Source organism: Lygodium microphyllum, chromosome 19 (assembly GCF_053477565.2).
Source record: "Lygodium microphyllum isolate KBCC chromosome 19, Lygodium_microphyllum_v1.1.10, whole genome shotgun sequence".
Classification (NCBI taxonomy): domain Eukaryota; kingdom Viridiplantae; phylum Streptophyta; class Polypodiopsida; order Schizaeales; family Lygodiaceae; genus Lygodium; species Lygodium microphyllum.
The window spans coordinates 44,922,530-44,994,618 of NC_141153.1; the positions used below are offsets into that span (position 1 = coordinate 44,922,530).

The 72,089-nt window shown below is 43.5% G+C and overlaps 1 protein-coding gene across 1 annotated transcript; it reads right to left on the reverse strand.

The window, feature by feature from the left end:
* Positions 1-9,549: 9,549 nt before the first annotated feature.
* Positions 9,550-43,418, reverse strand: LOC148019811 (uncharacterized). The gene is made up of 5 exons (XM_087699987.1): positions 43,190-43,418; positions 41,101-41,352; positions 16,752-16,895; positions 10,301-10,996; positions 9,550-10,201 (listed from the first exon to the last, which is right to left on the reverse strand). Exons 1-5 carry the CDS (start codon positions 43,415-43,417, stop codon positions 9,944-9,946), a joined length of 1,578 nt encoding a protein of 525 aa, XP_087556113.1. The 5' UTR covers position 43,418; the 3' UTR covers positions 9,550-9,943.
* Positions 43,419-72,089: the final 28,671 nt, after the last annotated feature.

Consider the following 72,089-nt stretch of genomic DNA (forward strand, 5'->3'; position numbering starts at 1 on the left):
TCCACTGCTAGTGAGTCTGCGTCCTTTGTTGTGGACAGGGACTATTGTTTTTACACTTGCAGTTATGACATCTCTTGGGCCGATAGAGCACTTAGCTCTACAGAGGATGCTGACACTTGGTTCTTAGACAGTGGTGCTTCTAGACATATTACATCTCGCAGAGATTTGTTTGCTTCAGTTAGTGCACCTCCCGTTGGGAAATCGGTACAGTGTGCCAATAATGCATCATACCCTGTTCGTGGTATTGGGGAGATTCAGCTCACAGCCATTGATGGCTCTATTCTCCGCTTGTAGGATGCTTTGTTTGTGCCTGGAATCAAGAAGAATTTGCTTTCTATTTCTTCTTTGGCACGACGTGGTTTGCAGGTCACATTTGATGATGACCGTTGCATGGTGAGAGATAAAGAACGCATGACTTTGGTCTTGACAGGATCTTTGTGTCATGGTTTATATGAGTTGGATGCTCTTTCAGTATATCAATCGGCATACTTCACATCCACTCTTACTCCTGCTATGATACAGGCGGAGTTATGGCATGCTCGTTTGGGGCATGTAAACTTTGGCAGCTTGATGCTTTTGCAACGTACTCAGATGCTGGATGGCTTACCTCTCTTGGAGAGACCTCCTGAGCACTTATGCGAGGGATGCATTTTAGGGAAAATGCATCGTTTCTCATTTCCTCGTGATGTTGCTTTCAGAGCAACAACCAGATTGCAGTTGGTGCATTCAGATATTTGTGGGCCTATGCAGACCATGTCATTGGGCGGTTGTTATTATTTTGTGACATTCATTGATGGCTTTACACGTTTTTACTGGGTCTACTGTTTGAAAAAGAAGTCAGAAGTGTATGATGCATTTTTGGCTTTCAGTGCACTTGTTGAAAATCAATCTGGATGCAAGATTAAGACTCTCTGTTCGGACCGAGGGGGGGAATACATGTCCTCTATGCTGAATTCCTTTTTGCAGCAGAAGGGCATAGTCCATCAGTATACTACAGTCTATACTCCACAGTAGAATGGGGTAGCAGAGAGGAAGAATCGGTCACTCATGGAGATGGCCGGATGTATGCTAAAGGCAAAAAGCTTGCCTCATAGTTTTTGGATGGAAGCAGTCATGTGTGCTTGCCATATTTTGAACAGATGCCCTACCAAAGCCTTGAAGACCATCACACCTTTTGAGGCTTGGAACAGCCGTAAACCTTCTGTTGGTCACTTTCGTACCTTTGGGTGTCTTGCCTATGCCCATATTCCACAGGTACTTAGAAAAAAGTTGGACAACAAGGCTGTTAAGTGCATTTTTATGGGATATAGCAATGAGAGCAAAGGCTACAGACTCTATGATCCTGTTACAAAGAAGGTTTTTGTCAGCAGGGATGTTGTTTTTGATGAAAAATCAGAACTATCCTTGGCTGGTTTGGACACATATCAGGCTAGCCGTGATGTTTTTGAAGGGCTGCTGCCCATTACTTTTGGTGATTCAGCTGGAGCTTCAGAAAATGAACCTAATGTTCAGCCAGCTGCTCCTATGGAAAGTGCAGAAATTCAGCCATTGGCTGATCGGAATATTCAGCATCATGCTGAAACTGAAATTCAGCAAGAGCTTGCACACAGTCAGGATGCTAGACAGCTACCTAGATGGTATTTGCAGACTATGCAAGATAGTCCTTTGGATGCATCCATGGCTGGTCGTACTAGAAGGCAAACTCGTTTGCATGATTCAGCACATACCATGGAGTTTATTATGGCAGCAAGTACTTTTGATAATGAAGAGCCTGAATGTTATGAGGATGCACAACACAGTGTGCATTGGATGGCAGCTATGCAAGCTGAATTAGATTCTATTACTAAGAATCAAACTTGGGATTTGGTGTCCTTGCTATTTGGGAAGAAAGCCATTGGAACGAAATGGGTCTACAAACTGAAAAGGAAAGCAGATGGATCCATTGATAAATACAAGGCACGGCTTGTAGCTAAAGGCTACACACAGAAAAAGGGCATTGATTATGAGGAGACATTTGCTCCTACTTCCCGTATGACGCCCTTCAGGTCTATGATTGCTTTGGCTGCACATTATGGTTGGACAGTGCATCAGCTAGATATCAAGACTGCATTTTTACATGGGGAACTTCAGGAGGAAGTTTATGTACGGCAGCCCATTGGTTTTGCAGTTGAAGGCTCAGAACATTTGGTATGCAAGCTCAAAAAGGCACTATATGGTTTGAAACAAGCTCCTAGAGCTTGGTATGCAAAAATAGATGCGTTCTTGCTTGGTCAGGGGTTTCTAAACAGCTCATCTGAGTCTACCCTTTACGTATGTAAAGAAGGGGGATCTATGCTGATTATATGTCTTTATGTTGATGACCTTTTGCTCACTGGAACACATGCTGATCAGATTTCAGCATTCAAACAAAATTTGCAGCAAACTTTTGACATGTCTCACTTGGGGGTTTTGCATTACTACTTGGGCATCCAGTTCATACATAATGCTCGAGGTATTGGGCTATCACAGTCAAGGTATATTGGGCAGCTTCTTGAGAAGTTTGGCTTACAAAATTGCAAGCCAGTTTGTACTCCCATGGAACCTGGACTGAAACTGTCATTACATGATGACAGTGATTTGTTTGATATACATACATATGCTCCTGCAGTTGGATGTCTTATCTATCTCTGCAATACTAGGCCGGACATACAGTTTGCAGTTTCAGCTTTGAGCAGGTATATGCATCAGCCACGTATGTCACATTGGCAAGCTGTCAAGCGTGTTTTTCGCTACTTGCAGGGTACTCGATCTCTTGGGTTGCTTTATGCCAAGGGGGGACCACTGCAGCTACATGCTTACAGTGATTCTGATTGGGCTGGTGATTATGATACACGTCACTCCACTAGTGGCAATTATTTCTTTCTTGGCTCTTCTTGCATTTCTTGGCTTAGCAAGAAACAATCCACTGTCGCCACATCGTCATATGAAGCTGAATACAAGGCAACTTTCACTACCACAGTTGAATGCGTATGGCTTAGACGCTTGCTAGCTGATTTGGATGTATCTGTTACGGAGCCTACTCCGTTGTTCACTGATAGTCAGAGTGCCATTGCAGTGGCACGGAACCCAGTGTTTCATGCCCACGCGAAACACATTGAGATCCATTATCACTTTGTCAGAGAGAGGCTACATGCAGGTGATATCAACCTTGTCTATTGTCCTACCACCAGTAATGTGGCAGACATCTTCACCAAAGCTCTTCCTCGTGACAAATTTGAAGCATTTCGCGATGCTTTAAATTTAATATCCTTTGGTGGTGGATGATCCTTGTACTCTTGATCACTCTTCACTCCAGGGGGGTTTGTTGGGTATTTGACTTACGCCTCACTTACGCCTACGCTCATATGGGAGTGTCGGTGATCAATAGGACACTGGGGCACTTTTTACTCTCGGTAGGAGAGGTTTTTTCCCCCAGACTTATGGTCTTATTGTCGTATGTACTTATGTGCTTATGTTACACACTTATGTACACTTAGTGTGTGTCGGGTGTGAACACCCCCTACAACCCTAAGGTTTAAGGGTTGTACTTTGTACTTTCTGGTTACACTCATTCAGCCTATTCTCTTGGGTGTCGTGCTTCACTCTGTCTCTCACTCTCACACTGTCTACTGAATCCCAGCTGCACCTCGATCCTTCCATCTCACAGACACCACCCGCCCAGAAGAAGGAGAGTCATTGGAGGTGGTACAAAAAAAACTCAGTATCACACGCAGAGCTCTGCGCGCAGAGCTGCAGATGCCACCCCAACCTACGGAGATTAGGCTGAGCCTAGAAGAGCAAAGAAAGTACCTACTACAAACTGGCCGGCCTAACCCCCCAGGAAATTAACGTAATGGGCTTTGAAGAATGAGCACAACAAGGAGACCGACAGGGGGAGGAGGCTGAGCTTGAATTCAATATGGGGAGATTCAGGCAAGAGGTGATCCCACAACCCCCCTCGCTGCATTCCCAAGAGCAACAATACGTTGATCCATCTGCGGAGAGACAAGCCGCACTCAGGGAAAGACAAGGAAAGTTAGTAGAAGAAACCAGGAAGCAACTAAGGGCCAAGCCAGTCGTGTAGCCATTCGCACCCCTCCCACCGTGCCCTGATGACATTTCCACTGGATTCCACGCAGAGTTGGTAGTTTGGGAGCGGCAGGAAAGAGAAAAAGACCCATTCATCTTCAACTTCCTCATGCCCAACAGCCTGCGAACGATCTTACCGCTCAAGGTGATGGAGGAGGTGATCGCGTTTGGTAGCCGACTAGGACAGAAGTGGTTGGAGGAAAGGAAGAAGGCCCCCACTCTTTGGGGAAATGAAGAAGCTAAGTTTTGACAAAACAAAGTGTTTGAAGTACCACATACTGTACATGGATATAATTGCCAACCCGTATGGAGGAGGCGGATGTGCGACATCAGCATGCTCGCCTGAATGGCTTTTTGCAACGCCCTACCCTACGAGAGAAACAATCCCACATTCATGGCATATCCTCGTAGGGTAGGTGTGGATTTTGATGCTACCCTCCATGGGCGTTATGATTTTCCTATCATCTACAACTCTAATGTTGTCTCCTTCAAACATGCCCTCCTCTTCAACTTGGAAAGCTTAGATGACTCCATGACGTGTTTCCTCGCGGATTTCTCTTCATGCCCTGATCCAACTTTCGTAACTACATGTAATTATCTTAGGTTACTTAAATTATTACTTAAGCAAGACCCGACTCCACAAGAACGTGGCATGTCTCCCCTCTTCTTTGACCCTAACGCCATCGATAGCTGTGCCAGGGCATGTCTGATGATGAGAGCCAACCTCCTCCCCTTTTTTTGCCTAGCTCTCCTAGAAGACATGAACCACAGCCAGTTCACTAGATGCAATCATCCTTTCCTCTCCACCACCTCCCTCCACGTCCGCATGAATCTGAAAGGATACATGCAAAGCTATCAATTTTTTAGCAAATCCATCCGACCCCCTTTTCCGCCTAATTCAGACGATGAGAATTAGGCACTAGCTGTCATTCTACTAGTGTAATACTATTATTTTATTTTTAAAAAAAACAAAAAACAAAAAACAAAAAAAGAAAGAAAGAAAAAGAAAAGCATGAAAGGAAAAGCAAGAAGAACATTACACACGGAATGGATAAAACAACTCACGTGCAGAAGCACTTAGCACCACATAAAGCACGATCACTGCACCTAAGGGTCCTCAAGTTAGGGGTGCCCGATGGCTTCAGTCGGTTGGCTCCGCTCCTAACCCCCTAGCCCTTTTTGCTCCCCCACTTCACGCTTAGCGTCCATCAAGGGCAGGACATACCTAGGGAGATAACACTCGCCTATGGTTAGACCTGTCACCCTAAGCTACTTGCACCGCACCTCCCTTTGCACGAATGAGGTCCTCAAGTGTGAGACATCACCCAGGCTAGCCTATGGTTAGACCCAACTCCCCATTCCACCAGGCACGAGCACAATGCAATACACAATAAGATAGACACCCCCCTTAGATAGAGCACCGCACCTTTTCCTTTCAGGCATCACAAAGGCGACAAACCATCGACTTCGAAGGCCCCCGTCATCCACTTGCTATCCATTTGGCTTCTCCAACAAACATCATTACCAAGCTTCCACAAGCGCCCGAGTTTACATGGGGCCCTACCCTCACACGACTACTTTGCCAACTGCCTATTAAACCCCAACAGCAGCCAAAAGTGCCATGGGACTGGCACCCGTCTCGGAGGGGAGTAATGTTAACCCCAAGTCAAAAAGGTGGAAAATGAATGAAAAAGAGAAAAAATGATGGAAAAAGAGCAAAGACACACATGCGGCCTCTAAAGCTAAGCTGGGGCCAAAAGCGTAATTTTAAATGAAAGGCGCCTTAAAAAAAACTCCAAAAACTCATGTGTAAGAGCGCCAGGCTCCCTCCTGTGCTAAGTGTAAAATATTAGACAGGTATAGACTAGAGACATAAGGCTAGAAGAGGAAATAGAGAAAGGACCTTGGCACAACGGCCGGTCATGTAAAAAAGGGATGGGTGCCCATGGGATTTTAGGGCTTGTATATAAAGTTTAAAAAGTGAATGGAAGCTCATTCTTTGGTGTGTGGCTAACAAGAGTTCTCTTCTTCTTCTCTTCTTCTCTTCTCCTTGCTTGTGTGTGCTCTTGAGAGAGGGAGTGTAAGAGTGCGAGAGAGTGAGTGTGTGGGAGTGAGGGATTAAGAGGGTGAAGCTCTTCACCATCTCCTCTTCTCTTATCTTCTCTTCTCTTTTCTCGCGCGCGCGGCTATGATGGATGGAGCTTGGAGATGGAGAAGGCTTAAGGATGCTTGCGCTAGCATCTAGGATCGTGGAGATACCGGTATGTGCGAGAGAGGAGGCAACTCATATTGGCATCAAGGTAAGCTCACTACACTTGTAGGATCGATGGCGCATCGGCTAGGTGAGAGATAGCCATTAGAGCTCGCTTGAAACGCTTGAAGCGGTCCGTGGGTCTTGGCGGTTGAGCGTGAGCTCCCTCTACAACATCCTATACCTTTAATAAATTAAACAATTGATTGATATTTTTTAGAAGATACATGCTTGAATACCCAAAGAGTTGTAGCTCTTCTCCAAATATAAGCTAAGAGCCACATTAGTATTTTTCCTATGTACAAATAGGATAGGAGCACAAGCCAAATGAATAGTGGAGCTTGCCTGTTGGGGTTGGGGGCCCCACTAGAGCCTTATTGGATGTAGGTGGTTAGCCAAGAGAATATATGTAGTTAACTCAAAAGTAAAAGACGAAATGATCAAAGTATAAGTACCATGTGAGGGCTTCTTTCTAGACATAGGCATGTAATAAGGTGAACAAAGAATTCTTTCGCATTATAGGTAAACTAGACACTCTAGATAGTGCAAAGAGACTAAAGAGAGCAAATAAATCCCTTGCCTAAGGGCCGCAAGAGATTGCTCAAGTGGCCACATATTATTATACTAACTTGGTTGGTCCAATAATGATTGATAAGGATAGAGAGATGGTATGGCAAAGCACAAAGAGAGTGGTCACAAAGAGCATTAATAGCCCCATTGAGAGGGATAGAGAGATTGTATGGCAAAGCACCAAGAGAGTGGTCATAACGAACATTGATGGCCCCATTTTCAGAGGAGGGGATTACAAAGGCTTTGTTGGCACTACCATCAAGAAAGTGTCCAAGGGAGGATGGTCTAGGTAAGGCCTCCTTCTTGAGCTAATGGGTCATCCCAATGTTTCAAGAGTTGTTAGATGTTGAGTTTGTTGATGACACAGCCGTTTACCTAGATGAAGATGAGAACTTTAGGGCCTTTGTAGCTACAATCAAGATCTCTTGTAGAGCTTCAAGAGCTCTTATTAATTGACACCCCTACTACTTAGCATAAGGCATAAGCTATTCTATTAGAGCACTACAACGTTATCACTAGCAAGGAGGGTGGTAGTGGCAAACCAAGTGCTATTGGCCATTATGTGGTATATTACTTGTTGGGCCTTTTGAAAATCACGCATTGCCTAGGTTAAGCAACTCACCAAGAATTTCATTTGGTTAGGTGGAGATGGTAGCCCTACAAGGGTAAAGTAGCTTAGGATGTCATCATTCAGTCTAGATCTAGGGACGATTTAGGGGATATTGACCCGAATAGGCAAAGCAAAGCATTGATGGTAAAGTCCATTGTGAGGGGCCTTCTTTTCTGGCGAGGAGCTGTGGAAGAAGTTGCTACCATGGATATTAGGAACCATTGCTTCTAGTCATGATAGTCCATGGAAACCCAAGATACATTGGATATTTCAACACATCCAAGCTACAAAAAGTGGTAACCCCAAAATGGACTGACACAAAGACTTTGCAAACTTGGATTGGGCTCTTCACCAAAGGAGAGATCCTCGCAATTGTAGCCACCAATGGAGAGAGTGTATTTACTTTCTCAATAGAGATGGACGGAAGACTTAGATGAGAGAATCTCGATCGATCAAAGTACATAGGATACTCTCAACAAAGGATTAGAGTTGTGGCTCATTGTGACAAGACTAGGTAGATCCACACCCTCAGACTTGCATGATAGATAGATGGAGATATTGGGTGCATTGAAGAAGGCTGTTGCAGAGACTTCAAGGGGACCCTAGGAGTGGGTATGGAGAGACTGTTTGCAGAGAAGCCACAGCATGTGCCCTTTTTTGGATATACCACTAGGTTGAGGAGGAGGATACAGATGAGCAAGATTAGAGTGGGGTCACTTGCAACTCAGCATTGGACTGCCTAGGATATATCAGCACCTTTCCTGGTAGACTTCTAGAGGAGATTGCAGGACAAGTTCAGACCAAGAAAGATCTCGCTCTTTCTTTGGTTACTAGCACACGGGAGTCTACCAATCAGCACATGGCTTGGTTATGAGAGAGACCCTCTCCTTAGCACTACGTCGAGAGCATGAGACATAGAGACATTGCATATAGGGTTGTCCCTAGGGCTCAAGAGGCTTGGAGGAGAGCCCTTAGGGTATGGTTTTCATGGCAATGCAAACTATGATTTCTACGTGCAGGATGGTTGCTTGGGTCATAGACAGAGGCTTAGCTTGTGGATATAAGGATAGACAAGAGCATCATGCCTATCTTCTTTAAGTCAACTTCCGAGCAGGGCTATCATGCTAGATTTCTCACAGACAGTGTGGACTCTGTAGTCATTTCACAATCATGCACAAAAAATACTTTCAGACTATGCACAAATGTGTGAGAAAAAAGTAACAAGAACCATTTGTAAATGCATGGAAATCTAACAGATCTTGCACCCCATTATCATCTACAATCTGATGGGGTAACAAAAAATAGGATACTTTGGAACAATTAATATCAATGTACGTTGACCTTTTGAAATAAAATTGCCATCAAATTCCACTATGCACAGTACATGCATATAGATGTGTGTATGCACTTTTCGGGGTGGGTTGATGGGTGGCTCGGGGTGTGTGTGCACCCACACATGGCCAAGTGCATAGAGGTGTTCCATGCAGCTATCAACAAAGGTAAGTATAATTTCTTCTAAAACAACAGTATAAGTGGAACTTCGACAAGAGTGGGTAGGATCTTAAAGATAGATAAAACAAATTCGTGCATTCAACAAAGAGGGACTCCAGAGGAACCAAAATATCAGCCCACCTGACCAAAATTCATGGTATGCTACCATGAAACTGAGAACAGATCTGCAGATATTAAAGATCCAGGATCCTCCACAAGTTTGAATGTCCCATACAGGATGCCCCTCCGTTGATTGCCTTACATACATCAACAGGAAAGCATATATAAAGGCTTTGGATGAATTCCTGCTAGAGCCAATAGTGAATTGATGAGCCTTGTCAATATGGATATAAGAAGACATTCAGGGAGATGACTACCTGTGTCAAGTTATTCCCAGCCAGACAGGATCCAAAATCATTTCTGAAAGGAGCCGTAAAAGTATGTAAAGACGGCGGATTTTGCACAAATTGTGTCAATAATGAAGTTCTGTACACTAATACGTTAGTGATATGACCATTTTTGCTAAAACTATAGTGCAGGGCTCTTTTTGCTCAAAATACGTTAATAACAGTTCCCTTTTACACACCATTGCAGAAATGTCAATATCTCATGATTTCCTGAAAAGAGCCTCTCTTTTCAGGCAATCAGGGTCACATCAGGTGGGCATGTACAGTTAACTGTGACAAACCTATATTTTTGACATTCTGAAAAGTAACTGTGTATACATTACAAACAGAAAGAATTGAAGTTGTAGGGGCTATTCCAATCATTCAAGCATTGGAGAACATTACTAACCCTTGAAGCTACAAAGAGATGTCAAGAACTCTGGAGCCAATCCATAGACTGTCTAAACTGGTAAACTTGGGCGTTTGTGGAATGCAGCAATGGAGAGGAAAATCTATCCCATATTACATTCAGCTTATGTTACACTCTTGTCCATTCATCTGCTCATCCTCCTCATTGTCAGTAGCAGTATAAAGGACCATCATATAGTCATCTGCAGCATTGCCTTCGTCATCACTATTTTCACCAGGGTGTCCTCTGTCCTCACCCTGAGAATACCAGCTCGCTAGTTCAGGTTGCACATGTCGTCTTTGGAGCCGCAGAACATGCATGACATTAGAGAAGTACTCTGATGATTCCTCCCTGCCCCTTCGGTTTAACTCCATAATCTGTATAATTTGATACGAAAACTGTTACATGAACTGTATAAAACGCAAGCTAACATATGGAAGATGACAAATATAAAATATTATACAAGGCAAGCTAACCATTTCAGCATCATCTGCAAGGGCAGCGTAGTCTTCATCTGAGATTGGACCCCAAATTTTGGCAGTATTCTCCAACCCGCTTGTTGCAAGTACAGGTATATGTGGATGTGGCTCTAAGCAATTTACAATCTGTGTATCTCCCTTGAAAAGGGCTATCAGCTCTGAATTCTTCTTCTTCCAAATGAATACATTTCCACAATCAGAACCACTTACAACATACTCGGAGTTTAACCCAAAAAAATTAACTCCCTTTACAGTGCGTGAGTTGCGATGCCCTTTATAAACTTGTAGCTCACTTGTAGAGATAGGTGTTTTTCCTTCTTCACTAGCTTGATGTGAAGAACCTGAAACTTTACTGTTTCCAAACAGATACACATGCTCATCATTGTATGAAACTAGCACCTCTTCTTGATAAGAATAAGCAAGTGCAGTCGCATTTACTGGACCTTTTCCCTTCAGATGTGCAGGAACGTGAGCAATAACCGGATTATCATCAATGTTTTGCTCACCCCAAGGAACTTTCCTGATGTCATAAATCCTGGCATATCTATCAGAACCAGCAACAGCAAAGTACAGTGGATTAATTGGATTTATTACTATTGCATTGAGCAGAACTGGGTGTCTTCTGACCTTTGAGGACCCCACTAAAGTTTGGCACTTGAATGTACTCCTGTTACTTCCATCTCTCAAGTCAAACTGCATCAAAAAATCTCTCTCTCTCTCTCTCTCTCTCTCTCTCTCTCTCTCTCTCTCTCTCTCTCTCGTTACATATCACAGCTATCCACCACCATCATTCATGAACCTACAAACAAAAGAAGTGTGCACGCACGCACTCACTCTCTCTCTCTCTCTCTCTCTCTCTCTCTCTCTCTCTCTCTCTCTCTCTCTCTCGCTCGCTAAAAGGTAATTGTATGAATTATGAAAAGCATACAAGATATAGGATGCTCTAGGCCATCATGCGTAAAATTAGACATCACAATGAAGGTACAAAGGAAGCAGAGTGACTAAAGGGGAGCAAAAGAAATTGCAGCATGCCAAGCAAGCAAACCCTATCGAGGGAGAATATCAGTTAACTCAATCAAGTCTAGCTCCCAATGAAGAAGCCCTTTCAAGCAGGATATATGGCTTTGCACGCTCAATGAAGCATCAAAAATGAATCCATTCCTCATGGTCCATATATGCCAGCGACCCGAGAAGAGCAAGAAAGGAAAGAGCAGGGGTGTCCAAAGACCCAATCCTTTGGAAGCATCAATAGGCCAACCACTCGTAACCAAATGGCTGATAGTAGTGCCCAAACCTTCCTTGCAACCAGTCAAGTAAGGAACCGATGGGTGGCAGGAGGTCTCAACCGACATTTGACAAAAAAAAGTAGTAGCCATTGGAAATCCTTTGCTTGAAGAGTGCTGAGGCAAGGGGAAGTGCACCAATCAACATTTGCCAAATGAAAACCTTGGATCCAAAAGGCGTTTTGTTAAGCCAGCCTATCATCACCAAAGATTTCCATCACACTTGGCCTTTCTAGAGACCCCAAGTGGTATTGCCTTTCTAGACAAGCCAGTTCTTATCATGAATAAGCAAATGATATATTTGATTCACGGAAGCACGACCCAAAAGGAGTCTACCATTGATCAGCCAATCCTACCAAGGGGCCACTTGGTCCAAAGAGGGAAGAGGCTGCATGGCCAATAAAGAGGTGGAGATGGCATTCCACAAATTGCAATAGCCTCGAGGGACATGGAAGTAGCGTTGCGCCGATCTAAAGGACATAACAGCCCCCACTAACAAGTAGAAGAGCATCAGCAATAGTGACAAGTCCCAGACGTGCCATTCTATCTAACATCTGCCTTTGTTCCTCTTTGCCTTGCCAAGAGATCAGCTTTGAAACCGCTAGCACTTCCACTCTTAGAGAGCTAGTCATCTCCCGATCTAGAGGTGGTACCAAGAAGATTTAGCAAGGACCGACATCTAGGATTGGACCAAATGATTCAGCAGCATAGATGACTTCAGATGGATAGGCTGTTCCGCATTAAGCACATGCCACCATGAGGCAAAAATCCTGGTGTTCCCATGATTGATATCCCCAGTTTCAAGGAAAAATCTGGTAATCAAGGACCAAGGTTGCCTACCCTCACATAAGGTCTGGAACAGTGACCTACAAAGAGCAATCATATGTGTCTCCAAATCCAAAACAGCCCCACCACCCATTCTTTTGGGAGTGCAAACATGGTGTAGGAGATCCAGGAGATACCTATCCAAGTAGAATCTTTTTTCCAAAGAAAAAATCGGACTGGTTGAGTGTTTTTTTCCAAAGCAAAAACTAGACGGGTTGAGTGATTTGCTGTAAATGAGACTTCGTCCAAGGGAGCAAGGGAAGGTAATATGAAATCATCAGTATTATGATTGTCTGTGCTATTTTTAATCTTATGTATAAAGGCCAGGCTTGTAATTTACAATACACAAACTTATCCATAATGCGCGAGGAGATCCAATCTATTAACACCTTGGGCAAAACCTACACTCCCAAAGGACAGCCCAAGTGCCTAAAAACAGAGTCTTTACGCACCACCTCACCTTGCTAGCCCAAGGCCTAGAGATCACTCTTAGTGCAACTTATAAGGGCCGACTTAGATGCATTAATGTGTAGTCTTGAGGCAAGGGCGAATAAGTCCCAAGTGGCCATTGTTGTTTGCATGTTATCTGGTGTTATAAGATCCGAGATATACGCTCAACTTTCTTATATACTTAAAATATATATGGCGAATATCATGTTGGCACAGAGGGAGAATAGATGAGAGAAAAGAAAGATGTAGAGAGAGAGAGAGAGAGAGAGAGAGAGACTAACAACACACCAGGGCTGGAAGATGGGCCAGTCCCCCCCCTTGTGTAGTTATATTATTGACAAGGAGCAAGCTCCTCCGTTACACATAAACCAATTCTTACTTGTAGATCTTGGAAATAAGATCACGATTCCTTGCACAATATACAACCGGCTAACACTTGCACAACTTGGAAGTTGGCACCTTTTGATCCTTCTTGAGTCTCCTTCTCTCCTACACAATATGTGTAGGGCTCTCCTCTTGGCGCTTGATTTCAGCACAGCTTCCGCAGCACTTGCACCTTCTCTTCTCCTCTTGGAACTTGATTTCAGCAGAGCTTCCGCAGCACTGCACCTTCTCTTCTCCTCTTGGATGCATGCAAAGTGATGCTTCCTTCACCTCTCTCACACCCAAGGAGAGCCTCCTCGTTTATAGGCTTTCAAGAGCTTCTCTTCTTGGAGAGAGACTTAAGTTGATCTTCATGCAAGATGTGGTTGTTCCAAGACCTACTCTACAGCACTAATTTCGAGATATCTCTCTGTGTGTTGTTCGAATGAAAAAACGTCCAACATGAAAGTTGTAGATCTCGCTACTTCCAATAACCCACGCGGCCCGTTTTTAGAGATCATTTTTCTATCGCAAGATATTTAAAAAATAGATTTTCCATGTCTAAAAATTAAAAAAACAGCTTTTTAAACTGTACTCTTAACTTGTGGTCCATGCAACCACCTTGACTCATAGATAAGGAGAGTTCACTAGATTGCCTTGGGTCTCAACCTTAAGATTGGATTCCACACAAAAGCTTGTGTCATTTTAGACCTTAGAAAGAGAAAATCACTTCTCTCCTCACTTCCAGAGGATCACGTCTCTTGTCTTCCTTAGTGAGAGAATTACCTCTCTCGTCTTTCTTAATGAAAGAAAAGACCTTAAACCTTGACTTGTAAGGGAGAGGATGACCCCAAATGAATACAATGCTCATTACACACACAAGTAAACGTTCCCAATGTTGTGCTAAGAAATGCACTTAGCCACGTAAACAGCCCCAAAACATGCTTATTTTAGCCAAAATCCTGAAACGGGGAGCAGATCGAGAAAGTTAAGTGGGAGAGGATCTAGAACCCTAATTTTCTATAAATTGGCAGCCAGCCCTCCACTCTTTCACAATCTCATTTTTGCAGGTTTCAAGTGTTACCAGCTTGCTGCCCACACCCCGGTCACGGAGGACATCTCAGCCCTTGCTGTCCATCAGTGTTCCCTACAATCTAGTGCGTGTTTCTAGCCCTCCACACGCTGATTGCTGTTGTTTCTGCCTGGCAACTGACTGTTGTTCATCTGCACTGCTGTCGTACAGCCTGCCATGCCAGCAAACTGCTGCGTTTGCAAGCTCCAGCTGCCGCCCTGACAGTTTTCTCTCTCCTGTCTGCAATCACTGTAGTCTTTCTCTCTCCTACAGGCTGTCCTGCCTACGTTTTCAGTATTTCTCTCTCCTGCAAGCTCCGTTTTCAGTGTTTCTCTCTCCTGTAGGCTGTCCTGCCTGCGTTCTTAGTCTTTCTCTCTCCTGCGTGCTTCGTTTTTAGTCTTTCTCTCTCCTCACTGTTGTCTGCATCAAATCCAGCTTCTCACTGCTGCGTTTGCTGGTGTTCGACATCCGGAGACTGCCTTGCTGCGATTCGGGATCCGTTCGGAGTACGACACACTATCCAGCTCATTACTCCTGCCTTGATCCTAGAGATACAGGAGTTCGAGGTTCAGTATTCATTCACTGCATAGTGTGTTTGTTGCATGAGCATCGTATTATTAGTAGTCATATCATTTCATTTATTCACTGTGTTCATTGTCTCTAGTTACTCTAACCCTAACCCTAACTGTGTTCTTTTTATCAGTCTGTGCTTTGTCGTACGGTTTCTGCTTATGTTTCTGTGTTAGGGTATTTTATCTTTACATGGTATCAGAGCCTGGTACTCTCTGAGAAACCTAGGACTTTGATCTGAAAGCTCTTCGCAAGAAGCAAGAACAACAGAAGGTTCAAATGACTTCGAACACATCAACACCGATTCAGTCTCCAAATCAGCCTATGCCGAGAACCAAGCGAGAGTGGGCCGATCAGCTTGATCCACAAAGTTCCGACATGGTGGGAGAAACATCTGAGTACATAGAAGAAAAGATAGGCAAGTTGACCTCTGAGGAATATAAATTGATCATAGCCTATCGACAAAAGAAGATTGAGGAGCTTAACCAAAGGATTGCCCTTCAAGAAAAGCTTATATTAAGGTATGCATGGATTTCACTCTTCAGATGTTGCGCGTAAGTTTGATGATGTTGCAGGGCCGTCGAGACCTCCATCATGGATGGGCCCCCCTCTTGGAGAGCAAGATCCGGAGTATGTTCCATTTTCTATAAATTGGCAGCCAAGCTTGCTTTGGTTGCTCAACTTGCCTAGCTTGTTTCCACCTTCTTATTTGCTTCACCACATATCCTCCATCGATTTCTTCATCACCAATACCCAATGGTGGTTGAGATAGCTTGTTTGTTTTATGAAGGTCTTGGATCTAAGAGCGCAGATTACTCACTTTGACGAAAAATAATTAAAAACCCACACTTTAATGCTAATTCAAATCAAGATCTCATTCTTTATCTTTCATTGTGTTCATTGTCTCTAACTTACCCTAACCCTAACTATGTTTCTTTATAAGTTTGTACATTTGTACAATCGTGTTGTGATTTCTGTCATAGAGCATTTCTTTACACAAGGCTGGCACCTCAAGAGTTTGTTTTACTTGACATAGAACTTGCTATTTAAGACAAAGAAGCCACCCTTAAGGTGTCATCTTTGTCTAGAAGTTGGTGGGTTATTGTCCACCTCTTCACTTGATGAAAGACATAGTCCAAGCATCTGTTGTAGCTAATGCAGCAAGATTCACATCACTAATGCCTCTAAGAAAGGGGTTGAAGATACAATTTGGCACTTGCTAGCAGCTAGAGGCAGCAGTGGGCCCAGTTAACTTCCAAACACGTGTCACATGTGCATAGTTTCACTCCAACAGTTCCTTTTAGTATACTTTTAGAACTATAAAGAGCTTTAAAACAAGACAGAGCTTGTATTTACAAAGAGTTTCACATCAAGATAGACTAGATTTCTAGACCTTGAGGCTATTTCTCCATACCCAGCCTTTGGTATGTGAATCTTACCAATTACAGCAGCCAGCCTGGGAGCAACTGCCGTGTATCTGTCTTTTTGACATTTGTACCCACACAAAGCAATTGTTGTAGGCTGTAGCCCTTTGTGCCTTACACTAATAGAAGGATCTTTCTTCAGGAGAAAGATAAGCTTCAGTCATAGAAGGAAGCATTTCATACTAGACATCTGATCATGCAATATTTGTGGTGGAAAATAATTTCCAGGATGAAAGCAAAAGGTCATTTTACAGCATTTTGCATCAAATTTTCAAATTCTATGCTTTCGCAGTTGACAAAAGATCTCTCTATCCTAAGGACAAGTGGAATATGTCAGTCAAGGACATTAAAGATTAAACCATGCTGCCACCACATAGCCATGTATGTTGCATTTCAAATTGACAAAAACCTGATATGAATGAACCACCATTGCCATTTGGAGTTTAAAGATGTGTACTTACACGTCTAACAACTCCGTCTTCCCCACAACTCATGAATATGCGTGAGCTCCCTGGCTCAATTGCCAATTTATGTACTCGTCCTTGATGTTGAGCAAGTTTCTTTGTTTCAACCATCCCTCCCTCCAATATGTTTGCTTGCCGCACCTGCATATAGCAAAGCATAGAAATACGTTCAAAAACTTCAATGTTAAACCACCGCCCTCAATGTGAAGCATTTATAACTGAATTACCCGAGATACATGACAATCTAAACTTGAAGGTGATTGATAGAATGTGCTGCTATACAGTTAAACAAAACCTTATTTTTCTTCTAGAAAAAGAAATTTCAATTGATGAGGACATGAATGCAGGAGAACACTCCTAGCATATGACTGAAACATGCCCTCCCTTTCCTCCTCAAACAGCCATCGTCGCCACCTCCACCCCTCATCTTGCCACCTCCATCTGCCACCTCCCTCTCCTTTCACCACCACTGTCCTTGTCCCCACCACCAAAGCATGCTGTCCTAGCTACTGAAATAGTCACAACTGCTTGTCATTGCTAGAGTCACCTGCTGCCATCACAGCTGTTGCCTAGATGCCAGCTGCTGCTTGCTGCATGCTACTGCTGCTGGCCATGTGATTGCTATGCACTACTACTGCCTGTTGTGCCTACCTGGCTGGTCATACCAACACCTTCCACCTGCTCCACCACCTATTGAGAAACCCTTCACCCATAATTTGCATCTTTTGCGTTTCTGCATTTTGCGTTTAGGGTTTGCAGCCCCAAAAAGGGGCGCCATCCTAAACTGATTGTGCCCTATTTATAGGCCACTCTCTCATTCATTCCTTATGGCTAATTCATTCAGTCCGTTACCTCTTCTCTCCAGCCTCTCCACTACCCTCACACCCCTTTAGGAGGACATTGCGGTTCATGGTTCGTGGCTGTCTTCATCATCTTCCTTGTGCTACAGCACCCTTGTTCCCTTGTATCACATTCACTCCATGATTCAAATCTTTATCATTCCATTCATCAAAGTTTCTTCTCTCTTCTCTTCTCTTCTCCATGTTTGTCGAGTTCACTCCATGTTCCTCCCCGCAAACCCTACTGTCTCGCTGGTACATCATCTTTTGACATGGTAGCAGAGCTGAATCTGCTCAAACAGCGGCAAAGATCCTCCACTCTAGTGACGGCAAAGACCGGTGGCAATTTCGGCATCTACTTCTCTTCTTCTTTCGCTGCATCAAAATCTCGTTTTTGCAGATTTCAAGTATTCTAGCTTGCTGTCCACACCCCGGACGCAGAGGACATCGCAGTCCAAGCTGGCCATTGCCGTCTACAACAGTCTGGCACCTATTTCCAGTCTACCACACACTATTCAGAGCTGATTTTAGTATGCTAACTGCTACTACTGATTTTTCCTGCGTTTTTTGTCTTTCTCTCTCTTGCAGCCTGCGTTTTTAGTTTTTCTCTCTCCTCACTTGTTTTTCTACTGGTTGCAACCTCTTACTGTTGGTAGCATCCTCCTCTCACTGGCAACTCACTTCTAGCCCTTCCACTGTCCTCCCACCCCTTTGAGGCGGACATTAGGGTTCATGGTTCGTGGCTGACCTCTTCCACCTCTTTCTTCTTCAGCAAGGCACATTGGTACCCATGGCTTCTTTACCAACAGATAACCGGACTACTGGGTGCTTCTCCTGTGGCATCACCGGACATACCACCTATGCTTGCCGACTTCGACCTTTGCTCCCTACCCCCCTAAAGTATATGCGTCTTCCACCAGACACTCCTTGTGCCACCTCTCCTTTCTAGGCCGCCAAAGAGATTGTTCTGCATTGGCTATCAAAGTACTATGCTCAAGGCAATAAGACGCATTCGATGTATACTAAGTCCTTTCGAGCACATGGAGGATCGATTGCACTACGACCTCCTAGAGATCATCGCAATGCCAATGGCAGACTTCTTCCACCTATTTCGAGTACAATGGCTACCACGGCTCGCGGTTCTGCAATCCGCTCCATCAAGAGACAGTGATTTTTTAATACCATCTCCTCGTCAATCCGCTCCTTTGAGAGACAGTGACTGCTCGACTTCTTCCTCTTCTTTAGCTTCCCGGTCCGCTCCATTGAGAAGCAACGACTGTTGCCCACTCATTACTCAATCTAAGTCCCACCCTTTACCCTCGCCTGCTCAAGTTCGAGAAGCCAACTCTGGACTTTCTTGACCACCCCAGATACCTTCTTCGGCACGACCGGCGGCACTTCCTTCATCCTCAGACATTTTGGAGTCCGTGATCCATGAGTTTTTGGATTCCCTATCTACCTCACAAGGGGATTCAAAGAGGGATGATCTTTCTTTGCCCTCCGAGGGGGCATCTACATCTACTGCAACTTCAAAAGGGGGCCCCTATTCATCTAGTTTCAAAGAGGGTCCCCAATGACCACTCAATCCTTCGCACACCCTGGCGGAGGCCTTTTACTTTCTTCTACCCTTGGATGGGGTGGCTTCCTTCCAGTGGTCATCTCACCTATTGATTCCTAGGATCTCGAGGATCTACCTAGATTGGGGCCTTAGAGGTTAGCCGCGACTTGGTGACAAGGCCTTCATATTCCTTCTTGCGTAGATATACGGAGCTAGTGGCTTCTCTCCCGAGGTTGAGTTTCGGGTTCTCCAGTTCACTCTATGTCACCAGGTGGTGATACTTTTTGCAGTTGCTTTCCTTATATACTTATATAAATTTTTTTTCTTTCTTTAGTTGTTGTTGCTTTTTACCCCCACAGTTCTCTTGGAATAAGCCGGGATCTTTGTATTGGAAAGAAAAGGCAACCATTGGGGCAAATTGGACAAATGGTTTATCTGAGCCTTAGGACTGGTTCCATATTGAATGGGCACTGAAGAATAGAATGCCAGTGATTTGGGACTGTGTGCTTAGCCACTGGAGATGGTGCATGACAATGAGCCTGGCCAAGACAGAAGATGCACATGTGAGAATGCTCGCGGAATAAAAGTCACTGTAACTGAGCCACATTACACTTTTTGATGTGGTTGCAATGATAAAAGTTACTCAGAATAACTCGAGGAATGCAAGGGTCACCATTTCTAAAATTTAGGGAGTTACTATTTTTGAACCCTAGAATCTGTTCATGTCATTATCTTCGTTTTTGCATGAGGATTAATTCTCAGGTCTATGGTGAGGTCAAATTTTGCACCAATCATGGAGAATTTTAGACCAGAAGGTTTAAATGGGAAAGTTGTTACATGTATGCCATGTGGCACAAATTCCCGAGAGAGAGAGAGAGAGAGAGAGAGAAAGAGAGAGAGAGAGAGAGAGAAAGCATTTAAAAAAAACGTAATAGACATAGTGGCAAATCTGAGAATGAAGTTTTGAGGAGTTGAGGGCAGATTGCTGCAATTTCATCAACTATGGAGAGTACTTCTTCGTCTCTAACTCATGTACGGAGGTAGAGCTTGCTCCCTCTGGTCAACTCTCTCTCTACTCTCAGAGGAAATGCTATGCATGATGGGCTGATTCCATCGAAGGTACAATTCTGTGTTTTCCTTGCACTTCTACGGAGGCAAGAGCCTCATTGTCCAGGTTCAGGAGCAGTTGTTGGCTTCTCCAATGCAGGAACTAAAGAAAGTAATGACCATGCCACACAGGAATAAGGTTTTTCAGCTCTGATTTAGTGTTGTTCTGAACATGCTGGACAGTAAGAACAGTGAATTCAGAGATCTGCGGACTGCAATTCTACACATGAATCATTGAGTTTTGGTCACAGAAAATGCTTTCCTAAAAGGGATGTTGTTCTGAACATGCTGGATAGTAAGAACAGTGAATTCAAAGATCTGCAGACTACAATTCTGCACATGAATCATTGAGTTTTGGTTACAGAAAATGCTTTCCTAAAAGGGATGTTGATCTGGATATGCTATACTGTCCTTATGCAGCTGGGATTTACTCAAAAAAGATGAAAACCAACTATTCATAAGTTATGTATTTTGGAACATTTCATTTTTGTAACTTTTCACCTTTTAATTAATAACGAAATACCGAAAGGGGCGCCAGTCTTCGGGGCCAATCTAGTGTTGAGCGAGAAAGTGAGGTCTCTATTTGTGTGTGTGTGTGAAAAGACCATGTATTAAATGAAGGAACTACCGCTTTATGTGAGTCATAGACCGATTTCACTCTGTCTACTATTCTTTGCCGCAGGTTACCTTTCAAGTGGAAATCTTGGATCTTAGGGATCCTCTACATCTTCTTCTTGCCTTGGTCACTTGGTCAGCATGGAGCCAACTCCCGAGATCGAGTACAGACATTTCCTTATGGTTCTCGACACCACACAAAGTCCGACATTCCTCCTATGCATTGCATGTTTTCATCATCTTTGTACTAGGGCGCTTGGACAAGTGAACAATTTTCCCACGAGGAACATTGTCCAAGTGGCACCTGCTACATGAGTATTCTTCAACATGTAGCATTCCATCTCCACCTCACTCCTCTCTTGTTCCCCTTTTTGGGCCTAAGAGGGGGTGTTGAGAAACCCTTCACCTGCAATTTGCATTTTTGCATTACTGTGTTTTGTGTTTAGGGTTTGCAGTCCCAAAAATGGGCGCCATCCTAGACTGACTGTGCCTATTTATAGGCCACTCTCTCATTCATTCCTTACGCCTAATTCATTCAATCCGTCACCTCCTCTCCAACCTCTCCACTACCCCCACACCCCTTCAGGAGGACATTGCGGTTCATGGGTCGTGGCTATCTTCATCATCTTCCTTGTGCTACGGCACCCTTGTTCCCTTGTATCACATTCACTCTATGATTCAGATCTTCATCATTCCATTCATCAAAGTTTCTTCTCTCTTCTTTTCTCTTCTCCATGTTTGTCGAGTTCACTCCATGTTCCTCCCCGCAAACCCTATTGTCTCACTGGTACATCATCTTTTGACACCACCTCCCTTGCCAGCCCATCATCCTCATTTCTACCTCTCGTTCCCTTCACCTCACCCTGCCACCTCTCCCCAGCTGGATAACTACTGCTCCCTCTCTTTATAGCAATTATTCTCCCTCAAGTCAACAAAGCTCATTTGGAGGCCCTGTGATGAAGTACGCATTGGAAACCTCTGGTCAGTGCCCATGCAACCCATGGTTGCTCCCTAGTCATACACCATGTGGTCTTATCCGAGGAACGGCTTCAAACAATTGATGCCACAGAGAAAGTGTTGGAGGAGACCGTTATCTTCAGACAAGTTGTGGATCACTTCCTTTCCTAGGCAAAACAATGCAATTGGCTTCACTCTACCTTGCTCATGTGACATAGGAACTAGTTGATATCTACCTTGTGTCTGCGAAGGGGATCATCTACATAGTTCCATGGTAGCAGCTCCTAGTCTCTTCCTTTGTTTATCATCACAAGGTCCCTCAGCACCATGTCACTCTCCTATTGCCATGCTTGGCAGTAGAGTATTGCCTATTGGTGGAGGACTTCAGTTGCCTTTTTGGACCCATCCTTCCAACATCTCTCATGAATGCAATGATAGGAGTAGGAGTGCCAAGGTTCATTCAGCAATGGCAAATGTCAAGAAAATGCTTGAAGTGCTGAAGATTGAAGTCAGTAACTCTTTAGTTAGCCAGCAAATCATTGTCACAAGACAGCCTGGGTAGTTTCTCAAATGCCGTGCTTTTGGACATCAGCTATGGAGCGCACTTGTCCTGGTCATAAGACCACTCAGCAAGTAGGGGGCAGGCAGCTCCCAAACAGTCCCAATTGAGAGAGGGCACCTCGAAAAGGGCCACACACTATCAGCATGGCCCTTCATAGTGGCAATGGGGAGTTCCCTCTTCCACTAGGGGTGGGAATCTTCATATTTGCAAAACTCCTAAATGGCAAGGCACACTTATTGGCTCCTCCAAATGTGTTTGACTATTCCTTCTTCCTGTGGACTGCACACTGAAGGGGCTGGTTTGAGGAGCAAGTGGTGGAGGTCATTCGCAACAATGTGACAGAGCATGTGTCCCAATGGTTGGATGGTGCAAGGTTGGCGTTGCTCTCAAAGCAGTGGCCCAGGTACATGATGGACATTAACTAGAGGTCTAATGCAGAGTTCCCCCATCTTAGCATTCCTCTCCACACATGGTAGTGGCATCTTCCCTTGTACATGATTGAGTGGCCGCTCACACACATCGCTTGGTACTACCTGTTGACTAAGCCGCAATTGCTTGCTTGGCTTTGTTGAAGGCACACTCTGCAGTTCAAGGAGCAAACATCACCCCTCCTATGCCCACAAGCGAGTATGGGGAGAGGAGCTCACCTTCTAAAATAGCCATAAAAAACTATTACATGGCACCTACTCTCCCCTTTTCCTTGTCTTCAACCACACGAAGCAAAAGCTTGTTCCGCAAACCCTAAGTTTTCCCAATAACATACATTTGCGATCCTAGAACATAAACAACCTTCACTTCAGTGCAACATGGGGCCCCTATGATTGTAGTACAAACCACTTTCGTAGGTATGGATAGGTGGTGAGAGTACTCTTTCCATACCTCAACTATCTTCTAGGCACAAAAAGGCAACACTATGTTGTAAGAGTTCTTCCAAGACTATCCAAGTACACTGACTGTGGGAGCTTTCGCTCAACCGCCAAGACCCACGGACCGCTTATTGTTTCAAGCGTTCCAAGAGAGCTCTAATGGCTATCTCTCACCTAGCCGACGCGCCGTCGATCCTACGAGTGTTGTGAGCTTACCTTGGTGCCCGATCGAGTACCCTTCTCTCTCTTGCACTCCGGTAGCTCCACGATTCTTGATGCTAGCTCAAGCATCCTCAAGCCTCCTCCATCTCCAAGATCCATCCTCCATAGCCGCGCGCGCAAGAGAAGAGAAGGGAAGAGAAGGGAAGAAGAGAAGAGGAGATGGTGAAGAGCTTCACCCTCTTGATCCCTCACTCCCTCACACTCTCACACTCCCTCTCTCAAGAGTACACACAAGCAAGAAGGAGAGAAGAAGAGAGGAAGAAGAAGACTCTTTTTGCCACACACCAAAGAATGAGCTTCTCATTCACTTTTCAACTTTATATACAAAACCCTAAATCCCTTTTGGGCGGTCATCCCCTTTTCCCTCTTTTACATGGCCGACCGTAGCCTAGGCCCTTTTTCCCATTTCCCACCATTCTAATTTATCCTATTTCCACTAATGCATACACTTTGCACAAGAGCGAGCCTGGCACTCTTTTACACAGATTCGGGGGCGCTTCCGCATTTTAATGGTGCGCCTTTTTCCTCTTTCGTTGCCGTGACCCGACACCGAAGCTTCTTGAGGGTCGTGTCCGAACATTTGAATTTTTCAGGGATTGGTTGCCAGTCAAGGCGCCTTTTTCTGCTTTTACCTTTTTTCGCTTTTATCCTGCGTCTTTTTTGCTATTTTTCCTTCTTTCTAGTTTCCGCTCCTTTGTGCTGCAGAAACACGATCGGAAACACGGTAACATTACCCCCCTCCTAGCCAAGTGCCAATCCCATGGCACTACGGTGGGACATGGTGGCCAGTTAGGTTGGCTGTTAGGCGGGACAGGTAGGTGGGTGGTTAGGGATGATGACCCGAAGAGATTCCGGCGTGCTTTAGGCTCCATGAAGATACTCGGCATCTGTCACCCGGTTGTGGCGCTGGCTATATAGCCCGTCGTCTTTTGAGTATGAGAAACGCTTGAAGCAATAAGCGATCCCTTAGGATGATGGTATTGGAGGGATTTATTCTGGGGAAACCCCTTGAACGTTGTTTGGCTTGAAACCCCGTGGCTTCGATTGAAGATCCGTGTCTTTGATTTGAAGGTCCTCAGGCCGGTGGAGTCAATAAGCTATCCGTGGATCTTGAGGCATTGGGCATGGATGATTGGACGATGCAGTTCCAAAATCTATGCCAATGGCAGTTTTACCTCGACCTGGTTCGATCATGGTGGCCATCAGCACCAGGCGGATGGCTGGAGGCCGGCACATTTTGGGTCATTAAAGGGTGCCATGGGTGATGGTCTTCCGCGGGTAGCCATTTCTTGAGAGTCGAACATAACCTGCAAGAAAAGTTGTGCCCTCCCTAAGGGGTGTGTCTGCTTGCCGTGTAGTGTGTGGTGCTCGTGGCAGTGGAACTGGGAGATGGGTCTAACCTTGGGCAAGCCCTTGGTAACGTCCCACACTTGAGGACCCAGCTTGTGCTTCGTTGGAGGTGCGGTGCGAGCCTTAGGGTGACAGGTCTAAAAGTCCTGCCCTTGATGTGCCCTAAGCATGAAGTGGGGGAGGGGACTAGGGAGAACCCTAGGTGCAGTGACTATGTTTTTTTTTTTTTTTTTTTTTTTTTTTGGAGATGATACATACATAGGCCTAAGTGTCTTAGTTGGAATGAGGAGGAGAAGGGGAGGGGAGAGACTTGCTCAAAAATTGGCGACTCTGCATGTAATCTTTTAGATTCATGCGGACATGAAGGGACGTAGTGGAGAGAAAGGGGTAGTTGCATCTAGTGAACTGGCTGTCGTTCATGTCCTCTAGGAGGGCTAGGCAAAAAGAGGGAAGGAGACTAGCCCTCATCATGAGACGAGCCATGGCACAATTATCTATAGCATTAGGGTCAAAGAATAGGGGAGGCAGGCCGCGCTCTTGTGGAGTCGGGTCCTGCTTAAGAAGTAGCCTAAGTAGCCTAAGATAGTTACAAGTGGTTATAAAAGCGGGGTCAAGACATGAGGAAAAGTCCGCAAGGAAGCGCATCATAGACTCGTCTAGGCTTTCTGCGGTAAAAAGAAGAGCGTTGTTAAAGGATGCTACAGTGGAGTTATAAATTGACACTCATCGCAGTGCTTTACGAATTTAGCTACATCACGGAAGAGGGTGGGCCACCATAGTTGGGATTGTAGCACCTTTGGGCTGTTGTGTACACATCTGCGCAATAAACCGTCTTGTCCCAACCTGTAGAGTTGGCCGGCTATCAGTTGGTATGGCTGAATTTTCAGGATAAGCCTTCTCAGCCTGGCCTTCTCAATGGGTCGCTCAGGTAGTCCGTTCTCTAGTACTCGCACTATGTCTTCGGCCCAATACGGCATCAGATCAGCTTTAAATAATTCTCTCTCGCTAGACAAGTTAAAGAAATGAGCATCCAGCAAATCGTCAGGTATGCCTTGTCCAGCGGCTTCTCCTGTGGGTATGCGGGACATGTGGTCAACCATGTAATGCTGCTTTCCTTTGCGTACAACCACAGAGAAGTCGAACTCCAGTAGCAAGAGTAACCATCTAGCTATGCGTCCCGTAGCGCAAGGCTTATCATCACTGAAGGATTGGCAGTCTTTGTATTCATCGCAGGAATCCTTGTCATTTGACTGCCCATCGTCTCCTAGGGCTTGGTATGCCCCGTGTCGTTGGTCTGGAATCAGGGCCCAGTTATACATGAGGTTCAGCTTGTGCATCCTGGTCCATTGCCACTTAGGATCCTCTAAGATATCCTGGAGCGGTTTGAAGTTGGCAGCCGGGTTGCCAATTAGCTGGTCTGCTAGGTATTCTAGTACCCCCTAGAGTTCCCTTTTGTTGGTTGGCACTTGGAAGGTAACAGGCTTAGGCTTTCCATGGAGGCTTGCTGCCATCATATAGATTGGTGTAGAGAGTGCTTTGTTTGTTTTGATGATTCAATATGTTCAACCACAAATTTTGATAGCCATCTCTCACCTAGCCTCTCACACACACCACGAACATCAAGATTGACTTGTAATGAGCTTGTGCTCCCTTCCTTCAAGCATGAAGGATGCTGTTGCAAAGCATCATAATCCAAAAGTGTGCTTTTTTATTCTCAACCCTCTACAGCCTTAGCATGCAAGGAAGAAGCATGGACACGAGAGTGTGCAAGGTTACATCAATGAAGTCTTGGTTTATACATTACATTTTGGTGGAGCTTCTTGATCACCCGAGGCTGACGTTCTCTCCAAGCTTCGCGGGTTAGTCTCTTCTAGAGTTGAGCTCCTAGAGCTTCGCTCTCTCAGCTGATCATCGACTCTGATGGCTTCCTCAAAAACTCTAGCCACTACGTCCCGTTGCAAGCTTGAATTGCCTGCCAATGCCTTATATAACTCCTCGTCTCTAATTCCGCTGATGAATACAATTGAAACTGCTCTGTCAGTCGGTCACTCGCCTAGAGGGATTCTCTTAAAGAGACTCCTCACATGGGTCACATAGTCGCAGATGTCCTCCTTCTCTTTCTGCTTGACATTCATCAAGCGTACTAGCAGGTTATCGAAGTATCCGGGCTCGGCGAACCTCTTGACGAAGAGATCCTTGAGATTATTGAAGTTGGCTCGCTCCACGGCATCCAGGCTTGTGTACCACATCCTACCCTTGTCGCCTAAGCAAAGCCCGAATGCTTGCGAACGTTGAGTCTGGTCGTTGAGGCCGTTGGCTTCGCAGACTTGCTCGAACTGCTCGACAAAGCTATATGGGTCGTCATGCGGCTGGTACTTGTCGTGTTGTTTGGCAACAATCGGTATTTTGGCCTGGCTCTTTGAGCCCTGGTTTGCCCCTAATCCTGCAAGCAGAGACGTCGCTAGTGCGGTGGCACTCTACTCTACTACGGTGTTATCGAGCAGCCGTTTCATAAGGAGCTCGCTCAGCGTCAGGTCCCCCTCTAGTGCTCTCTCATGGTCTGTTCGGTTCCGGCCAGCCAAGTTCAGCACTCGCTGCACGTCATGCAGCTCCATGCTTTGCCTTTGGCTCCTAGCCTGTTGATCCCTATTATAATCAACTATGCCTTGCAATGCCTTGCGGGCTAGCCTTATCTCCTCCTCTAGGTCTGCAATGATTGCATCTGCTGTCCTGCCCCGGTGCTCGTACCGGGCGTGCACGTCGTAACTGCTCACCATCTGCTGTATACCATCTGGGAATACACTCAAATCGAGCTCCTCATTAGACCGATGGTCTGAGCTTTCTTCCGTCATGGTCGAATTCTTGCGCCCCGCTGTGCTGTCAATTAGGTCGAATAGTTGTGACGGATCCTCGTCGTTGGTGCTCCTTGCTTGGTTCTATCATGCGCTTCGCGTGTTTGTTTGTCTTGGGTCCGCTCCTATTGGTGGGTTCCTTGAGCGACTTATCTGAGTGAGTTCCTTCGATTATTGAATACAAACCTCAATTTATGGTCACTCGATGAGTGTGTTATTCCTCGTGCACTTGTGCCCAATCAGGCTTTCAGTTTTCTTAAATGTACTTCAAGTGCGGAAATTCAATGTGGGTGCCGCAAGCAATTCCTCGGCGTCTTACTCTCGCTCGTTTCGGGCCTGATAGGCTTGTAGGTCCATTTTCCGGCCGTTTAGTCAGGGTTTAGGGTTTCCTTGTATGTTTACTTATTCGCTTCCGATCGATCAGGTCTTGTGGTTCAGCAGCTCTCGTCCTAGTCCTAGGGTCCCTCCACTGTCTACTACCAACTGCTAAGCGGCTGTGTACTACAATTTCTCTTATCACGTGTGCCAGAATCAAGTTCTGAACGCCTGAAGGGTTTCGACAAGTTGCGCTAATGCGTGTTTGCCGGGTCGGGTCAACTTTCTGACAGATTTGACAAAAAGTTGCACTCGGACCAACTGGTCCGAATTGCAGGGTCCGAGTGGGTCACTGGGACGGGCCAAATTGTACAGGGTCAAGGGCCGAATCTCTAGATCTGACTAGGACGATTTTCATTCGGACGGGCCGAATGGCAGGTTCGGACAAGATAATTCGGATGGGTCGAACTGCAGTTGGCCGAGGGCCGAATCCCAAATGTGGCCGAGTTCCGAATTTGGGACTCGGACGGGTCGCTCGGACGGGCCGAACGGCGCAGGGCTGAATGTGCCATGTGGTCAAAAAGTTCCGGCTTGAACGGTCCGAGTAGGGTTACTCGGATGGGTTGACTCGGACGGTCCGAGTGCCGACTAGGGTTCCGGGCCGAGTGGCCGAATGGCAAGGAGCCGAGGGCCGATTCTGGGACTCCGCCCAAAAGCAACCACTCGGACGGGCCGAACGCGGCACAACAGAGACAGCGCGATGTCGATTTCGATCGATTCTTGGGATTTACACAATCATACCAAGCACAACCCTCCAGATCCTATCTAGGGGGATTGAGGAAGGGATTCATATACTTGAATGGGTCGATGAGTGCGTCGGTGATACGATCGAATCACACGGCCTGGGGCTCTCTCTCTCTCTCTCTCTCTCTCTCTCTCTCTCTCTCTCTCTCTCTCTCTCTCTCTCTCACACTGAAATGGCACAAATGAGCTCCCTTTTGGCCTCCTGGCTCTTATATGCCTTCCCAGCTGTAGCGTTGACGCCCCCAATCACTCTCTTGTCGATCTTAGGCCTCATCAGCGAGTATTTTGCGCATTTTGCACGATTTTTTTCCCCCTTTTTGCCCTGTTTTGAAACAGTGAACCCTACCCTTTTCCAGTTCGATTTCCTACTCTAACCTACGCTAAATGCAACAAAAATCGAAGGCAAAAAACTGAAATAGATCCTCCATGCTTTCCAATCATCAAACAAACAAAATATCCCAAAATACTTACTTGTTCTGAAGATTAAAAGCACCCAACTTCCTACCTATCTCAAGCTCCGTTTCGGGGATGAATACCCTACTTCGATGCTCGATGTGAGGCGCGCAAGTGCTCAAGCTTGAATCCGTTGGTCCCGGCAACGGAACCAAAATGTGGGAACTTTCGCTCAACCGCCAAGACCCACAGACCGCTTATTGTTTCAAGAGTTCCAAGCGAGCTCTAATGGCTATCTCTCACCTAGCCGACGCGCCGTCGATCCTACGAGTGTTGTGAGCTTACCTTGGTGCCCGATCGAGTACCCTTCTCTCTCTTGCACTCCGGTAGCTCCACGATTCTTGATGCTAGCTCAAGCATCCTCAAGCCTCCTCCATCTCCAAGATCCATCCTCCATAGCCGCGCGCGCAAGAGAAGAGAAGGGAAGAGAAGGGAAGAAGAGAAGAGGAGATAGTGAAGAGCTTCACCCTCTTGATCCCTCACTCCCTCACACTCTCACACTCCCTCTCTCAAGAGTACACACAAGCAAGAAGGAGAGAAGAAGAGAGGAAGAAGAAGACTCTTTTTGCCACACACCAAAGAATGAGCTTCTCATTCACTTTTCAACTTTATATACAAAGCCCTAAATCCCTTTTGGGCGGTCATCCCCTTTTCTCTCTTTTACATGGCCGGCCGTAGCCTAGGCCCTTTTTCCCATTTCCCACCATTCTAATTTATCCTATTCCCACTAATGCATACACTTTGCACAGGAGCGAGCCTGGCACTCTTTTACATAGATTCGGGGGCACTTCCGCATTTTAATGGTGCACCTTTTTCCTCTTTCGTTGCCGTGACCGGACACCGAAGCTTCTTGAGGGTCGTGTCCGAACATTTGAATTTTTCAGGAATTGGTTGCCAGTCAAGGCGCCTTTTTCTGCTTTTATCTTTTTCTGCTTTTATCCTGCGCCTTTTTTGCTATTTTTCCTTCTTTCTAGTTTCCGCTCCTTTGTGCTGCGGAAACACGGTCGGAAACACGGTAACACTGACCCAACTCATCAAGGACTAGATCCGCACCTACATTATCACTATGGGAGAGTTAGGTCCTACCCCGAGGTGGTGATGGGGGTAGCCATTAACTTCTATAGATGACTTTTTCATCAAAGAGACAGTATTGGATCAAGCCCTCTGCTATAAGGAGTAGGTATGAAGTGTATCTCATCTCTAGTGGCACAAGCAATGAGTACTCACTCCTTGCACCCTTCACTGAGTAGAAGCTAGTTTGCGCCTTCTAGGCACAGGATGGGCTGAAGGATGTATTAAGCAACAAAGGGTTAATGAACCTTATCCACCCCTTTTCAACTCATTAAAAATCCCAAAAATCCAAATTTTAAAGGCACCTAAAGCATCTGTGCACCAACCGAGACTTTGGCTCATGTGTCTAAAAATAGGGGATCTATCCAGCCACTCCATATCCCAAACAGTTGCTGCCATTGCCCTTGCTCCTCTACCTTCTCCACCCGCCATCGACTGCTCCACCTGCTGCCGACTTGGTGCCACATCATCGTTGACTGCTGATTCCTGCACTTTCCTGCACAATGGGCTGCTGCCCTGCTCCCGCCCAGCTGCCACATCACCTGGCAACATGTTTCCAGCCCTTGATGCGGTGTTTCCAACACCTGGCATAGCTGCTTTTGCTGCTTATCAGGCCACCCTAGCTGACATCATCATCTCAGATAAATTGTTTTCATCAGCTGATACTGGTCGCTTCCCGGGGTTCTCCTACAGCTATAATCTCCTCTTCAAATGCTGCGTTCACTGCTGATTATCCCTCTAGGACTGCTATAGCTGTGTTTTCTTCATCTCCAGCTGTGCAGCATTCTCCAACATCCCAACTTTGGTGGTGTGCTGCTTCAGGATCTCGTGGAGGCCATCTCCATGGACTCCATCTGCTCACCCTACTACTTGAGTGAGTAGTTTGGGTTTTTCTCTGCTCTTTGAACATACATTGGATTATTCAGTTCAATGAGTTATCCCTTCTACACTCTGTGTTTTGTGTTTTTGAGTCTCTCTCCGAGTTCAGTTGTTAGTCGTGTTCATACACATTTTTGTTTTCTTTGCAAGCCCTAGAGTTTTCTGCTCACATGGTATTAGAGCTATCGTGAGATTAGTGTTTGCATGAGTGAACTACACTAACATCTGATGTCCCAACTAAGCGCTCTCTACTCCCAGCCTGGTGACACCTCCACTCAGCTGGCAACCTGACCCTCTTGCTGCATTTGGAGTCCTAGCAGGCAATCTATGACATCCTTGCTGCAACAACTTTGCATTTTGCTGGACTGGCAACTCCATCAGGCAGATTATGACCAGTTTCCATTGGTTTACACCTGTGTTTTTCTGTAGGAGGACATACAGCAGATGCCAACACCATTCCCTACTCTCCAGCTGACCAAGATCTTCTACAGACTGTCTATACCTGTGTCTACAGCCTGGAGACTCCCTCGACAGCTGGCGCCATCATCCTTTGCATGCTTGACCAGTTTGCAGCCGTCCTATTGTTGGTTTGGTGGAATACTGATCTTCAGTATCAGAGATCTTTGTATTTTCTCCTCTAGTTGGGTATTCGACAGCCACCTTGACCACAACCCTCGTTTGGGAGAGGTTTTCAACATCTTCTCCATCACTAAAAGCTCATGAGATTGTTGGGTTTGACTCACGCTTACGGTTACAGAGGAGTGTCGGTGATCCGCAATAGGACACTAGGGCACTTTTTACTCTCCTTATAAGAGGGTTTTTCCCCCAATTACATTATTTACTATTTTATGTGTATATGTTACATAGTTCGGTCACTTATAGTGTTTTACACCTTTCGGGTGTGAATGCACATTAACAACCTAAAGACTAAAGGTTGTGCTTTGTACTTTCATTACACACTTTGGAATTGTATTGGGAGTCGTGTTGTGTCTTCACTCTAACTCAGTCTACTGTCAATTGTGTACTCTCAGATGAGAGCTTCCATCTCCGCTCTCGCATTTGGTATCAGAGCTGCGGGCTCACACGGTCCATCCCAGCCTTCTTGGAGATCTCAGTCAGCTCCAGCTTCAGCTTCTCCCAGCCAAGCAGTTGTCCACCACCCTGTTGTTGCCCGTAAAGACCTGCAGTACCGCCAGCATTTGGCCAGTGCCACCAGCACTACCCTTGGTCCTGTGCTACCTCCAACCTACGCCAGCAGCCAGCCCTGCCCCGGAGTCCATTAGTGCCTGCAATCACCCCCTACACCAGCGCCAGCACTACCGTCTAGTCACTGCCCACCTATGTGCCACCTGCTACAACTCCCTACAGCCACCCGCCACCAGTCTTCAGCGGTGCCACCTCCTGGTCCACCAGCACCGCCAGCGCAGCGTTGTCTGCACAGCAATCATCTGCGCCAGCTCCACCTGCAGGCTTGCCACCTGCAGCACCACCCTCTGATTTTCTGGCTCCGCCTGCACCTCCAACAAATTCAATCTACAGCGCCATCATCTGGAAACTGTGGCACTAGCACCAGACCTGTCAATGCCTCCTCCAGCTGCTCGCCACCTCCGCCAGTGTAAGCGCCTCCTGCACCACCAAGCATGCTCTAGGCAGCCAGCACTAGAGGTAAAGGAGAAATTTATTCATTTTTTATTCAAAAGTTTGAATTATACCAAGGGAGTACATTTCTGCTCCTGGACGTGTTTTTGGATGCACACATTACAGAAATTTGTTGGCATTCGGGCCAGAGAATTTGGGGCTTTTGTATGCTCGGCAGACATTGGTACATGTACTGAAGATTCAGTCTGAAATTGACTGAAATTGCGCATTTTGGACCACTAAATTTTAGGGCTTTTGCATTTGTTGTGCTGCTGAGCATTGTTTGTGCATTGGACAGCGTGTGCATTGGACAGTTGTGATCAAGTGTGACATAGATTTGCTAATTACAGCTTGGTGCATGCTATAATTTCTGGAACTTTGCAGATTTCCAGGTTGTTCAAGCTTCTTGCTTTTGTGCTCCTTGAAACAATGACATTTACCATGGCCAATCATGGACAAAATGATGCATTCACATATGTATCCAAAGAGGATAGATTGGATGGCAATAATTATTCTCTATGGTCCTTCATGATGAAGAATGTGCTGATTGCAAAAAATCTTTGGGATTATGTTAGTGGTGAAGTTCGTCCTAGAGTTGTGGCTCCTACAACACCTCCCCCAAGAGGACGTGGTCAAAGGCCCCCTCCAACTCAACCACTTCCCCAAAGATCAGCAGCACAAAAGGCTTGGGACACACGGGATGCTCAAGCATTGTCACTAATTACATTGGCAGTTTAGAGGCCCATAATACTGCATATAAGATATGTTGCTTCTTCACGAGAAGCATGGCTTACACTTGTGCAAATGTTTGCTAGAAAAAATGAGGCACGCATCTCTTTCTTTAAAAAAGGAGCTTGAAAATGTGAAGATGGATGAAGGTGATGCCATGTTGCAGGATCATCTTAAAAAAATTCAAGATTTGCGTAAGCAATTAATGAATGTAGATGAGTAATATTCTGGTGCACAGATGATCTCTACTGCTCTGAATTCCTTGCCACCCTCTTATTTGGCCTTTCACAGGGCCTTAAATCTCACCATGAGAATTTCTCCGCAGCCACTTACCTTTCTTCAATTGGTTAGTTTGCTCCTAGAAGAAGACCAAACAAGAAAGAACAATGGGGTGTATGTTATAGCCTCTAAACATGCTTTTATGGTAAGACAAAAGGGCAAGGGCAGCCAGTCTAGAAATACTCCGCACAATTATGGAAGTACAGGTACTTCATAGAGCAACAAGAAGCAAGGGGGCATGCAAGCCAAGAAGGGTAAGTGCCATTATTGTAAAAAACTAGGTCACTACATCACGGAATGTAAGAAGCGCATTGCCAAGGAGAAGGAGTCAGGGATGTCTATTTCTAATGCACCTTCTATTGCTATAGAGTCTGTATCTTTTGTTGTAGGCCATGACCATTATTTTACACTTACAGTTATGACTCTTCTAGGGTTGATAGAGCTTTTAGCTCTACTGAGCAAGCTGATTACTTTTGGGATCAATTTTGCATCAATTTTTGAATCAGATACAAATCAGTTTTTGCAATCAATTTGGGTCACATTTGCAGCAATTTGTGATCAGTTCTTACATCAGCAAGTGATCAGTTTATAAACAAATCATGCTCAGTTTTCAATGATTTACAATTGGTTCCTTGGATAGTAGCATGTTAGTGAATGCCATTGACAATTTCAGCCATGGTTTATGTTGAGAATATACTTTATTATGGTTATGAAGTCAAAACAATTGAGAAACATGAGTTATGGATGTATCCAGAGGGTTTCTAGCAACAATTTTGGAATTATCAATCTCATGTCATGTATATGCTGACTAGAAATTTTCAACATGTTTTGAGGCATATGGCATGGTTAGACAATAATGGCAAATGTTCTAACTATAATGCCTTATGGAAATTCCAGTGCAGCATGCTTTTCCTTTGGCACAATGCAGTGCAATTGAGGACAATCGTGCCACTAAGCGGACACAATGTGAAAAACTCTAGAGTGCATTGTCATCCGACTTTCTTATTGATCTAGAGCGTCAATGCCATATTAGTCATTAGTGTCAATGTATTTCTTGTAAATAGCCTCAAAAGCTATGAAAACTTCTATTATAGGGTGACATGCAAAAAGAAGTGGCTTTTTTAGCCTAGTTTGGAAGATTTCATGCAAAAAGACCCCTCCCTGTTGGGCCCATGACACATTCCGAGATTTAGGGATGGAGGGGGTCCCTGAGGAGTGGGAACCACAGGATGGACCACGGAGGCCAGGAAGACACCAGGCACATTCTACGGAGCTTGTTTGCTCTAACTACTATTTGACGTCCCATGTTATGCAGGATAGAGAACCTACATCAGTGAAGAAGGCTTTACAGTTTGATCATTGGCGGAAGGCGATGGACGTTGAGTTGGAGGCTATTGAGCAGAATGACACTTGGTCTCTTATGCCTCGTCCCTCTCACAAAAAGGTGATTGGTGTCAAATGGGTCTTTAAGACCAAGTATCATAGTGATGGTTCTTTGGACAAGCACAAGGCTCGCCTTGTTGCTAAAGGTTTTGCATAGCGCTCAGTGTTGACTTCCATGATACTTTTGCCCCTACAGCTCGCATGGCAACTATTCGTGTTGTTCTTGCCTTGGCTGGTCATAGTAGATGGCTTGTTTTTCAGTTGGATGTGAAGTCGGCCTTCTTGAATGGTGATTTGAAGGAGGAGATCTATGTAGAGCAACCTCCTGGCTTTGGTTCCTCAGCTGGGAAGGTTTACCGGTTAAAGAAGCCCTTGTATGGCCTAAAGCAGGCTCCACGTGCTTGGAACAAGAAGATTGATTTGTTTCTTCAATCCCAGTTGTTGGGATATCGGCGCTCTAGGGTCGATCCGCAACTTTATGTGCACACTTCCAAGGGTGGTCGTGTGTTGTTTGTTTTGTATGTTGATGACTTGATTGTTGCCGGTGATCATACCCAGAAGGTCGACGAGACGAAGGCATCCCTACATTAGAAGTTCGAGATGACGGATTTAGGACTTCTTCATTTCTTTTTGGGCCACGAGATTTATCAGTCTTAGAGGGGGATTTTCATCTCTCAACAGAGATATGTATAGAAGCTCCTTTGTCAGTCCATTTTGACTCCTATGGATCCAAACTGGAAGGCCACTTCACACACAGATTCTCCTTTGGTGGATGCTACCCACTACCGTCTGATTGGGTCTTTAATTTGGCTCCTCAACACACGGGTTGATCTATGTTTTGTTGTAGGTCTCTCGGCTGGATTCATGAGTGACCCTCAACAGGTGAATTGGCACGCTACTCAAAGGATACCTCAGTTTCTAAGGGGGACTTTTGGCCTTGGGATTTTATATCCAACAAGTACCAGTGCTTCTGATCTTGTTCTTGCAAGTTGGAGTGATTCAGATTGGGATGATGTGGATCAAAGGCGGCCTACTACAGGTTATTGTTTTACCTTGGGTGTTGGTGCTATCTCTTGGAGTAGCACGAAGCAACCCACGGTAGCCCTATCTTTGACTAAGGCAGAGTATCAAGCTGCATCTTCTACCACATGTGAGACTGTGTGGCTTCGGCGGTTGTTGGAGGAGCTTGGCTACCCCCAGACTCGTCCTACTATTTTGCGGTGCAACAATGCGAGTTGCATTGCCTTGGTACAGAATCCCATATTCCATGCCTGGACGACGCATATAGAGATCCAATATCACTTCATCAGGGAGAAGCTTCTGGATGCGACCATTGATGTGGAGTACTGTAAGACTAATCCCTCCATCTGCTGCCTTGTCCAAGATTTGAGAGGGGGTGTTGAGAGTCATCTCTTGCCACGTCAGCAATGCCATGTGGCAGTTTTGCCACATGGTGCAATCGGACTATCTGACTGCAATCAGCTGCATTAAATGCAGTCAACCTGATTATTTTAGGTATTTTTCAGGCATTCTTTTCAGCCTTTATAAGGCTGAGTTTCCAACAATCTTGGACACTTGTGTCTGACAGATTTCAGCCTGCTAGTGACGGAGACTGCACTCGGGGCTGACGGAGATCGAGGTCCTCGAGGTGGAGACATACGCAAATATTTTCTCTGCACCCATGTATAATTCTGCATCCTTATACAACATTCTTCACTACAAATTTTCTGTGTTTCACTCTCTCTCTCTCTCTCTCTCTCTCTCTCTCTCTCTCTCTCTCTCTGTGCTCTGTGTTCACACTTTGTCACAGTCATTCACTTCCGCATTGCTTCACTCTGACACCAAGATGGCCTTGCATTTGGGTATTCAATCTCGTTGGTGCCATTTGCTTTTACTCATACCCAACCTTAGGTGCACCTTTAAGTTGCAATGGCCGTCCTTGGGAAACTTTTTGTTGCCTAAAAGCCTTAGAAAATGACATCTTCTTGTTGCCCTTGATGTCCTTTTGGGAGAATTTAAAAATCTCTCAAACTCTGGATCTTTGGCCGATTGAACAAAGAGGCCTGCTACAGCCTTCAACCGAGCCTTGAATTGGTCATCATATTCTTCATCTCCTTGCTGGTTATTTGCATCTTGTGGCCTTAAAGGACCCGCTTCTTGATCAACAACCACATTTTCTCCCTGCTATCCATACTGTAAGCCTATTCCAAGATAAAGCATTGCATTTTCCCCTTCATTATGTGCATTTTCCCCATCTCACTATAAGATTACATACTTGCTATAAATGCTTAGCTGAACAATTTCAACACTGGAGGAAAACTTTGGGCCTTCGATCAGGTGCCTTCTTGAGCCCACTAAATCAAGGGCTTTAATGGTATCCTGGCAATGGAACCATGAAAGCAACCTTCCTCCTCGAGAATGGTGGTGATCACCTGATTAACAACAATTATAGCAAGCATTAAATTCACATAAATTGAAAATACAAATGATACCACTTAATCTTGGATATTGGACGGTCTATTGGCCCCAAAACTTAGTGCCCCTTACAACATCTCTTTAACTTGTATTGTAAATGGATAGAGTACAACTGAGATTCTTCAACCTACTCCACTAATCCAAGTGCCTCTTGCTATCATAAATAACCAGGAAGCCTTCAAATCAATTTGCCCCTTAATTTGCAAGGGATTGACCTTCACCCGTGCTCCTTAGGAAATAAATTAGCCCCAAGTTCAATGCCCACTCCTGGCCTCTTCAATCCTCCTGAAAGAGACTAATTTCACCTCTACAAATTCAAGCCTAAAGCCTTCAAATCTGGGCACCCTTCCAGAGGTGGCTGTCCAACCCTAAATTCTGCTGTAAATTAGGGTTTACAGCAAAGATTAACCAAAATCTCCACCTCCAAAGGCTGGATTGTTCTATTACTTGGAGCAAAGATAGAAAATGGTTGAAAAAAGAGAGAGAATGTTATAGAGAGAGAAAAAAAGTGAGTATAGAATGGAGAATGAGAATGTGCTAGGAGCAGAAACAAAGGTTTCAACTATCAGTGTGGAGGATGCAAATGTGGAGTGTAATCCAAGGTTTTGAAATGAAAGGGAGATGGCTTCAAGAGAAGAGGGTGGGATAGGAAGAATTTGAGAAGAGTGGCTTACGTGCTCAAATGAAACAGAAGATGTTAGATATACCTGATGAAGGATGTCTGCTTCGAGAGCCCTCTCTATTGAAGTTTACATACAATAAATCATTGATGATTGGGATCCTACACACCAAAAGGAGAAAGAGGAGAGGGTTTGAATTCATACAACTCAAAGGGCTTGTATGAACCTGACACTAGGCCTAGCTAAGATGATGAAGATGGGTCACCAATCGCCCTAAATGTCATATATCCTCCATGATTGGAGAGGTGGCCAACCTCACCAATTGGTCTGAAAAGGAGTAGCAAAGTTGGTAGAAGGGGTGTAAGTTCGACTATACGTGATACGCAAGTACTCTTGAAACTCGTCCTCTGACATGAGACTGAAAACTAAAACAAAATAAAACAAAGAAGATTAAGGTGAAGGTTGGGTATTGTCTTCCTCACTGAGTCAATAATGCCTCCTTAGGGCCTCCAGTAATGGAAAAGCCTAACAAGATATCATGGGGTCTCAAGAAGAAGGTGTCTAAGACATTGTGATTTGGTTGTGAGCCATCTGTGTGCCTCGCACAAAACCAAGCCTTCACAATACCCATAGGATACTCTTTACAAGAGCACCAACTCTGATACCATGTGAATACAAATTTCAAGTAGTTGCTAGGGTTTGCACTAAGGAAACACAATGTATAACCACAACAAAAACACAATGATATAGACACAGACATGCAAAACTCAAACCCTAAACACAAAACTCAAACATAGAAACAAACACAAGCAAAAGAAGAGAGAGAATACAACTCTGAAGTGAATGAAGATTGTAAATGAATGAAGAGTGTACACAATGTCCAAGGGCGGAGTAGTAGTGTTGGAGAGTGACGTCCACCGGAGTTGGCTCCCAAGTACTATAACCACTAGTCAAAGATGAGAGAGTGCTAAATAAAGGGCAGCAAGCTGGTCACCAAAATACAGTAGTCGAAGGCTGAAATCCGGAAAACGCAGTAGTGTACCACTAGAGAAGACTAAAAACTGATCACCCAAGGCAAAGAACTATCAGGCAACAACAAGAGAGGTGTTTGCTGATGTAGGTAGCCTACTAGACAGCAAAAATGCATGTACTGCAGCAATCACCTGGTGGAAGAGATGAAAGTAGCTTGTCACCTAGCACCAAATGCTAAAAGCGCAGACTAATCAAGTGCTATGATGACACAACAGATGGAAACCTCTAAACAATAGAGCGAAAGCTGAAAACAGGCCGCCTAGGGCTGGATAGCCATGGGCTGTAGTTGATGATGGCTAAACAACAAATGGTAGGTGGCTGATGGTTGAAATCTGCGCGGTAGAGTGAGAAACCTGCACAAAAGGATAAAAACTGAATGGAGGCAGCCTAGTTATTTATAGATGTGGATGGACCCTCCCAAATTAGGGTTTCACAAAAGCTCTCTCGAACCACACACCATTTTTATGTTTTTCATCAAATAAGCATGCTCTAGGGCTGTTTAAGAGGCTAATCAGCATGTAATGCATTTCTTAGCTAAACAGCAAGGAGAGTGGATTTGAAGAAATTCTTTTTCTTGGATAAGCCTCCTAACATTTCTTTTTTCAGACAGACCAAAAGATAGGCAGAAAGATTCAGATAGACATGATCAAAGCAATGTTAGCTGCTACTTAATATTGGCATAGATATAGCAACTCTTCTCCATTTTTGGCAGACTGTTGGGGAAGATTGTTGGACAACTTCACACCTAGGAAGATTTCACTCTTCTTGCTGTAAGTAGCACATAGGAGCTTGGCAGTTGGCATACTGCTTCATTATGGCAGATTCCCAATAGCTTACGTCAATTGTGAAGAGCCAGAGGACACACAAAGACACTACATGTGGGATAGCCCTAGGGCCCAAAAAGGGGTGGAGGAGTGTCCTCAGGATAGTTTCTCATGGTCCCTTCATGGTACAATAGAGATGATCAGTGTGACTTCAGACACACTAGCTTGGGCAACCGAGAAAGAATGGGCATGTGAATGTGGGGATTTTCATGCAAGCTAGTCATTTTCTTATTTCTGGTCAGCACTTGAGCTTGACTTCCACCTAAAGGTTCTCATAGACAAAGGGAACCAGAGAGCCTTGTCACAGATGGAACCTGATTGTTAATATTATTGCTGGTTCATCAAGACTACAAGATGTAGTCATGCCATAGATCTGCAATACATCCACATCACAAAGACTCTCTAGGATCTAGATAAAGATCATTCACACATTCCGCTGGAGGTGTGAGAGATTACAAGGTGATTCTTAGCAGATGAGGAGGAAGAGATGCTTTTCTTCATCTTGGGATTCTGCACCTTCTTGCACTTGGAGTTTACATGGTTTGGCATACAGACTGTCTGATTGGTTTATTACTCACCCCTTGTATTTTAGTTCTCCTTTTCTTTTTATCTACTTACATTGAATTCCAACATTCAGCTTATTTTGTGTAACTTTTCCTTTGAAAGATTTTCCTAGGACTTCATCAATATATTTTCTCTTCTTTGGGAAAAGGAAAAACATTCAAACACCTAAAAGACTTCTCAAACACAAAGGTAACTAGAAACTGTACTAAATCATCAAAAAGCATAAACAACACTTAGTTCCTTAAACATACTCTCTCCATAACTGAGCCTAAACTTAGTTCGTCTAGCTGCAAAATGCCTATAACTAAGTCCAAGTCCATCAAAAGAATCTGCCACTGAGCATAACTTATACCTGACCATCTGCAGCACAACTGATGATAATGCCATCATCTGAGAAAGGCATGATTCTAGCTTGAAACACATTGTCATCATGTCCAGAGGCAAAAGTCAGCTTTTTTGATTTGGCTGCCCAATCCCATAAAACGATGTCTCTATCATCTGAGCCTGAGACCAATATGTCACCACTAGGTGAGAAATGCACAGTATTCACACATCCTGAATGTCCATTGAGCTCCGCATACAACTGGATGCGACGCACAAGATCCTGTTGCATCATTAATTATTTTATATTGTCAGATACATATCGTCACCTACACTTCCTGAAGACGCTTAAACTCCAAAGAAAATCAAGTCCATAGTTATTAAGTATTCCTCTTTAAGAAACAATGAATAAAATCCGGCTAAAGTCTGGCCCTATACACTATGAATACAAAACTGCAGCTTCAGATGCTGATTTTCTGTGATATAGTTACACTTGAATGGTACCGTATTTAATAAATGTGAAGCTTCAGTGGAGTTTTTCTACATGTGCAATATTAGGGTTTTTGGGATGCTTTCAGCAAAACCCACCATTTAGTAGTGCTACAAAAACTTGGTCACAACTAAGGTGAGAATTCTGAATTTTGCAACAGTGTGAGTATTTGTAATCAGCATTACTTATTTTCCTTGATTCCCGGCTGGTTTGCTTTTTTCTCTTAATTGTTGTGTTGATTGGTCTCACCAATGCGGCCCAACCTTCAGTAGGCCGTTTTGGGCATTTTAGAGCTGAACGACCACCTGCCCCTCAGCTGTCTAGATCAATCAGTTTGTAGAACTTATTTCTCAGCCTCTCAATCCAGCCTTCAATTCTTTTTTGCCATTATGAGTTTCTGTGCACCACTTAGCTTCCACTTCCACCTTGGTGTTCACTGCTGATTTGAAACTCCAATATCAAGTACAGCATTCATTGGATCTTTCACAACATTAGCACCATAGGCCTAGGGAGGAGTTCTGAGATCAGATTCCCTAGTGCCATCATCAAAGCCTAGAGATCAGACTCACTTGGCCTTCACCAACTATCTGAAAAGAGAAGGTAGCCTCTTCTGTTTAATGACTATTTGTGATCAAAGTTGTGTCACACTCTTGGATAGAGGACTTATCTATGTGGGGGAGTTTCTCCATGTAGGTTGCTTTCTCAAAGGAAGATTGGTTTGCACTACAACAGCTAACACAAGAGATTCAGAGACACAGACTACATGGCTTTGAAGGTGCCAAAGTTATGGTAGAGGCCATGACAAAGGGAGTCCCTCCCAAGTGAAGGACGGGAACAACCACTTCTCAAACCTAAATTGGTCTATTCTGTAGAGGAGACATCCTCCTTGGGGTCACTGCACTAGGATAGATAAGATTTTCACATTCACAATGGAGGACGACAGTCACCTTTCGAGAGAGAACATGGACCAAACAAAGCTCATAGGGCGCTCTAGACAGAGAATTAAAGTAGTCGGCTCATTGCAGAGGTGGTGCATCAACCCAGACCCAGCCACCCACTTGATAGACAGATGGAGACACTCAGCTTAACAGAGGAGATCCCTTCCGAGGTTACAATGGAGACCCCCTTCAAAGGCTGTAGTAGGTTCGAGAGAGTGTGTCTGGAGGGGCCAATCCTTCCAGATTATGCAATGTGGCCCTCTTTGGCTACACCACCGAGCTAGGAAGAAGGATCCAAATGAGCAGCATCTGAAAGCCGCATCCATTGGCACAGAGAGGCCATCTCACATCATTTCCTGTCAGATTTTTGGAGGATGTTGGACAACAGCTTCAAGCCTAGGAAGGTATCCCTCTTCCTATAGTTGCTAGCTCATAGGAGCTTAGCAATCTCAAGGATCCTGATAATATAGATAGCGCGAGACACCTCACTGACACTTATATACAGCTACATACTGCTGTGGAACAAAGTATTGAAACATTGGGCAATCTACTGTCTGAATATGCAGCGGTGATTGTTGGCCGTAAGCGCCAAATTGACAAGTATGTGCTTTCCCAGGATGCAAGGGCAGATCTCTGAGATATCATGTCGGTCTCCAGGCGTTCCTTTGGCAATTATAGCAGGAAGAGCTCACCTCCCTACCACCAGCTCTGCGTGCAAATGTAAGGGGAGGAAGGCTCCCTATTTCCCGCCGTTGATAATCCAGGGAGTCCCACAGACGGCCTCGGGGCCTCTCCATGACTGCGAGGATCCTTGTGCATGAGCCTTTCGTTCTTCTTCTTCTTCGATTCTCCCTCTTCTTCTTTCTTCTTCGCAGGTACTTCTGCGAAGCCAGTCGTCCTGTGGCCTTGAAAGTCATCATCATCAATGGATTATGGGGAATTCATTCCAAGTGGCAATGCCACAACATGTGGGGCCTACCACAAAGCACACAATATTATTATTATTATTGTTGTTGTTAGTACCCTACTGCTTTTGTTCCCATTACTTAGGGCGGGTTCACGCCAGGCGGACGCACTGCACAAAATCCATGTCCATCCATCTCATCTTCACAAACATTGGAACCACCAATTAATTGTATGTTTTTGCATTAAGCTTCGACGAATGATTGTTGGCCAATTGGTAAGGTATATTCACTTCCTCACATGTGGCATTAGATGAAGACTTACTTTTGCACATAAGAATTTGTCCACACTTGAGAGTGGCGAACAAGCTTGACATCCATGCACTTTTTCCGAAGTGAGTCTTCTTTTAACACATCTGCCAAACGTGCTTTGTCTAAAGCAAGCACATCTACAAAACATCCTTGTCTAAAGCAAGTGTTCAAACATGTGAACCTACCCTTAGAGCCCCCAATCTGCTAAGCAACCAAGCAAACCAAGGAATTAATGGCACTATTCAAGAAAGTGGTACCTCAACTTATCATAGAGCCAATTAGTTTTGAGGACTGCCTATTGGACTCAAGCCTAAAAGGATTTCAACTCGCAAAGAAAATTTCTAAATTTGTGTAAATTTTAAAAATGCATCTCCAATTTGCTTGATTTGCCGATTTAAAAAGAGTCCAATGGGATTTGTATACAGTTCTCAATAATATTTCTCCCCAACACTAATTAGCACATATAAGTTATGTGTTTCAGGTTCACGTGTTAATATACTTTCACGGCACCAGGTAAATAATCCTTTTGGGAGTTATCAATGTTTTCAATAACACGAATCTACATGGTTGAAAGGAATATCTTATGTTGTTGAGGGATGTTAGTGGGGTTCATCAACCAAAGCATCACATGTTAGACTACTTTGATGAGTTGTGCTAGCCCCTATCACTCTCCAACAATTTGTGATCAATGCAAAGTATAAATCATTGCTCTAGTTCAAACATTATTGTTCCTTTGCTATACAAACCACATCTTGTTACATTAATCTTGAGCTTAGAGCATAGAGGTTAATACTCAATCCTTGTCAATGAAAGAGTAATAGTAGGCTACTTCTAAGAGTACATCCAAAAGCATCAATCCAAGAGAGAGCGCATATCCGATAGCAAATATATATGTGTGAATGTGACTAGCCCAAACTAAATCACTCTATCTGATGGTGAGAGTGGCCCTCTCTCAGAACAAAATCCCATGTGGACCAATCCCTTATAAGTACTACAACATGCAAAGAGTGGCCCTCTCTCATAACAAAATCCCATGTGGACCAATCCCTTATAAGTACTACAACATGCAAAGAGTGACTTGCCAAAAGGCCTAAAGGGGAGTCTTGAATCTTCATGAATGAAGATAGTAATGCCACTAGAAGAGAAACATTAGTGCATATAAGGATGAGCCATAGGAGAGACCCAACCAAGCACTAATAGTGGGTAGCATTAGTGCATATAAGGATGAGCCATAGGAGAGACCCAACCAAGCACTAATAGTGGGTAGCATTTGCCAATGAAGAACACCTACACTTTGCATGAAGATGTGCCAAACTCTAAAAGTGGCTCAAAGATATGGAGGAGATGTGTCAATGTTGAGAAATGAAAATGCCCTAAGGTAGCTAGTGAACCTCGAGACTAAGAAAGAAGTGAAGAGGGCCAAGATTTGTCATGTCAAAGTCTTAGCATAGATCACCCACGTCCGCTCCATCTCCTATTTATGGCCATTCGTGAGGATCAAATCATCCATATCAAGGATGATGGCAATAGTTGGTTCATTCATACAAATCCATGGGAGCTTGCTTGAGGCCACAGAGAGCCTTTTGCAAATGATAGACATGATCCTCCTTGCCTAGCAAAATGAAGCTTAAAGGTTGATCCACATAAATTGCATATTGTAGAGGACTTAACATCCATCTAATGCATTGGCTAGTAATGATGGGCTATAAGTGCTAGAATGGTATGAATGGTAGACATTTAGGTAGCTGGAGAAAATGTCTCTAAGTAGTCCAAGCTAGGCTTGTGAGTGAAACCCTTAACAACAAGTCTCACGTTATGCTCAAGGGTCCCATTCACAAAATACTTGGTCTTGTAGACCCACTACACATTAATAATCTTCTACCTTGTGGGATGGAGAGTCAAATCCCATGTGTCATTTTGCACAATAGAATTGACCTTCTCTTGCATTTCACAATGCTAGATTTCTGGTGTAAGTGCTTCTTGATCCTCCAAATCTTGGTCATCGTGGCATACTTCATGCAAAGAAAACCTAGCCTACTATTGTAGCCTAGCTAATCTTCAAAGATCCTCTAATGTCTATAGAAATTTAGTAACTCTAGACTCATGCATCAAAACTTGAAGCCACTGAGGAATGACAACAAGCTAATCTTGTAGGTGAGGTTGCAAGGTATCAAAAACCTATGAAGCATGTATACTTGATGTCAGCTCCTCCTCATGGATAGAACTAAGATCTCCCTATTGAGGCAAAATGACCCTCGAAGAAGACTAAGGGATGGTAGAAGATGGAGAGGAAAGAGGAGTAATGGATGGGGAGGGGATGGTATTGAGGGAGTGGGGCGAATAGTTGACTAGAAGGAAGGGAAAATGACAAGGGTGGGGATGAGATGGGGGTAGCGTAAGAAGATCCACCTATAGGAACACCATCGAAGGGGGAGTCCAAAGAAGAAGAAATAGTATCATTGAACACAATATCCCACTTCACCACCACCATGTATAGGATAACCCTTTATACTTAAGCATGAACCAAGCCATCTCTAATATGGTCTTATTTTGTCATTTCTCGACACTAGTCTCTCATGGTGTGTTGGTATTGGTAAACTCTATATGAATGCCATGGCGCTCTACTAAACCTACCAAACACGAGAGGTGGACTCTCCAATAAGAGTAGACAGATTCTCATGTCTTCCACTCATAATATCAAGAATAAGCCTTTGATTTAAGAGCCAAGACATAATTCCAAATGTATCTTGAAAGGTCATCAACTGGGAGCATGAGATTGTTATGGAGATCCTAGATCTAGACACATCGATAAGTCATGTTATTGGGTAGTCCGCTATCCATTAACCAAGGTTTCTTTATCCATGGTTGTATTAAGTGTGTGTGAGAGACTTGTAAAAAAAGATTGAAGAGAAGATAGAATGAGAAGAATAATGAAGAGGAGGCGAGCATGTAGCTCCTCACCTCTACTTTCTCCATCCTTATCTTCCTCTACTTGAAGTTTTATCATGGTATCAAAGCATGACATGCTCTGTAACATTGGTCAAATGCAAATGCTATACTATCAATGGAATAAGCCCAATTCCTGAAAGCAATCCTCAATGCTTGAAAGATCTAGAAGACAAACTCAAGCTATTCTAATGTGAGTAACCAAATTGACAATACATGAGATTTCAGGCCAAGAAGAAGAACTCAACTGTCCACTATTCATTATCTTCAGGCTCAGCTGCATATGGTTTCATGGTTCCATGTGAAAGATCATGGGCTTTAAACTGTTCAACAGCTTGTGTCTGTAATTGAGTGCTAGGAAGAAGAAGACACTTGGTAATGACGGATTGTTGCACAGTCGATGTCAAGGACAAGGATGAGAATGATGATGCTAGGGCAGCCATTCAAGAAACGCTGCGTTGATGTTTGAGCTCACCAATAGCAAAAGAGTTGTATCGCCCCCCAGAAACCTTGAGGATTTATTAGTTTCAATAACCCTCCTCGTAATCAAAGGTCTCTTGTCATTGGTTATAAGGCACTTTTTCTCCATCTCTTCCAATGCTAAGTCAGCAGAACCCATCCTATCGAAAATAACCAAGGCTTGGCCATCTGGACATAGTATTGAGCATTATGTCCAATTTGCACCATATTCGCTGTTGTAAAAATAGTGGTAGTAGGAGGACAATCGCTTCAAAGGACAAGAAATCTCACTCAAGACCAGGTCTCTATGATGAGACATCGGCTTATCAAGAACCTCCATATGCTTTCTATTCATCAGTTTACCTAGAAGCTTCTCTAGCTGTCTAGAAGAGGTTAGATAAGCTAGAAGAGAAGGTCACTTTGCTGAACAAACCACAAGAGCTACACGCTCCTAAAGAAGCTTTGCTAGATGCATCTTTGGAATGGATAAGGTCATTAGAGATGGAACTTGCAGAAACACGGAAGACATTGCGAGGTGTTCTGGAGAAGCTAACTGAGTTGCATCACTATCTTGAGGAGTTCAAGGAGATGAAATGGAAGAGAAAAATGAACTGCTGGTGAAGCCATTGCAAATCAAAAATTGCTGTTGTGACTTAATATGGAGGTCATAGAAAGAGCGCACCATGAAGCTACATGTCTTTTAATTGAAAATGTAACCGGTAACAGATTTATTGCCACAATGGCATGTTAAATAAGTGTTTATAGTTTAGTATTCTTGCTAGAAGGCTGGTTTTATGCCATTTTCAAGTGCCATTTTGGAGGCAAAAAAATTCCCAAGAAAAATTGTTAGCTTCAACTTGACCTGGACTTCATTCTTGGCACAAAAAAATTGCTAAAAAACAACAAAGAAATTGGTCAATTTTAAGCCCATATTTTGATGCTTTTTGGGTCATCTGAGCACCGTTTGAGCTCCATTTTGGATGTTTCTTGCTAGATAGCCAATGTATGATGTATGGGCATCATGTATGAATGTATATGATAGTCTTTGAGCTTATTTATAGCATCCATTCTCTTGGAAGGGAATTCACATAAAATTTTGGGCTATTTTGGTGCATTTCTGGTCTCGGGTTGACCATTTGAGGTGGTCGGTTGGTTCATGTTGCTAAATGCTTGATTGGGACAATAGATATTGCTAGTTTTTCTAAAATTTCAGCTATCAAAATCTCAAACACAGCTCAATTTACTCAATTTTTTGGAGATAAACTAACCAAGCACAACTACAGTGTTTGGTTATACAAGATGGTGAACTTTCTAATGAGAGAGGTCTTTGGGATCTCATTACAGGTGATGATGCATGTCCAGAGCTTCTTAAGGAGCCCATGGAAGAGAAAAAGAAGGCATACATGGATTGGACTAGAAAGAATAGGAAGGTTTTGCATTGGATCTCTATATGCATATCAAAGACTTTCATTCCTCATATCAAAAAGGCAAATGCTTATAAAGAGGCATGGGAGATCATTGAGAAAATGTATGGAATATGCACGAAGGCAAGGAAGATACAACTTAAGCAAAGATTGCATGGAGCATGGAGAGGAAATCGTCCTATCAGTGACTATGTTGCAAAGATCAAACAGGTTGTAGAAGATTTTGCATCTTTAAATGCATTAGTGGATCATGATGACTTGGTTTCAGTCACACTTAATGGACTTGGCCTAGCATATAAATCTTTGGATACCTCTATTTTAGTTAGAGGAGGCTCTATGATAGACTTTGAAGAATTGATTGCTTAGCTACTTTATAGAAGAAATAAAGTTGGGTTTGAATGCATCTAGCAGCAACAAGAATACAAGTGGAGATAGTGTCTTTTATTATCAGAGAGGTGTGGTAGCCCATCTAGAGCTAAAGGCTCATCTTATGGCCGTGGTGGTGATAGCTTTGCATGTGGTTGAGGTACCTTTGGTCATGGTGGTTTCATGCCTAGAGGCAAGGGGAGAGCTTACTCTAGAGGTAGAGGACGATCTACTCCTCCACATAGAAATGGTGCATGTAATTATCATGGGCAGTATGGACATTTTGAAAGGGAATGTTATCGCAAGAAAAATGCTATGCCTAGGGGTCGAGGAATGACTCAATATAACCATTATGCATGTGGCTATGGAAGTGCAGGTTATGGACCTAGAGGTGGCTTTGCTAGAGGCCATTTATTGCTATGGAACATGTATTAGGGAGCATGACACGCCCTCCTAGTGAGGATGATTGGTTTTTGGACTCAAGGGCTACAAATCACATGACTCATCATGTTGAGTGGTTTGACACAAAACATCAAATGCAGAATGAAGAATATGTGGCTATTGATGACACTTTGCATAAAATTACTCATATTGGTAGTGTGCCACTTGTCACCAGAGATGGAGTTGAAAATAAGCTTGGGGATGTACTTTATGTACCTACAATCACTAAGAACTTAGCATTAGTTGGTTGAATGGTAGACCAAGGAATGTAGGTGAGATTCGATAGATATGGATGTTTCATTGAGGAATTTTGAAATGGAAGGCCTAGCAAATTGATTACAAAAGGGAAGAAGAAAGGCAAGTTATTTGCCTTGGATGCATGTACTCCCATCATTCAGAATTCTATGTATGTTGAAAGTGGGATGTTCAATTATAGCATAGGAGAATTGGTCATGTAAACCTACAAAGACTAAAACAAATGCAAACTAAACAAGTGGTTCATGGTTTGCCCCATTTTGGTTATGTTAGTCATGATCATGTATGTGAGGCTTGTTAGTTTGGCAAGCAAGCTAGATTACCATTTCCAAAGAGGGGGAGAATCATCAGCAATTATCCTTTGAAAATGGTGCATTCTAATATTTGGGGTCCATGTCAGAATGTCCCATTGAGTGAGAGATGTATGTTATATATCACTTTTATTGATGACTTTAGTAGAATGACTTGGGTGTATTTCATGCAGCATAAAAACGAAGCCTTTCAAAGATTTTTGGAGTTTAAAGCTATGGTTGAAAAACAGTTTGGTTGTTACATAAAATGCTTGAGGTCTGATAATGGAGGAGAGTACATGCCATATGAATTTTCAGATTTTTTGAGAGATCATGGAATCAAAAGACAGGTGACATGCAAGTATGGACCTTAGCAAAATGGTGTGGCAGAAAGGAAGAACCGTATCATTGCAGAGATTGCCAGGGCAATGATGAACCAAAAGAATATGCCATTGACATATTGGGCAGAGGCAATGCATACTGCGGTACATATCATGAACATGACACCTACAGCATTGACTCATCATGTATCACCATATGAAAAGATGTATGGAAGGACACCCACTGTTGCTTACTTTAGGGTTTTTGGATGTGTTTGTTATGTTCATGTTCTTGATTATTTGAGGAAGAAGATTGGAGCCAAAGGCTATAAAATGCATCTTTCTTGGATATCCTGATGAGAAGAAGGGTTACAAATGCTATGATCTAGTGACTAAGGAAGTTTACATTAGCAAGGGTGTCAGATTCAATGAGTATGAATCATGGTACAAGCCCAAGATTGCACTGAGCTTGGATTCTTATGAGAGTATGATGATCATGCTCATGGAAAGAAATCTAAGCTTCCAAATGTCCAAGAGGTGGGACATGATGCCATCTGTAGCTCTCGACCCAAGGTTATGCATGAGCAACCTAATGTGACTGCTCGATCTACACAGATGAGTGCTCAAAGGGCAACAAAAAACACGGCCACCTCCGATCGCCCTAGGGACTTGACACCGCAATCCACCAAGGGTGGCCAGCCCACTAACCTAGCTGCTACTACTTCCAACCAGGGATCACAGTAGTCTCACAGCCCTTGGCTGTGACAATGCCCCTTGTGGAACATGTCCTTAGTAGTTTACCTGTGGAGGAGGTGTTGCAACCAAATCCCTCAACAACTCTAGCACTTTCAAAGTGCCTAAAGTCTAGGCTGGAGGAGTTAAACACAAGGGAGTTGGCTGAAGGGCTAGACTCTCTGAAAAGGAAGGTAGTTGTGCTCTCACAACCTAGCAAGGCTATTCAACAGACCACGGCCATGTCCCGTAAGGACACACTAGAGAAAGACAATGCTGAGGCCCAACCAAGCACATCAACGGTTGACCTAGTCCAGGGTCCTGAGTCGTTGAGTGATGCACCTTCATTGACCAAGAAAAAGAGGAGAAAACATCGAAAACAACAGTAGCTACAGGTGGCTGTGGACCCCAAGAGCATTGAAACCAAGAGCGAGGGAGAGCTGGGGAATAAAGCATCGAGTCCATCCACCAATGGACCCATTAATGCCTCCCTTAATAGCGGTGAAACCTCAGGCACATCCATATGCTCTGAAAAAGCAAAGCAGTCGCTATCGCTGCTTGCAACACTCTATCCACTGACAATAGAACTCACATCGACCAATCAAGAGTGGATACAACGTTGTCACAACAGGGTGACAAATCTATACCAGTCACATCCGAGAAGAACCATGACAAAATAGCAGCAAAACCTTAGGAAAAATGCACAATCCCTAAGAGCATAAGCAATCCTAGCATTGATCAAACCTTCTCATCTAGGCCTGAACCCCCAGCTATGCTAAAGCCTAAGGAAACTCCTAGAACCTTGCATGAGATGGCAACCGAGCAAGCCCTTGTTGAACATAGAAGTATCGCAGAATGCCTAGCTGAGTTGGATGCTAAGCTCAAGGTGTTCGCACGAGTTTACGTCCTTGCGGACGTGGGCACAATCCCCAAGGAGCAGCTTGGAGATTACTTTCCCTTTCCTCTATCTTGGGAAGAGCAAGAACATCTTGACGAGCACTATAACAAGCTCTTACATGAACGCATGCGACTCATCTCTGACGAGGAGGCTGACGAACTGCGCTTAACCGTCACGTTCAATGAAGTGCTCTGCCAAACGAATCTCGTAGACACAGAGCAACTAAAGCGACTGTCTGCAGGCCAGAGTCAATTTGAGCAGCGTTGGTGCGAACGCCGCATTGTAATGGCCGAACTAGGGGCTTAGATCATGACAGTCTCTGAGGAGCGATTGGCCAAATGGCGGTCTTAAAGAGACCCAACCTATGTGGCACCAACTTCCCTTCGAGTGCTGACTGACATTCGGGGTATGGACTTAGCTGGAACTAGCCTAGAGAGCCCTTTGATTGATAAGGTTCTCACTGAGGAGGAGTTACATGTTGCCAGTAGACTCGGACAAGGTTCCATGCTGCTCGATGTGGCAAAATATCTATTGGTACTAAGTAAGCTGCCACGAGTGCTGGATGCGTGTGCCACGCTCCAGTACAACCCCGAATTCTACAATTGGTTCTTATCCTCGTGAAGTGACATGGATTCATAAATATGTATATAAATAAACACTGATTTGTGTGTCACCGTGTATAAACAATATCAACACACACAAGCAATGATAGTCAAGTGCAGGGAGAAGAGTTGGGTCTGACAGGCTAAGCTTCTCAAGTCCTCCTCTCATCACGCATTTAAAAGCCATGTGACCATCCCCACCTCTAAGTGAAGGGCACGCAACCCACATTACCGCCATAGGAAGCCTTGACCAACAACTCTGATGGTGTAGACAGGGTGTAGTCCTTTTCTATACACCTTCTTCCCTTTCCGATCTACCTTCCAAGGAGGAGCCCTGCCTAAATCCATGAACGCCAGCCGACATAACTCAACGTGAACCAAAATCTGCTAATGGCAGGAGACTAAATATACATCACGGGGGCCATCCCTCTACAACAACACTGCATGCCCCACCCCTCCCCTTCTCGTCCTATGCGCTTGATAACCTGCACTATAATCCCTTACATATGAATGGTCTTATCATGTGATAAATCCTAATCCTTGATTCGCATCTTACAGGCCCCTTGCGAGGCAAACATGGAGAACCAAGGGCAGCTAGCTTGCAAGGACACTCTCCGCAGCCGACGGGAACATGCAGCACACGCCTCTCCGCCGGTGCGCTATGTGCCCACTCTTAAAAGGTATGCCAAGAAACGCGGTCCCAAGCGACACCGCCCCAGACGAAGGCCAGAGAATCCGTGGGCTAGGGGAGCGGATGCTCAGGGAGGCACACAAAATGTGGCAACGCCAGTTGCACAGACCCCCAACGCACGCTCGGGCACCAAGTGCTCACGAAGTGACAAGGCGGCTAGGGATAGGACATAATTTAATGAATTGTTTAAAGACATTCTGGAAACGGTAGCGGCCCAGAACTACACCATTCATGTCCCGGCCGACATGTTCCCTGCCCAGCCTCACGGGAGCCCCGCACTAGCACCGCCCTGGTCGCCTAGCCAATCGGACTCACCCCGCCTCGTACCTATCGACTAAATCCCTATGATGTGCAAGTAGCTCGACAAGTTAGCATGCCAGAACATTTTGTTTTTTGATGAGTAAAGGGGCAAGATCCCCACTTGTACACATTCCCATTACTTCTCGTTAATGTATGCGACCTTAACAAGCAATGAAATAGGCATCCCAATAGACATCATAGAATTCTGAAAAATTATGTCTTATCATGATTGCATTTGTTCTATGCACTTAACACAAGCGAGCATATACTCTCACGAAGTGACAAGTGGATGCAGGATAATGCAGGTCCTTGTGCGAAAGTGTTCAATGCCCGATCACTGCAAGACCATTGACCCCACAAAGAGCCGTGACAAAGCCACAAAGAGCCGTGACAAAGCCACACTGCCGAAAGCAAAAATCACCCTTGCCGACCGCCCACATCTCATGGCCCAAAGCATATTCATGGGCTACGCTCTCCTTCTGGGTCAAGCTCTATAGTTGGCTCACGGCAGTCGTTACCTCAATTGTACCAACATCGCATGCGTCGCAAGGAGGTTTGCAATATCTCAAGTATATCTCCCCATCTCAACAACTGCTTCTCTAACAACGAGGCTAGGGCACAATCATCACTGTAATATCCATTTCTTGAGCCTTCGAAGCTTGACATTTTCCAACCCATTGAAAGGCTGATAGCCTCAACATATTGTAATGGCTGTACTCAAGCAAGTCCAAAAAAAAAAAAAAACGAATGAACAAAAAGATAAGAAGCACCCACGATCACAGCACAACACCTAGGGGTCCTCAAATTAGGTACGTCCAGTGACCTTGGTTGACTGGCTCCGTCCCTAGTCCTCTAGCCCTTTAGCATCACCCACAATTGTTCAGGGCACATCAAGAACATGACATACCTAGGGAGCTTGTCTAGCCTATGGTTAGACCTGTCACCCTGACCCACTTGCACAATTCTCTCTTACACTCTGCCTTAGTACCATTGCAATCAGAGGTGATAAGCACCGCATGATTGGCCATGAAAAGTACACCGTCCTCATCAAGCAAGTCCAATAGCTTCCAGCTTACTGAAAGTGCGGTGTCCCTGTATTTAATTATGCTACGTCGTGCAGTCACAATGCAAAGGCTGTCTCATATACCTTCATGTGTACTTCTCAACATGGACAACTTTGCTTCATCCACACATTGTTACGAGAAACTAGCCCACGGTCTTCTAACTACATAATATCTAGTTATGCACGAGCACTTACATAGTATCTGCACCGTAGTATATACACAGTTTGGGTCCTCAAGTGCCGGACAATACTCTCAGCCTGCTTAGAGTTCGACCTGTCTCCCAAACTAATAAAAAATGTATTGTGCACGATAAGAAGACTAGCACTACCCCCTAGGGAGAGACCACACGAGAGGTTTTCAAATTGTAGGTATTAAAGCCTCCAACGATATTTCAATCGCTCTTTAGTGACACCCAACTCTGAATGCTTATCGCTTACCATCCGACAAGCCTGCAAAGAATCGTCACGTGCAGAATCCCCAACAAACCTACACTTGTGCTGGCCATCAATGCAATCCCCAACACAAAATAGCCCTACCACCAACTCCAACAACCCTTCCACCTGCCACCTTAGCCACCAACAGGCACCCAGGAACTTCTTTCACACCACCACCAACACTCCTCCACGGAAACCACAGGCGTCCTTGTCACCCACGTCTTCGGTGCATGCTACAGCCTACTACCTATGACGGTGAGTGCCATGGGACTGGCACTCGTCTAGGAGGGGGGTAATGTTAACCCCAACACGAAGAAAGCAAAATGAAATAGAAAAGATGTAGGGCAAAGGTGGAAAAAAGGTAGCCCGACTGAAGAAAGAAGAGGAGAAAAGGCCAAAAGCGCAAGGGCAACCTTAAAAGTCCAAGGCAAATGCAAAAGGGGAAAGGTGCATTTTAAAATACAAAGGCGCACCCTGAAATCTTGTAAAAGAGTGCCAGGCGGTGGAAAATCCGGAAGGCTAAAACAGAAGATAAAGACAAAGGCCAAGTCAAAGAGAAACAGAAGACAAAGATGCACGAGGAAAAGCGCAAGTCAAACTATTGTAAAAGAGCGCAAGCGCATCATGGTTTAATTCAAGGAGCGCCGGGCTCTCACCCGTGCAATTTGTAAATGTAGACGGGCGATGGAAAGGAAGCTAGGAAGATATAAGGACAATGGGAAAAAGGGCCTAGGCTACGGCCGGCCATGTAAAAAAGGGGAAAAGGGGATGACCGGCCAAAAGGGATTTAGGGTTTTGTATATAAAGTTGAAAAGTGAATGAGAAGCTCATTCTTGTGTGTGGCCAAAAGTAGCTTTCCTCTTCTTTCTCTTCTTCTTGTTCTTGCTTGCTTGAGCTTGTGCTTGAGAGAGGGAGTGGGAAAGTGTGAGGGAGTGAATGTGCGAGGGTGAGGGACCGTGGGATGGAGAAGCTCTCCATCTTCTCCTCTCTTCTTCTCTTCTCTTCTCTTCTCTTGCTCACGGTGATGGAGCTTGCTTGAAGCATTTCAGCAAATGGTAAGCTTGGAAATCAGCACTTATAAGATATGTCTAGACCTCAAGAGAATGTAAAAAGCAGTGGGTATCTATAGTCCATGGAGTGACAGGATGAGGAGTTCACAAAAGAGTGAGGAAATTGCAAAAGGCAAGAGGCCTATGGTTGAAATTTCAGAGGATGAATCTATCGATGATGAGTATGGCATTCCTCATGTAAAAACTTCAGGTACTAGAAGTGCAGGAAAATATGTTCCACTACATGCAAGAGTAGGTGACACACCAAGTAGTACACCTCAGTTGAGGAGATAAAAAATGGTTAGATATCCTATTGATAGATTGACATATAATGGGTTCATGAAGATGTATTATGCTTATATGGTTTCTTATGTATAGCATGTGGAACCTACTTACTTTGAGGAAGTAATGGAAAGCAAAGAATGGAGATAGCTATGGATGAGGAGATGGATGCATTGAAGAAAAACAAGACTTGGAATTTAGTGCAGTTACCTTATGGAAAGAAATCCATTGGTTGCAAATGGGTGTACAAAGTCAAGTGCAAATCCGATGGTTCTCTAGAAAGGTATAAAGCAAGGCTGGTTGCGAAGGGTTATGCACAAACATATGGATTGGATTATGAGGAGACATTCGGTCCACTGGCAAAGATGACTACAGTGAGATCAGTGATTGCTTTGGCTTCTATATATGGCTGGAAATTGTATTAATTGGATGTGAAAAACGCATTCTTGAATGGAAATTTAGTATGGACTGAAGCAAGCACTAAGAGCTTGGTGTGAGAGGATTAGCAGATTCTTGTGCAGCATGGGATTTTAGCAAAGTATGGCTGATTACTCACTCTATGTGAGACATATAGAGGATGGTATGGTTGTGGTTGTCATCTATGTTGATGACCTCATTATTACATGTGCACTTGAGAGGGAGATTTTTGAAGTTAAGCATTGTCTTCATAAGGAATTTGACATAAAGAAACTTGGTCTGTTGAGATATTTTTTGGGCACTGAGGTCACTGATACACCTCATGGTATTTGGTTGGTACAAAGACAGTATTCCTTGGAGATGTTGGAGAAGTATGGAATGACAGGATGTAAGCTAGTGGATACTCCCTTAGATCAGAACACCAAAATGATTGATGATGGGCAGTACGTGGAAGATGTGACTATGTTTAGAAAGATGGTTGGTAGTCTTATCTACTTAACCATTACGAGGCCAAGTTTGAGTTATGTTGTTGGATTGATTAGCCAATTCATGCAAAGACCATGTAAATCACATTTCAATGCAGTGATGAGAGTTCTAGGGTATGTGAAGAAGATAGATGAATTTGGCTTATTCTATGAGAAGGGAATAAAGCATACCTTGTTTGGTATATTGATGTAGACTGGGCATGTAATTTTATGGATAGGAGATCCACTAGTGGTTATGCATTTTCATTTGGATCAGCCATGGTAAGTTGGAGCAGTAAAAAGCAACCTACAACTAGTAGCTTTATCAAGTACAGAAGCTGAGTATCGAAGTATTGCATTGGCAGCATGTGAGCAAACATGGCTGAGATTGGTTTTATGTAAAACGGGGATTGAATTTGATGGTGGAGTCATCATATATTGTGACAACATTAGTAGCATTATGTTGGCAAAGAACCCAGTCTACCATGCCAAGACAAAACACATAGAAGTGCACTATCACTTCATTAGAGAGAAGGTCATTGATGGAGAGGTTGACTTAGTCCATGTCAAAACAAATGACCAAGTTGTTGATATCGTTACCAAAGCATTAGGTAAAGATAAGTTTGAGTATTTCAAGAGTGCACTTGGAGTACTACCTTTGCAAGCTCATTTGGAGCTTAAGGGGGAGTGTTGAGAAATAAGGCAAAAGCCTAAGCTTTATCCATGGTTGTATTAAGTGTGTGTGAGAGACTTGTAAAAAAAAGATTGAATAGAAGATAGAATGAGAAGAATAATGAAGAGGAGGAGAGAATGTAGCTTGTGACCTCTACTTGCTCCATCCTTGTCTTCCTCTACTTGAAGTTTTATGAGATATGAGTGGCCATAGCCTTGGAATCCTTCATTCCATCCTTTACCCTAGGGCATGCTTCTTCCAACATTTTTCCTCCAAATGAGTACTTCTTCCCATAGTGTTCACACTTGGGATAACTATTGGAATTTTTTCCTTCTCCTTGCCATGCTACCTTTTCTTTGATTTGTTGCCCTTCTTTTGCTTTGGACTACTCCCTAAAGATGTGCTTGTTGCAAAGTCATGACTAGATATCCTTTCTCCACTTGATCTTGTCTCCTTGTGTTTGGCATCCTCCTCCAATAACATGGGCATAAACTCTTTCCACATGATGGTGTCCCAAACCTTAGAGGCGAGGAGATTGTTTAAAAATATTGTCATATTTCAGTGATGATGAAGATGTGACAAAAGAGTCACAACCATGTCAAAACCTTCTGCCCTAGGGTTGCAAGCTTGTCTCGTATCTCCTCCATTTTATTGATGTTGTCCTTCAAGATGGGTGGACTGGCAACTAAGAGTTGTCAAAGTTGCATATTGAGGGTCATCAAAAGTGCCAAAGTGCAAACCTGGTAGAGAGAAGCTAACCTTCTCCAAACATTTGTTGTAGCCCAGATATGTCTGACACATGTATAAGAATAGAATTGTGGTAGCTCATGAAGAGGAATGATTGGCCTTGAGAGTTAAGGTGGTCCCCAAAGTATTGACTTATCAATAGTGGATGCAATGCAAGGATCCACAGTGGGGTGGGTAATGGGGTAGGGTGATAAAGTTCCATAAGTCAAAGGTCTTGAAAATGCACTCCACCTTACATGACTACAATGTATATTTGGAGCCATAAACTTCTCATTCTCAAAAACATGTGAATAGATATGAGTGTATAGGTTTGAATGCCTGATACATGACCAAGCATTTAATACAAGTGAAAGATTTAGGTGTGTACCTTGGCGTATATCTTGAGGCCCTAACTTTGTGCTGCTATATCAAATATCGAGTGATTCTCTCTCTCTCTCTCTCTCTCTCTCTCTCTCTCCCAACTTTTCATCAACATCGCAAACTGAGCTTTGGAGTGGCCAATGTCAAGGTGTTATGTGATAGGAAAAAACTACTATGACATTGCATTAGAAAAGAGAGTAAATACAATGCTTTATAGGAAACTGGATGGTAGCACTTCTCCTACTATGCATATGGGATTCTAGTCCTGAGCCCTCATTGCTCCTTCCAAAGAGATTGAAGTAGGCGAGATTGCAAACATATCAATGCCCCTCCTCAATCACAACCAGAAGTACAAAGCATATAGAGGCTTAGAGGCTTTAGTGAAAGCAACGCTTGCAAAGTGTGGACACATGATAAACATGGCAAAACACCAGAGATTGTGGCAAAAAAGGCTAAGTGTGGGCACCACAAGCTTGATGGTCATCCATAGGATGTAACATGGACCTCACAAAGTGTACAGAGGCTGTAGTACAAGGCTACATGAGGAGTTTACAAGTTTATGTCCGAAGCATTAGGGCTAGGAAATACAAGGCTAAAAGAGTCTATCCGAATAGAAGGACCGATGAGGTTTTTCCTTCTCCTGGTGGTTTTCTTATTCTTCTTCTTCTTTTGCTCCATGTTCTTCTTATTCTTTAATAGCAACTAGGTAGGCCTTTTGGGACCTCTTTTTGGCATGGCAGAACTTCTCAATGTGTCCGGTCCTTTTGCAAAAGTCACAAAAAAGTTGATCCTTCTTGCCTTTGTACATGTTGCCAACATATAATGCTTGTTCATCTCTAGAGGTGCTTGGCTTTTCCTTACTTTTTAGCATATTTTCCTCCTCTAACAGTGATGCTTGGATATCAATAAGCTCAGAGTTTGGCATATTAATTAGAGTTATTGATACATTATTATATTCAGGAGGAGGCAAACTTTTAAATAGAACACCAAAGCAAACATCTTCTTTCATTTTAGTGTTGATTCCTGCAAGCTGGATTAGAAGTCCTTCCATGTAATTTAGACGTGTGGTAAGTGATGTGTTGGACTTCATTTCAAGCCTGAAATTTTCAATCAAGAGACCATACTTTGATGACTTAGACTGCGCACCAAACAAAGTGTCAAGTCTCTTCCATGTATATTGTGAAGTATCACAATTATCCACATGGTGGATATAGCTATCGTCTAGCTCCAATTTGATAATGGCCTCAGCCTTATCATCATTATTTTTCCAAGTGACTGCAAGGTCCACATCACGAGGCTTCTTTTCTTTTCTAGTGGTAATGGCCCAGAGGCCCTTCTTCATCAGGATGAGTTTGATGCAGGTTTGCCAGGTGTGAAACCTGACTCCTTTGAAGTGAGCTGTTGGAGAGTCTTTTCCCATGTTGGATTTGTAGGGACAACAGCAAATCAACTCCATAATTCTCAGATTTTATCAGTGAAAGAGCAAATTACAGTGTGTCAAGAGACACAAGTAATGACAGTGTGAAAACACACTATGTAAAGACTATGTTTGAGTTGATGTCAAACTTGAATCTTCTTAATTCAAGGTTGTTGATCCTTCTTCAATCTTTTAGGTCCTTCCCCTTCTCGATTTGATGCTGGGACAGTAGATCAGAGCAGCAATGGGTTGCTCCAAGTGTGGCAGGAGAGAGAAAATGATGAGATTTTTTAGCTTAGGTGAAAATGGATATGGAGTCACAGTTAGGGTTTCTGGGGGTAGCCTAGTTTTTTTGATATTGCAGGATCTATACTTAATCATTTTGAAAACTTTTTATATGGAAACGAAGCTTGAATGATGGGCTATCAATACCCTATGGTGGTCGTCAACATCGCAAACTGTAATGATGGCGGCAGCAGTACAAATGGCATCAAGCACATTCTGGGCACAACGACCACGATTTTTGGCAATGTTGAGCTTTGGAGTGGCCAATGTCAAGGTGTTATGTGATAGGAAGCTTCGCCCTGAGAAAAGGCACAAGTCTCTAGAGGAAGCTTCCAAAGATATGACCTCTATGATGAGATATGAAAGCTCCAAGTACAATAGGTCCTATCTGGCTATGGCAATCACAAGCTTGACTGAAGATGAAGTTGGAAAAATGAAGTCTTGAGCTGAATGTGAGCTGGGCAGAGAGGATCAGAGGTGAGAAGAGACTAGAGAGGCAGTGACATGCTCAACTGAGCTCTGATACCATGTGAAAAAACGTGGGATCTAGAGCATGGCAGATGCAAAAGCTATGGAGGTTGGAAGAGAAGGAGTGAGTTCATGAAGATACTGACATGACTGACCGTTACAGAAGTGAATTAGGTTCCGAGATTGAGACTTGGACTCATAAACACAATCTTGTGTATAAGGCTAACAATGACATAGAGACTTTAATAAAGGACAAAAGTACTATGACATTGCATTAGAAAAGAGAGCAAGTACAATGCTTTATAGGAAATTGGATGGTAGCACTTCTCCTACTGTGCATATGGGATTCTAGTCCTGAGCCCTCACTGCTCCTTCCAAAGAGACTGAAGTAGGTGGGATTGCAAACATCTCAATAACTTTGTCCCCCATCGCTAGCTCCTCCTCACTCTCTTGCACTATAATATCTAACTGCGAAATCAAAGCCACCCATCCTCCACTCCCATTCTCTTTCACATTGCCGTTTGGCTACCATGTGAGCTACCATATGGGGAAGATTCAGTCTTGCAATGGACTTCTAACACACTTGCAATAGATTTATATTGGAATAGATTGCTAGCAAGGCCAATCAAACTATTATTGGTGATTAAGAAGTAATCGAATTGCCACTTTGCAGCAATCAATGCCTCATCATCTACTTACCAAAGTTATTGTTTGTCCATCACCAACCCCACAACCATAATGTTCACCAAATTGCAATCATAGCAATGCTCCTAACTACTTGTAGTCCATCAGCAAACTACCAAAATCAACATGCCTAATCCTCAAATATCAAAGCTTTGCCAATTGTTGCTAATCACACAACATCTTTGATGATGGCTTACATAGTGTAGGCTTGTCCCTTTTGTAGGAGCTTATGAGGGGCTTCACAAGCAAATTGGGCCAAGGCTTGAGGGCACAAAGACTATCACTATGCCTAGATGAAACCATGTAGAAAGGGAACCTATTATTGGGTGTGCACCCTAGCTTGATGAGGATGTGAGATAGATAACAACCTTGAATCATCTTGTGATGCATAGAGAGACATATAAATGGATAAGGTTTTATTAAGATTTATCTTAAACCTTTCAAATCCAAGGTTTGAGATTTTAACATTTTCTTTTAAGGGGAGTTCACATTGGATCTTTTGAAACCTTGATCATTGCTACTTTGGCCTTTTCATTTAGCTAATCTATATTCCTCGATTGTATTTATTACTTCATTTTCACCTTCACCTTGGCCACTGTTTTTTTTTTCATTAAGCCATTTATTGTTCTATATACTTCTCATCAACAATCAACATCTTCAAATATGGAATCACCATTGACTTCATCAATGTTGATTTCTCTATGTGGACACCACCACGCACGAGGCGTGCTCCGCGTTGTCTTGTCTGCCACATTTCGAGCTCGTGTCGAGTTGAAAGACGATGGAGATGCTCATGCATTCCACCATTTCGCGTCAACAAGAGCCCATCATGAGGTGCACTCAACCCCACCGGGAACAAGCCCCGCCGACGAAGAAGCACCTCGATCACATCGTTCCATCGGTTTCGGTCCATCCGTATCGATACAAGCCGCACAATATTCACGACGAGAATCGCCGTTAGCATTGAGAACCATGGAGCTCGAACACGATCTTGCCACCAACAAGACATGTGTTGAAGGCACCGCACTTCGCTCCTCACCGCCTAGTGGGCACATGTTGACCGCCATGATGCGATGTCCTCGCAAGGATCACCACAAGTCGCTTGAGCCTAACCGTTCGGCGGGGGGTACATGGCATTTGCTCACGAGACACTCCTCGCGGACAAGACGGCTTGAGAGATGTCTGTATCTCATAAAAGACAGCATGACAACTACATATAACTTGCTAGACATCCAAATCCTATAACCTGTAAGCCTAAAAGTCACCATCTCCATAACCAAGGAAGATACATCTACGTGACATAGACATATCGAGCATACATACAAATGCTTGGCAACCAAACATCTTCAAGTGATCATAGGAGGGTCTCATGCCACTCCATGTCTCGTGTGGTGTAATACCATCCAAAGTCAGACACAGTGTCCTATTAAGCAAGTAGACTGCCATCGTAAGGACCTCAGCCCAAAAGCCGTAAGATAACCCAATTCTGGTAAGCATAGAAGCAACCTTTGCCTGCAGAGTCAGGCACATGCCATGAGCTATCCCGTAATACCGTGGGCATGGCAAATCAATGCCAGACTGCTGACAATAGGACCGAAAGCTCGAAGAGATAGCATGACTCTCATAATCCATCTACAAGCACCTAGGCTTGCAACCATCAAAATCCATAAACCTGTCAAGCATAACTGCGGCATCCTTAATCTGTACTAAGGGAAAACCCCAAACACGGTGGGTAGCATGATCCACGAAGGTGATAAAGTATGATCCTCCACCAAGTGACTAGGAAGGCATAGATCCATATATTGCACAATGGACAAGATCTAGAGGATCATGCCTATCACGATTGCCATGTGCCAAAGGGGCTGGTCCAAACATAAAATGCTAATGTAGCATTGTTGTGGGTTGCCTATAAACTATGTATAATAGTACCAAATCTAAAGTAAATCACATCAATGCTCAATGCCAAGCTTGAAGACCAAGGCTAAGGTTGAAATCAAGTGTCGGGGGCTCAAGGAGCCATGTCCAAGTGCCCTATTGATGAGAGGTTGCTTTAAATGATGGTCACAAGCTGTAGATAGGTTTGAAAAATGGTGCAAAATGCTGAATCATTCTAACATCACATTTTTGTATAAAACCAGGGTGGGGGGAGGCAGGACAAGTCCCAATGGAGCACAAAGGCTCAAGTCAAGGGAAAGTAGAAACAAGCTCCAAAGAGTGAAGCCATGGCTGCCCCCTACTCTTCCAAACCTTGTTCAACATGTGAATGGCTGAAATTGAGCAAGAAGCAAGCTCTTGTACCTCATGTGCACAACCCAATCACACTTCAGAAGGTTCACTCTGATACCAGTTGAAGGGGATGCAATGGCAGTGGAGAAGGAGAAGAGGAAGATGCGGGAGAGAAGAGCACACACAATGTAGGTGCTGTCAAGAATGATATGAGAGCCTTATTCCACTATCTTATATATATATGAATAAAGAATATGGGCAGTCACTATACACAAGCAGGCCCAAGGGCATTTTACCCCAACATGAACATTCTCTTTAACAATGATAAACAAGGATATGAATTTGCCTTCTAAAGTCCATTTTTCTTTACAAAAAAATGTGTACTCTATTTGGTTATTTTATTCTTTTACAATCTAAAGCAATTATATCTTTAGAGGGAAATTGTAATTAGCTCCCAAAAACTCTAAGTTGAGTGCGAGAGGCATACTTGGGTTTTGCGCCCCTACTCATGTGCACTATGCCTCAACACCATGCTAGCCTTTGATCAACCTTTGAGCCATGCATATGAACCTCTAAATCATACCCAAATCTAAGTTTCTAAGCTTTCTAGTAGAATATGCAATATTCTAGCTCTAATTATAGATATCCTTTCTACTTTGTATATCTTCTTTCAAGAATCTATTCTACAAGACTAGACACTATCCCTTGCAAGGCAAGACCTTTCCATTTGCTTCATTGTTTCACGTCACATGTCTAGGTACCCAATGACCTGAAGGAGGATTTGTTAGTTGTTTATCATCCTCTATGTGTGGACACACATTATTGTGTGTCAGTGTTAGGGCGTAGGCTGGTGAACACCTTCTACACTACCAAATACCTAATAAAGGTCAAAGCTTTGGGCATGTATGTTGGCCTATATGTAAAGGCCCCAACTTTATACTATCGCATCAATGAAAGAGTGATTATCATTTGCCTCTAGCTTGTGCAATTCTCTCTCTCTCTCTCTCTCTCTCTCTCTCTCTCTCTCTCTCTCTCTCTCTCTCTCTCTCTCTCTCTCTCTCTCTCTCTCTCTCTCTCTCTCTCTCTCTTTGTGTGCTCAAGCTAGAGCTAGGCCATCTGCACCTCTATTGTGGCACTAGGTTTATTCACTAGATATAGCAAGGCCTAATGATCTACGAAAAGGTGAAGGGGGTGGGAATGAGATAATGGGGCAAATTTTCTTTGCTATATATATACCATGCCAATTCCCTCTCATTTTGTGGTTGAGTAGTTCATCTTAATTTCCATGAGGTATAAACTCACAAATCTCATTAGAAAATCCATGTTATGCTCTCTTGGTTGGCTGAGCACTACCAATATCGATCTTGGATGCATTGATGTGCATGTGGAATGTTAGCTTCCAGTCAAGGTGTGTAAGACAGGTGCACTGATTAGAGACTTCTTTAGGGCTTCGTAAGGTATTCATTAGTCCACTCATAGTTCATTAAGAGCTAGTTCCAAGGTTTAGCAATGGACGTGTAGTATAGCAAAAAGCATCTATAATAACTAGTGTGTTTGATAAAGAAACTCCTTTTGTATTTTTCAATTGCAATAACTCTACGATGACTCAAGTCTTCAAAGTGTCAGTTGCGATTTTGTCATTGGACACAATGTGCCTGAGTATGATATCTTGTTTCACACAAATAGCCACTGGAGTGGATTTAACAACTGTTGATATTGCCTACACCATTTGAAGAATGCTTGAAGTTTTTCCAAGTGTTCATCCCATGAGGAGTTGATGTAGATGTCAGACGACAAACACTTCAAGATCCTTGTTGCAAAGCATGTCTTCAAGAATAGCACATATCAAACACTAGAAGGTTGTTGATGCATGCATAAAAAAAAATGGCATGACAATATACACGAACATGCCTGATTTAATGGCAAACTTGGTCTTATGCATGTCATCAAGGTGTACCTGCACTTGATTAATAACCTAAAAATCTATCAAGAAAGTTGTAAGCCTCCTTGCCCACCACTCATTCAACCATATGCTTGGTGCATGGGACACAATAGTAATGATCCTTTTTTGTGATTATATTTACTTTCTTGTAGTTGACACACACTTGGATTTGTCCATCCTCCTTTAGCACTAAAATGATGGGAGATACCCAATCTGTGTGCTTGACTTCATAAATCAATCCCGCATTGGGAAGCTTGTCCAACTCTTCTTGCACAATATGAGCATATCTCAAGTTCATTGGATATCGTGTTTGTTTCATTGGTTTTAGGTTCGGATCTATCAAGGCATTCCTTTATATCAGTGTAATTCCATGAAAATACATCTTAGAACTCTTTAAGAAGTGAAATTAGTTTTGCTTCATCTTCTTTTTCAAGCTTGTCATCAGCAATGTAAGCTGGTTTAGGAGGTTCTCCTTTCTTAGAATTACCTCTTTAACTTCTACGAGTCATTCCATTAGTTCACTTGGCTTTCCTTTGCATTTTTCTCCCAATAGAACAACCATGTGATTCCCCTGCAACTAAACCTCTTCAAGAGATCTCGTGGCTTCTCCTAATTGTCATCATTAGAGGCCATGGTTTCTCGAGCTTCCTTCATCCTCTTTTGCCTAAAATGCATTGGTAGTTATATTGAATCATTTGGCTCGAGTGAATTGTGGAATCTTTGGGTCAGAGTTCATACTCTTATTTGACTTTGAACTTGCTTTGTCTACTTCATCACTTGAATTCTTATCTTTGTGCGTTTTGATTTTGAGCATGTCAAGAGTTGGGATGATGTTGGAGAGCTGAACTCCGATTTGCTCATGGTTGAGCATGTTCAAGTATTCTAATCACTCGAGCCTCAACTTAACTCTCACTACTTAGGCATCCATGAGCAATTTTTCTATTGTTTTGGGCTTGCAATTTGCCAAGATTTGCTCGATAGTCTTGTTGTCTGAGTCATATTCTCTAGATTCATCATCCTCTCATCATGTTTGCTTCCATCATCAGTTAAACTTCCTTTGGACCTATTGTCATTTTGTTCTTCCAGTTCTTCTTCTTTTGTCAAGGATGTGACCAAATTGATGTGATAATCAATCAGCACTTAGTGCAATCTTGTCCATTTCCACTTGTGCTTTTAAAGCAATCTTCCAATATCAATAGGTTTGTGTTGGGGTTATCTTTTAAACACCACTCCCATAAAGTGAGAATTTTTCTCAACTCCCAATGGTTGGCAGGAACGTGGAATCCCATGTCATCAAGTCAAGTAATTACTAAGGTTCATCATGAGGACATGTATTGCAAGTTTAGTATCATTGGGCCGGACCAAGTGGGCAGAAGCCTTGTTCTTGCCAGCTTGAGTTAGCCATCCTATACTCTTTCTCTTTCGTAAAGGGTAAGTCAAGCATGGCTAGGATGTGCATCCAATCTTGCTCATCATCTGGGTTTGGAATATGTATATCTAGAGATTTTATTGTAGCAACACATTTTGCATCTCCTCTAAGCATATTTGATATGACATCAAGATCAACATGCATGGTTTTCCAACTTTCCATGTCCACTTACCCTAGTCCTCAATGAGTCAAGCATTTCACATCCAAGAGCAACCTAGAAGAAAGTCATCGTCCACTCCCTTCATCATAACAAAGTTTACAGTGAAGTTAATGCATGCAATTTTAACCGTTAATGTTTTAGCACGTGGAGCAATCTACTTTTGTAGTTTTTAACAACCACTATTACATTGAATTGCACATTTTTGATAGGTGGGTTTCCCATAGCCTTTAGCACTAATTGATTGAGTATGATTACTCTAGCACTAGAGTCTATGATGCCTCTTCTCAACAAGTTTCCTAAGACGATCTGCTCCTTCCCAAAATGCGTTGACCCCAAGAGCTCTCGAAGAAGGTTCCGTTGCTTTTGCATATGAATGGTTTTCATAAGATTTATGGATTTGGTGTTATTGCTATTCCACCCCATTCTCTATCCAACTTTTGAAGGCTTTTCAGAGATCATGGGTATTATGCATTAGTAGTCCAAGTGTTATTATCACATTGGTTGAGGCTAGGGTGGCAACAAGACCAAGTTGCACGTTTTTACTGTGAAACCATTGATTTGGCAGGTTGGTGATCTACTCATGGATTGTGATACTCTGGCTCACTTTGGCCCTAGGTGGGTCAACGGCTCGCTTTCCTATTTCAAGTCCTTGCCTTGGGTTAGATAGTGGCACAATGGTTGGCACCCCTATGCCAATTATATGAAAATTGGGATTTAGTGCTTGCTCAGTTTGTTGAGCTTCATGCACCCACTTTTTCTCAACTACTCTCTTTTTCTCTTTCTTGGCATTTTTCTTGCCAATTATAAATCCATTGGCAATGGATGGTCTAGGGATACTAACTCTAGTCCTTCTCCTTTGTGCCTCGTAATGGAGTTGATGGTTATGGGGGTCGTGTCCCTATTGTGAATATCCACTTTGAAGAGCATGAGAGATATAGAGGACAATAGCTTTACTTGTACTAGCTTTCCTCCTTGGATGTGTCGCTCAGAAGATGAGTGACTATCAAGTCTAGAGATCTATGTATTCTAGAGCGGTTTATCTTTGATCTTTGTGCTAATGGCTTCTAGTCATCTAGTCTTGGAAATCCTAACTACTGGGGACCTAGGATAGTATAATACCATGTTTTACTGCTGGTACGGCTTGTATATAGGGCAAGTGCCTAGCCGCTCAACAATAAGCTGCATCATGTATAATAAACCCACCGTTTCTACAAGCTCATGGAGGTTTGAAACACTTAGAAGGCAAATGGTTGTCACTGTAATCCATACAGTGAATTTTTAAGTAATATTTGTCATGTTTGCTTTAAGGCATCCATGAGCCTTACTACCTTAGTCTATTGTTGTTTGAAGGCTGTGAGTATCCCATAGGCATAGAGAGAAAGATTGTGTCACCTATCCAACTCTATTTAACATTATACTTGCTTGTCATTTTCATATGAGATGAATGCAATGTCATCGTCATTCTATTTTTCAATTTAGTGTACATTGTTGCTTGGTTTGTGTCCTTCAATCAAGTCACTTTGTCTCTGTCATGTCCAAGTATATATGAGTTCGATATATGTCTACGAGCCTCCATAGTTGCCATGCTCTAGATCATGTGTTTTAACATGGTATTAGAGCGCATTTGAGCATGGCTTAGCATGTTTCAAGTCTTCTCTTTGCTCTCTCTACTCTCCTCCATCATTGCCCAAGCTCAAGGCTAACTAATGACCTCAGTTCTCAACTCTACCTTCACCAATCTATCATGGCAGCCATAGCCACACAGTACTACCTCTGATGGAGCTCTCAAATCTCTTAATACAGGCCCTAACTTCACATGCTTTCTTCTAAGGGATCATTCTACACTTCAGGGCACTTTACCCCAGCACCTAAATTGTCGATATTGCTTCTTGTTGGCTCTGGCATTATCCAGATTCATGGTCACTGCCTATTTTTAGGTGGGGGTCCCTTGTACCTCCCCTTCCTGGGAGGTCACCCATCCTAGTATTGTTCATGCCAATGCTTACTTAACTGAATGTCCAATTATCAAAATCTTTCTCATTTGGCCTACGATTCAAACCTAGCCTCAACACATCGCTATTGCATTGATAGTGAGCTAGTTTTCTCTAGCAAGTGAATTTCATTTCCAATACTTTCTACTACCTATAAACTTCTCTTCGAGTGTCGTACCATGTACAGCCATAGTGGGTGTCCTATTCATAATGTTAGCAATTATTTTAACTGAATAGTAATGAGACAAGTTTCTTTTTAACATTAGTGTATGAGCCACCTTTGCAATATGCTTGTTTTTCTAGTCAAGGACTCCATTTTTCTATAGACAATCTACATGTATATTGCCTATGTATACCATTTTTTTGTAAAAAAATAAAAAAACTCATTTGAGAGATCTTCTCCCCCTCCACCCAACCTTAGCCATTCTATATGCAACCCTATCTCCTTCTCAACTAATGACATAAAGGTTTTAAAGTGAGCAAACACCTTACTCTTCTCACACATAAAGTAAACCCATAGTTTGCAAGTATAAACATCAATGAAGGAAATATATATTTGCAATAACTCAAAGGTGCAGTCTTTGTGGGACCCCACACATCAAAATATATCAATTCAAGAGGCTTTTTGCAAACATGCTTTTCACGTGGAAACACGTCTTGCTTGCTTTCCAAATTGACATACTTCACATACTTTATGTATCCCATCAACCCTAAACTTAGGCAAGCCATCCACAATTTGTTTTGATTGCATGTCTTTCAGTCGCGTTGCACATTCACATGACCAAATCTCTTATGCCAAATTTCAATATCAACCACAACACCTGAACCTTGTGCAAAAATGGCAATATCCATTTCACATAGAGTTACATCAGATATGTTCATCTAAGCATGCATGCACAATATCATTATCATCAACTACCGCACTGATAGATCCAAGAGCTTCCACAATACTCTTGATCTTCGAGGCATAATCATTAATCGACAAGTTCCCTCTTTTCACTTGGTTTAGCATTGACTTGAGCTGGAGCTTTCTGGCCATTGTATTTACTTCGAACAATCTTGCTAAATTCTTCCATGGGTTTTAGATTCTTGCAAATAGCCCATCATGCTATGTGCGATACACAAATAGCCAATGTATGATTGTACTCTATTTGCTCCCAATATTTCTTAACCTTTACATGTTCTGCAATAACATTTCATGTAATAACTTTAGGTGCTATTGCCATGTCTCCTTCAATGTAATTCTAAGCATCTTTGCCCTTTGAGAAAATTTTCATCCTAAACTTTTATATAGGATAATTCTTGTTATCAAGTTTTTCACTAACAATTTGGTTGAAGTTATCTGACATTTTGATAAAGCAAAAAATCTTGTAAAAAAATGCAATCTGTAAGCAAGCTGATATCAAGTGTATCACAACTAAACATATAGCCTTTTTCACTAACAGCACAACAATAACTGTAATTTGCGATTTGTATGTAGATGCCTTTTATGTTTGTGACCTAGCAAACATCTTAAGTCTTACATATTCAAAAATTGTAACCTGTGCACCTATAAATGGGTAACATAGTTGAAATTATAGTATACCTAAAAACTACTATCGAGACCACTTGCAAGTCCAAAATAGAGGCTGAAATCACCTCAGATGCCAAAAATCACAATGGAAAGCTTTATAGGCCCAATTTAAAGTATATGCACTATTCTTCTTGCTTACCAAGTTTCACTCCAATCGGAGACCAAAGCCTTGCCAACCTTAAGAGCCTTCTGTGGTCAAGCAAGATGAAAGAGCTTCTTACCTGCTGCTTGCTTACTTGCTTTCATGCGCTAATGCCTTTAGCTCAACCTTCAATCAAGGCTCATGTAGTCATGGGACAACTTTGATACCATGAAAACAAACAAGAGGGAAGAGAGTGAAGAGACCAAGAGTATACACACTGAAGCAATGGTCAAGACTTGAGGGCATATAGAGATAGGGGTGAAATCTTCTTCTTCTTCTTTTTCTTCTTTCACACAAAAAAACTAAGTCTACAATATAATAAAAGACTAATATGAAAGTACCACAATGTATGTACACACGGTCACTAAGTGTAAACCCGCTCTAAGAAAGAAGAGGTGGCACAATTAATGTACTATAACCAAGGATGGACTATGGGGGTGTAGTCTAGCTATAGATACACTAATGAATAATATTGTGCCACATCATAGTGGATGCCAACTTATGTAGAGCTTGACATCTCGATACTCCTGTGGGCCACATGGATTGCAAGAAGCTAAAGGGCCTTGCTTTGGGGTAAATCAACAATTGTTGGACTGTTTGAAATACATGTCGGGCACAAGATCTAAATGAAGAATAAATTGGCACATTCTTGTTGTTGTAGCATAGTAGGCTAATTAGGCATACTAATAAAATGAAGAAATTATTTGCCAAGGCTTAAGCCATGATCATAAGCCACCAACCATGAAGGCATAGATATTCACTAAGAGAAGGAAAAGCACAATTGGTTAGGAGGATTCAACCAATTAGATGTTGGGGATAAAGGTGCCTTTGCCTAGCCACCCACCCA

Excerpts from the sequence above, each read along its gene's own strand:
- LOC148019811 (XM_087699987.1), bottom strand. The coding sequence starts at position 43,417 with ATGATGACTTTCAAGGCCACAGGACGACTGGCTTCGCAGAAGTACCTG. Across the intron at positions 16,896-41,100 it reads GTTGTGCTGCAGATGGTCAG|GTGCGGCAAGCAAACATATT; the intron begins GTATAAGTTATG and ends TGCTATATGCAG. Across the intron at positions 10,997-16,751 it reads AAGACGGAGTTGTTAGACGT|TTTGACTTGAGAGATGGAAG; the intron begins GTAAGTACACAT and ends TTTTTGATGCAG.